General features: G+C 42.6%; 1 protein-coding gene across 3 annotated transcripts; it reads right to left on the bottom strand.

Annotated features, from left to right (window-relative positions):
- Positions 1–15,744: 15,744 nt before the first annotated feature.
- TRIQK (triple QxxK/R motif containing) lies at positions 15,745–67,273 on the bottom strand. 3 transcript variants are annotated; one of them, XM_035125475.2, is made up of 4 exons: positions 67,196–67,273; positions 46,955–47,034; positions 27,997–28,082; positions 15,745–18,553 (listed from the first exon to the last, which is right to left on the bottom strand). In XM_035125475.2, exons 2-4 carry the CDS (start codon positions 47,013–47,015, stop codon positions 18,440–18,442), a joined length of 261 nt encoding a protein of 86 aa, XP_034981366.1. In that variant the 5' UTR covers positions 47,016–47,034; positions 67,196–67,273; the 3' UTR covers positions 15,745–18,439. The 3 variants fall into 3 exon arrangements, with proteins under 3 accessions (XP_034981366.1, XP_060133693.1, XP_034981370.1); XM_060277710.1 differs by lacking the exon at positions 67,196–67,273 and adding an exon at positions 66,896–67,112; XM_035125479.2 differs by lacking the exon at positions 67,196–67,273 and adding an exon at positions 66,742–66,846.
- Positions 67,274–72,089: the final 4,816 nt, after the last annotated feature.

Here is a 72,089-nt window from a genome sequence, read left to right as displayed (position 1 = left end):
TTTTGAACCAATCAGTTATTCCATATCCAGTTCTAACTGTAGCTTCTTGTCCCACAGAGAGATAAAAAAATTTTTTTATTGTCATGCCTTCAAAACAAGCTTTCCCAGTCACAATAGTTTTTTGGGATATATATGTTAGATCACTGGTGCTGATACCTGTTATTAGTTCTGTCATGAGATCTGCACTCCATAACATCTTCACTCCATAACAGATCAGGATCCCAAGACTTTCCCTGGAAAACCATAATCTGTTAGGTTTGCAAGAAAGCCATTTTGCTTACCATTTCAGATCTTTGTTTTCCACCTGATATTCAACATTCCAGAGCATGCTCAGCCCCACCCCATCAACAAATACAGTGGGGAGACTGAAACTGCCTCAGCTCCTAGGAGTCTATGCCTTTGTTAATGTTTCATGTCTATTGAAAAGGATATCAGGAGCCAGCCAATTCTTTGGCTGTATCAATTTAATCGGATTGTCCCAATCAGGCTTCTGTCACACCACAAACCTATCACAGTGTCAAGCAAATCCAGTGTACACACAGAGATTGAAGAAACATCTGGATTGATCATAATTCCATCCCATTCCTTAGTCATGTTATCATTCACCTCATGGTCAGGTTTAAAAAAAAATGCATTACGGGGGTGGGAGAGAGAGAGACAAGAGAGAGGGCAGCTGCTCTCAACTCAAAATGCACAACAGTGGAGAACCCCCTCAGGAGAAGTTCTGACACCAAGGACTTTTACCTCATTGACAGCACAACACAGCTTGTCTGCTTGGCTGCTGCTCTCAGAAAAAGAAATGGCAAAGGTTCAGGCCGTTAAAGGCGTGATTGATGGGTGCTGTCAGTCCCTACCTGTCAGCCTGCTGTAATGGCAGGAATGAGCAACCCTCCCGGGACTTGGCCCTTTGCAACGCAGCCACCAATCCCTTTCGATGAGAGTATAATATCTGGTTGCCACTCCCCCCCCCCTTCCGCAGCAAGTGGCAGGCTGCAGAAGAACAAAATAAGTCACTCTAGTCCTGGTGATGCCAGGAAAGAGGCTTCCTGTGGGAGTACAAATAAGTCACTTAGAACACGCAAGGCAGAAGGTTCAGGGCAGATAAAGGGAAGCCTTTCTTTATATGCTACATAATTACAGAATTCATTGGCACAAGATGGTGGCGGCAGTGGCTACATGACTTAGGTAAAGGTAAAGGGACCTCTGACCATTAGGTCCGGTCGTGACCGACTCTGGGGTTGCGGCGCTCATCTCGCTTTACTGGCCAAGGGAGCCGGCGTACAGCTTCCAGGTCATGTGGCCAGCATGGCTAAGCCGCTTATGGCGAACCAGAGCAGCACACGGAAACGCCGTTTACCTTTCTGCCGGAGTGGTACCTATTTATCTACTTGCACTTTGACATGCTTTTGAACTGCTAGGTTGGCGGGAGCTGGGACAGAGCAACAGGAGCTCACCCCGTCGCAGGGATTCAAACCACCGACCTTCTGATCAGCAAGCCCTAGGCTCTGTGGTTTAACCCACAGCGCCACCCGCGCAACTTAGAATGAGGAAAATTCATAGAGGATGGAACTTGAAAGGCATTTATTTTGTATTTCCTTACATATCCTGCCTTCCTTCTAAATCTAAAACTGAGATAAAAGGTCTCCATTTAGGAGGCTTGTTGAAAGAGGGACATCTTCAATGGGCTCCAAAAAGGAAATGCCTAACATAGCTCAGTTGGTACATCATGAGCCTCTGAATCTCAGGGTTGTGGGTTCGAGCCCCACATTGGGCAAAATATTCCTGCATTGCAGGGGGTTGGACTAGATGATATTTGTGATACCTTCCAACTCTATGATTCTATATATAATGGGAGGGGGTTCCAAATGATGGGCAGCTCCACACTAAAGGCCAGATTCTGACCTGGTGAAGAAAGGATCTCTTGTTAGGATGGTATTTGCAGGATTCCCTCTCCTGCAGAATGAAGGGATCAGTTAGGCATGTAAGGGATAAGACAATCTTGTAGGTATCCTGGTTTTTATCTGTATAGGGCTTTGTACACCAGTCCAACACCTTGAATTTAGCCCGGTAAGCTAATTGGCAGACAGTGTTGTTATTTCTTGGTTATAGACTGCTATTCATTTGCAATACACATAGGCCCAAAACATGAAATGCAAATCCAATGCATCAGGAAACAGTCATTTTAAAGCCAAAGCGTAATTCAGCTCAAAAAAACTCATAATACAGCAGGGAATAAAAACATTCTAAGCCACAGTCCACCAACTCAGGATATTCCAAGGGTTTTGGTGAATAGATACATGATTAACTGGCAATGGAAGTTCAGCACTGAAGATGCCAGCTGCGTCTCAAGAGGCAAGGAATTCCGTAAGAGAGATGGTCCTGTCCCAGGCCACCAATATTCATAGGCAGAACCACAAGTAGGACTTCCTCTGAAGACCTCAAAGCTTGAGCTGGCAGAGAACGGGAAGAGGTGCTCCTTCAAGCTATTGGGACCCAAGCCATTTAGGATCTTATACCATAACCAACTCTGTGCTAAAAAGATGCAGAAGGTTGGCAACATCAACCCCACCAATTGGGAATCCCTTGCAGACCACAGTGCCTGGAGACAGGCAGTCAGGACATGCATCCACATGTGACCAGAGGAGGAGTGCAGAAAGAAGAAACGCCATGGTATATCTGCAGCAGCAGAACCAGATGCCTTAATCTGCCCCAGCTGCAACAAAACTTGCCTCTCCTGTGTCAGGCTCTACAGCCACAGCAGGTGCTGAGACCTTCTCAAAGTTTGACTTCACTCCTCCATTGTCGCCCAAGACAGAGGGACGCCAACAGTAACAGAAACATCAGAACCTTGAAATGAATCTGGAAGTGTATCAGCATGTGGTTCCCAGGCAATGACAAGTCCCAGACTTTCTTAGGTTTCAGTAAGGAGGTAGCCCCTTGCGTCTTCAGTCTATACCCTGAGACTAGGCATCAGAGGCAATGCACCAGTTGGAGAGAGCAAACGATGAAGAATAGCTTTTGCTTGCTTGTGGGCTTCCCCAAGGCATTTAGCTGGTTACAGTCAGAAAAAGAATGCTGAATGAGATAAACTTATGGACTGATCCACCAGACCCTTTATATCATGTCCTAAGGATATTCACCTGCCTTAAAAATAAATAAAAAAACAAGAAAGAGCACCACAACCAAGAAAGAGTTTTCGTATAGAAGAGTTAACTCTACAAAAGATTCAGGCAATAGACATTCAAATTCAAAGATGTGCTCCAGCGACTTCAGGTATTTCACAATTGTGAGTCTTTAGGGCAGAAAACCATCTAATTTTTATGTCTGCATTAAACCATTACCCATCTGGTGCTCTTGAGGTAGGGTGTAGCGTAGAACAGAAATAAACTTTTAAAACTGAGAATAAAATACCAGCGGAAGATCTGTTTATTCCATTGTGCACATATCAGAAGCAATCTGTGAGCAGGGTTTTTAATCATTCTGATTTCTCCTCAACCCAGGGTAACCATTGCAGCTGCCCAGCCAGCCCCCAGAGTTGTTGCTTTGTGGGTATATATATATATATTTTTGCAGCCCAGTAGCCTGCACATCTGGATTATCCTGCTTTAAAAAGGAGCGTTGAATTTTGAAAGATACAAATAAGTCTTGCATCAAAATGATTCCACAGCTCCCTAAGTTAATTAAATGCTAATTTTCTAGTGAGGTGACAACAATGGCAGGGACCTGTTATCAGCATGGTAGCTGGTGCCAGCAACCAATGAGAGAGCTTGTGCTATTATTAAACCCCATTCCTACATTAATTAATTACTTTCACAGCTGTATTATTCAGAAGTGGGACAGCAGTGTGGATGGTAGTTAAAGAGGAAAAATATACATTATTAGCAGTCATTTGTGATAGTTATTGTTTCTATGACCTTGTTGTTCTCAAAACCTCTTGTGTGTTTGCATTCCTGTAGTGCTACTTTAGAAAGAGCCATCGAGGGAAAACTCTCCTAAGTATAGGCTTCCTCTTGCTAAAGCCATTTCCGCAACTTAAGAACTGGGTACATGAGTGGAATGTTAATTAAGGGCAAGCTATTTCCCTGAAATGTGTGCATGCAGGGAAAATAACCAAGGAAGGACCTCTCCCTCATTTCCCTCGCAATCCAGGGGCAGGGAAAAGGTAGACGTAAGCTTATCATTCTGGGCTGTCAAAGGCAAGAAGACCAGCCCACCTTCTAAACAGGAGATTAACAAGTGACCAATGAAACCAAATTTAAGATAGCAGAATGCAAGAATAATACATTGCAAATATTTGGTAAGATTAAATAGGCAAGAACAAAATTTAACTTCCAGGTCCGTTGTGCTACGGAGAAGAGGGCCAGATCAGAGACTACAAGTTTTCTACAGTCACCCATGTATGTCCATTAGAGAGTGGGAGAGAGATTGCATCTTATCTCTCCACCCGCTCAGTGCTGGGGTGCACGAATCACACCAGTGGCATGCAGTGAATTTTTTTCATAGGGGAACAGTTAGGGCCAGAGGCACTGATGTACGAGGGCAATTGGGGTGAGGAACACAAGCCTGACCTCACGATGTCTCAAACGTCACATGTATGAGCATTTTGCCCCTCTCCCTAAGCCAGGCAGAAGCTTCTCAGGCTTTGGGAAGGAGGTGCCAGGTTTTAATACTTCAATACTCTAAGGCAGAGGGCCTTCTTGGTAGTGGCACCCGCCCTGTAGAATGCCCTCCTATCAGATGTCAAGGGAAGTTTTTAATGTTTGATGTTTTATCGTATTTTTCTGTTTGAAGCTGCCCAGAGTGGCTGGGGAAACCCAGCCAGATGGGTGGGATATAAATGAAAAAAATATTTTTATTTTTATTTTATTTTACTGGGAACACTTAGGGGACTAGCCTAGTCCACTGACCACACGCCACTGTCTCACACTAGTTCTTGTTCATGTCACTTTTGCATGCGTTCACTCATTCATCTTCCCCTGCTTGTTTCTGCACTAATCTGTGAATATATTTCTTAATCTGTTATATAAGATTTTTACTAAAGTTTTTCATAATACAATACAATACAATACAATATAGAAAACTAAACTAAATTTTAAAAGCTACAAAGTAATGCAAAAAGGATAAGCTGAATATGGAGTCCTTTCTGAAATCTTACTGCCCACAGAAGGTAGAAGCCCTTCCCAGCTCTCACCTGGGACCTTCCATTTCTCCTCCCAGCTTCTGCTGGCGATGGGACAGACGGGAGGCGGATTTTGCGATGTGTGCAGGTGAGTGATTTTTGGCAATCCCTCAACAACCCTGGGTAACCCCCCCCCCAAAAAAGCTCAACAACTCCAGGCAATCCTCCACAAAAAGAAAAAAGCTCAACAACTCTGTGCCATCTCCCACCCTTTGAGTCTCCAAAAATAGGGGGCGTCTTATACATGGGGGCGTCTTACAGACAGAAAAGTATGGTATATTGCCAAGTCCTGTCCCCTGTGACACATCATTGTCACACTGTTTAGAGCCCTCAAAAAATTTGAGGGTGAAGGTCTGAAGTAGGGAGCCGTTACTACTTATAGAGGCTCCTTCACAATGTAAAGCCCTGATTGTGAAGGGCTCTAAATCATGCGGAGAACCCTCAGATTTCATGGAGGGCTCTAAAATGTGTAGGAATGATGAGCTGGAGGGGGTGGGGCTTTTCTTCATCTGTTTGTCGATACACAGGGAGAAACCTGAATAGGGATTTTGTCCAGGGCACTTGGTAGGGATATAGCACCCTAGGAAATCGATGCAAAATTTAGTTTTGGTTCCCCCACCCACCAACTTTACACAGAGTGGAAGAAAATAAATCAAGTTCTGCTTCCATTTCAATCAATTTAAAATGATGCTATGTGCTAATGATATAACAATATTTGCCCCAGGGAATTTTAAAGGACATTATTCGCCTGGTTTTGACTGGCACATTTAGTTAAACTGGTGGTAAATGCTTTCAAACCAACAACGTTTTTCTAACTATTATCTTAGCAATACCAGTCCAGACATCGTAAGCAACAGGTAGGGCACACCTGTAACAATTCCTTGGAGTGCTCTACACAGCAGATGTAATGATGTTCCATAAATGAATTCAAAAACCTGCCAGGATAATAAAGCTGTAATGTGAAAATCATACTTGAATCTGTGTGTGTGTGTGTGTGTGTGTGTGTGTGTGTGTGTGTTTGTGTCCTACTTGCTTGTTCAATTCACATAAATATTTTTGAATGCCTCTTCTTACAAACTGCAACAGAAAACAAGAGCAAGCATCTGATACACCTTTATGAATTTATTCCTATAGCTGCAGTGGGATTGCAGGTCTGTTTCATTTGCCCCAGTTCCTAGCTGCCAATATGATACAGTAATTTTCATTTATGTACAGGCAGAAACCGTTTTGTACATGGAGGTATTGCACCGAGCCCGTAAGTGACCTAAAAATGTCACAAAAAGGGGTGGAACGGGCTGGTGCAGAGGCACAATGAGGTGTTTTCAGGCTTTTTCAACAGTGTTTCAAATATACATGATTTCACTTAAACATGCGGTGCCTTGGAACCTAACCCCCACTTAAACTGGGCCTCTAGCACATTTTCTTTTGAAGCATCTGAGAAATGAGATGTAGGAACTTTGTTATTCTGGGATTAAGCTGCTTCTGTCACTACCTAGTTACAGATGCCCTTGTATTTTTAAAATAACAGAAGGTGGTTGGAGTGGGGGAGAGAAAATTTCCCAACGTAGAGTGAGATGTAACAGTGTTGAGCCATGATTATTTCATTTTGTTTCTCACTGGTGGTTTTATTAATTATTTTTAAGGTACTGAAGTTGGCAGGGTTTGCATCTTCTTCTGAAACTGTCTTTTGTGCAGATGGCATCAAACTGAAATATGCACAATCAGACCCTGTATTTTAGATATCCACTTCTCCCTAGATTTATTGAAAATCAGATCAGATCTGGTCGGGTCAGACACAGACGTGGAAACTGGGGTGAAGCCAAACTGCATAGTTTTGATTATATAAACAGAGAGAGTCATACAAGTTCTCCTCCCAAAGCCCTCATTGCAGTTGGGCTATATAGATTCATCTTAAAACCTTGGCTATATGTAAATGCATCTCTGTATTTTGTTTTTTTCATATATACAGAATACGATTTGTGCATAGTTCTGTTATTGTATGGTTATGTTAGTTTGTGCATGTTTATGATAAATCACTAAAAAAAATATTTTTTAGAAAGAAAATCAGATCTGACTTGGCCCATATTAGGAAGGTGTTGATGCCTCCAAGCCCTGGCATGCAACAATCATATCCTGCACAGATGGACTTCACAGTGGATCCCATCACCACCAACCCTCCACTTCCAGTAACTAATCCAAAGTGGAGGAGATACATCTGGGAGAGCCAGGTCACTGCCAAGGCAAGGACTGACACCTATAGACATTGGTGATGATGCCATTGCTAAGGCCCAGAAGCTAATGCAGACCCAGCATAGAGTCCGGGGTGGGGGGGAGGAATCAGATCTCCAGATGCCAGTTAATCCAGGCACTCTGGTTGATTTATGGACAGAGAAATCCAAACCACAGCTAGGGAGCTGTGGCTCAGACCTACAGTATCCTGGGACCTACTGCTAATGTCAGCAGCGGTGTTTGGGGCGTTGTAGCGTTGCTGTTGCGGTAACTATGGACTGATACAGGTGAGGGACCCAAACTGAACTCCACTCCGGGGAATGGAACATCTTAGGATTCAGCAGATCCATAACTGGCTGTGGTCTGACTCCATCCTGCAATTGCCAACTTTAGGAACCTACACTGGCTTTTGACAATGGGGACATTGCCGGTGATAGCTTTTCCATGAATGCCTCCATGATGGTGGAGTTCCTTCTACCTCCAGCAGATGAGATTAGCCACTGGATCCTAACCCCCTCTAGCAGCACAGATTTGGGGATTAGTCTCCCTCTCTTCTTTATTTGCATTTATCCTGCCTTACTATGTAGCGCGCACGCGCACGCGCACACACACAGGGTTGGACTCAAGTAACTTTTACTCAGAGTAGATACATTGGAAAGTTAGTCATGGTCATTAATTTCAATGGGTTTGCAAGTTAGTTGAATACAACCCTATATATTTTCATATATAGGGCGATGTGAGGGCGATCTGGCTGCGACATCTGTCACCCCATTGATCTCCAGGGTTGATTCGGCTGATCTGGCTGGCTAGGCGGGTGTCCCCTTCCTCCCTCACCGCTCCATGTGCGTCCTTCCCGAAGTTGCGCACTCGGTGGAAGAGGACGACCATCCCAGATAGAAGGAGTGTACCGTTCTTCGGTCAAGGGTATACGATAGCTGCGCTCCCCTGCTAGAACCTCCAAACAAGCTCAAGGTCCATATTTTCATTTTATTCTTATCTCTTTTGTTTTTGGTAGTGTTTATGCTCGGTTCTGAGGGGTGGTCATTTGTATTGAAAATGTTTCAGTGACTGAATTGTCTTTCTGTATTTCATTGATTTTTGTAAATCACCCAGAAGACTTGGGTCTCGAAATGGAATAAGCAAATAAATATTACACACACACACACACACACACACACACACACACACACACACACACATTACACACACTGTATATCTTCTGAAGGCGGATGATGTGGGCATGGGTGAGCTCAGAATTGGCTGCCCACCCCAGGAACAAAACACTTTTTTGTTTTCTAATTCCTGTGGTTTCCAATATACATCTTGAGTACCTTTCAGCATCCAGCATCTCTCTCACTATTTGTGCCATGTGTGAGTGCTAACAAGGAAGGAGAGAAATCAGATGAACGTGTTTGTCAATGTAGAGTTTACATTTACCTTAGAAGAGTTTGGATTTGATATCCCGCTTTATCACTACCCGAAGGAGTCTCAAAGTGGCTAACATTCTCCTTTTCCTTCCTCCCCCACAACAAACACTCTGTGAGGTGAGTGGGGCTGAGAGACTTCAAAGAAGTGTGACTAGCCCAAGGTCACCCAGCAGCTGCATGCGGAGGAGCGGAGACGCAAACCTGGTTGCCCAGATTACGAGTCTACCGCTCTTAACCACTACACCACACTGGCTCTTAGAGAACAATTTAAGTGAAAACATTTGTGATCCTCACCTTTGGAGTTTCCTTTAGGTGCCCACCAGCCAGCCATGCAAGGAAATGTGTGCTTGTGCCAGTAACGTTTAGTTTCTCGTTTCTCAACAACTCAAATGAGCCTGAAAAATGGGCTATTTATACCAAGCAACAAAACCACAGGCCATTCTAGATAACATAGATTTGCCTCCATGTCCTGCTCTGAGTAGACCCAGTAGGCTTAACTTAATCATCACAGAGCTACCATTCCCAATAAAAAAAAATACTTTTTAAAAAACCAGTTTTAAAAAATCAACCTTCCTTCTCAGAAAGCTTTACAAATTGTAGTACTGTGACAGGAAAAGAGGTGTCTACTAAGAACTCTCAGCACCCATAACAAAATGCAGCTCCCATGAATCTTTGGTGGAAGCACTGACTATTTAAAGTGGTAGGATACTGTGGCATGATGTACAGATGGGGAAGTCCTTTGATTTTAATAGATCCACTCGGAGAATGACTTAGCTTGATATAACCCCAAAATTCTGTTTGTAGAGTTTGACCTTCAGAGCTATCTACTAATGAATAAATTCCTTATCTGCCAAGGGAAATGCATAGCTGTCAAGTTCTCCCTTTTTTTTAAAGGGAAATCCCCTTATGCTGAATAGGCTTCCTCGCGAGAAAAGGGAAAACTTGACAGCTATGGAAATGTAATTTTGCAACCAACATGAATGCAAACTTGCATATTTTTATTGTTTGCATAATTTGTTCTTCGGCTAGACAGGGGAGGAAAGTTGCTCCGCATGCCACTCCAACCTACCTGCTCATTTGCCCTAGTAACTTCTGAGTTTCTCCGGGTACCGCCCAGTTTTAAGTCACCGAGTTTCTCCAGTTGGTGGATACTGTGCTGTGTAACAAATCCCGTGCTTCTACATATCCATTGAATATACACAGCTTCAATGAACCCAAGAGTGTTCATTGCAGAGCAGAGCAGAATCCAAATTCCTTGGATGCATGCAACCTGGATATTCCCGCAGAGATGCAGGTGCTTGTGGGCTATTATACTTGGTCTCTGTGTCTTCTGCTCGTGTTTCATTTGATTGGTTCTCTTTGTCAGCAGCTGCAACCAGTTCCATTCACGCTGCCAGCTTCAGCATAAACCAATTGCAAGATCAATTTTCACTTTGCTGCAGAGGAGTTGCAAGGCAGTAAAACCTGATCATGTGGCGTTTTCCATGTTACTAGCACATGTCATCTTGTTTGGCCCCGAGTGTTCCAAGTATATACATGCATGCGATGCGTATCATTCCCATAGAAAAAGACCCACTCTGGTTTCTCTTCAGATAGTATAAATCTTTTGCCTTTTACTGAAAAAGACCCACACTAGCACAGTGGAAAGAGGACCAGACCTAAGGAATCCAGAGTTCTCATCCCATCTTAGCTATGGCCCCACTATGTATGCCCTCAAGACAAATATATGTGCATGCATCTGTTTTTGAATCGCTTACATCTGTATCACACTCTTCCTCCAAATCCTTCAGGTCACCCACCTCACTATTCACATGCCTGAGAGTTATGCGCATTTCTGCTCTGCTTGTGAAAAGTTCTGTAGTCTAAAAGCTGACACCAACATTGCCTCAAGAAAACACATCAGCTGCACTACTCTTTGTTCACGCTAAAGAGTGTAAATGAGTGAAATGTTAATCAACAGGGTTGTTGTTGTTGTTTAGTCATTTAGTCATGTCCGGCTCTTCGTGACCCCATGGACCATAGCACGCCAGGCACTCCTGTCTTGCACTGCCTCCCACAGTTTGGTCAAACTCATGTTCGTAGCTTCGAGAATACTGTCCAACCATCTCGTCCTCTGTCGTCCCCTTCTCCTAGTGCCCTCAATCCCCCTTCATGGATCAATGCCTTGTCGTGGCGAAGGGGCTTGAATAACTCAGAGAAGCTATGAGCTATGCCATGCAGGGCCACCCAAGATGGACAGGTCATAGTGGAGAGTTTTGACTAAACGTGATCCACCTGGAGAAGGAACTGGCAAGCCACTCCAGTATCCCTGCCAAGAAAACTCCATGGACAAATCAACAGGGTTAGGTGATTTGAACTACAGTATAGGAAGGTAATAACAAAATGCATACTTTTTTTAAAAAAAAATGTACTGTAATAAATTGTTGGGAAGGATTGTGTGTTTATCTGATACGGATAATTTACTATGGAATCTGTTTGCAATTAGTTACTATATATACAAAATTATGTCGCTATTATGATGATTGGGACAAGTTTGCTAGGAAATGCATTTCTCCCTTAAAACAACCATTCCTTAGGCTCACCTTCGAGCACACACATTCTGGCATAAATGTGCCATCCTTTAAGGCTTTCCTCTTGCTGTCGTGCCAGAAGCCTTTATAAATGTGAACTGAGATGCCACTATTTCCTGCTCAAAGCAAGGCTGTTTGTAACAACTGTCTCAAGAGTTCTCACCGGCTTAATGAGCTGGTAGCTGCTTGTTCTGGAAAGGCAGGCAATCATATGTCTTTATCTGTTCATTAATCTTAGCCATTCTCAAGCTGCTCTTCTCTGGCAATTCTTTACCTTTGTGCCGCATCGCCTCTCCCTCAAATGCCACTGAGTTGCGATAAATAAAAGTCGAGAGTTCCAGGGCTCTTTTGTAGCATTATTAAATCTAATAATGAATCCAAAATGTTGGCAACTTATCCTGAGAGGAGATTTCCTTATAATTGGATGTTGGTTTTTTGCCTCTGCCCCGTGTCATTTCAGGAGATAATGTCTTCAGAAAGCTGATCTATTGAGGTGTATCTCAATCTGACAATCTATTTGTCATCGAGAGATTACTCCAGGAAAGCAAGGCACACTAATTTAAGTGCAACTTCCAGCAGGTCCCCTATTGTGCTGCAAAAAGATGCCGTGGTAAACTGAGTGCTTGGCTTCAGAATTCATGAAATCAATTTTGTAAACATGGAAACTCAATGTGCAGCTGTCACACAGGGTACTCCAGGATAAATGTACTCTGGGATAAAGAGTACCCCAGGATAAATGGCTTGAGAACTTCAGCTCTAACGTGTCTATTAACCACTGTTTCATTGCTTGAATCCATAAATGAATAAATCCATTTCCTTACTGGGCTCCATAATGTCTGTTAAGAGCTCATTAAATGTTTCCAAAGAAATACTTGGTTGAAACAGTGGTCCTGGAAAAGGGTTTATCGAAGTTCAGTGGTGCCTTGCAAGACGAATTTAATTTGTTCTGTGAGTCAATTCGTTTTGCGAAAAATTCGTCTAGCAAATCCCATAGGAATGCATTGAAATTTATTTTATTTTATTGCCCATAGGAACGCATTAATTGAATTTCAATGCATTCCTATGTGAAACCGCGATTCGCTAGACGAATTTTTCACAAAACGAATTCGTCTTGCGCGGCAATCTCCGATTGCAAAACCCATTCGTCTAGCGAAAAATTCGTCTAGCAGGGCATTTGTCTAGCGAGGTACCACTGTACTAGGAGAATGCACTCTCTTTGGGGAGTACTGTTGTACCAATTGGGGGCAGAGTTTGGCAGGCCCTGCCGGTATTTGTTAACACGTGTGATTTCTCAAAGTGTGGGTGCTGACCCCCCCCCGGAATGCTAAGATGAAGTCACAAGCTCTTGACCCATTAAAGCCTTAGGAATGATGCTTACAATTACATTAAAATGTTTATCCTCCATTCAGTGAGATAGACACCACTTCAAATAGTCCAGGAAATAAAATAAACATCCCAAATGCTACTATTCAAAGATCTTGGGGAGTTGTGATGGGTGTGTGTGTATGTGTGTGTGTGGCTGTAAATGTGTTTTTGTTTTGTTTTTATGGGATGGCATTCAATTTCATTGTACTATCTAAAGTATCTACCATCTGTCTGTCTGTCTGTCTGTCTGTCTGTCTGTCTGTCTGTCTATCTATCTCAATTCATTACCCTCAGGTGAGATGCTAGGGACCATTTGAAAATTAGCAGGGGTGGCTCTTTTCTGGGGGAAGGGCCAGAGATCCGCGATAGAACATCTGTACTGCATGCAGAATGACCCAGATTGGATTGAGAGACTTCTGCCTGAAACCCTGGAGAACCTCTGCCAATCAATATAGGCAATACTGACTATATGGACCAATGATCAAACTCAGTATAAGACAGTGTCCTATGTCCCCTTCCCTTTAACACTACAGATACTATATGTTACAAATGACTTAATAGAGTCAAGTTCAAATGGGTGAAATGGTTTATCTATTACAGTGGTACCTCGGTTTACAAACACGATTGGTTCCGGAAGTCTGTACTTAACCTGAAGCGTACTTAACCTGAAGCGAACTTTCCCATTGAAAGTAATGGAAAGTGGATTAATCCGTTCCAGACGGGTCCGCGGAGTACTAAAACTGAAAATACTCAAACCGAGGCGTACTTAAACCGTGGTATGACTGTATTATTTTTTGGTCAAGAAACGTCTGGACTTATTAACAAGGCTTCTGTCTAAAACCAAAGGGCAAGTTTCCCTTCCTAAGTTCTTTTCCTGATTTCTGTAGACCCAACCATAACTGGCTAATGGCTGGTATAAAGGCTAAACACTTTGACCCTCCAAGTATGTTTACTAGAGATATGAACTTTCTTCCTGATATGTGTCCTTCGGATTGCAGCCTTAGCAATTCCTATTTTCAGGAAGTAAAGTGGAATGTTGATACATGAATTCACCTCCACAATTTCACCAAATTATTTTGGGGGGGTGAGGTAAACACAAAAAGGGGAAAAAATAGGACAGTGTTTTAATAATTATATGTTTGTCTTTGATTTAACATGCAAAGCAAACTGAATACAATTATCCAATAGCCCCCAAAGTTACAAGTTTTAAAGGCTATTGCAGCTCCCAGGTACTTGTCTGGTACTAGTAATTGCAGTGCTGCCCAAACTGGCAATAACTGATACTGTTGTCTCAACTGGGGACAGTAAACAGATTGGCCCATTTTTTAAAAAATAAAAAGGCTCCTACAATGTAACATTTCACAGTTGTGCATGTTTATTCATCCAAACAAGCTACAAAATAATGCTGAGGCATCTGTTTGAGAGACACTGGAACCTAACATTTTGGCTGTCTCTTCACAATTTTGGGATTCAGTAAACATTAGCAGAGAATGGTACTGGTTAAGGACATTGACTTACCATATAAAGTTCCTTTTCCCCTTCTTGGAAACATTTTAAATCTATGTGTTATTATATAAAACATGGCACACTGAGGATAAATTAAATGGTCACATAAAAAGATATGCATTCACAATATTATTTTTATTATTATTAGAGAGAGAGAGCCAGCTGCTGCCATGCCAAGCGAGGGTTTTTACCGGGTGGTGGGGCTCAGCTTGGGAGTTGCAGGGGGTTGCGCCAGTGTCACCCCCCTCCAGGGTGGCACCTGGGGCGACCCGCCCCCAACGCACCACCCTTGCTACGCCAGTGCCCCTAAACAATTTTTAAGAAAAAAAAGCACTGGGTACAAGGAACAAGGAACAATCAAACACCCCTCCACTCCCACCCCAAGGAAAGCTGGTGCCATGACAAATTGCTAGGCATTTGTCATGGCCCACACCCCTTGGAGCCCTATTATGCTCTGAAACTGCTTGGTTCTGCTACTCTTCCTCCTTGCTAGTCCTGCCTGTTCACCTGCCCTTTCTGGCATGCAAGCAATGACAAAAGGGAGGAGATGGAGAAGCAACATCCATTTCCCTTGGGCTCACTGTCAGGCTGGTGTGCAGGAACGTGAGTGGGCAGGGGTGCATTGAGGAGGAAAAGGAAGGACTATAGTCATCACTAGTGCACTATGCAAACACTTGATCTCATAATTCTTCCCCCACAGATGGGAGAAGTCATGCAGGCTGGGTGCCAAAGTGCAATGATGGTGCCAGTTCTCTAAGCTGCATGAACCAAGACCCCGGTTTGTTTATTGTTCCATTGAGAGGGGAACCTATACAAATAATCATAGCCATTTTATTCATTTGCCAATTTCATTCTCACAATTACAAGCAGAATTCACTACACACACAAAAAAAATGCCAGGAAGCATTCAGAACACTACCTCTCTCTCTCTCTTTTTGCAATTTCAGTCAAGTACCATATTATCATTTCTTTAGTCATAAAAAACCTGAATTATCCTGCCAAAAGAAGTAAAACTTTACATGTAAAGTCACCAATTTTTCAGTTTGGATTGATCTGCATTGTGTTTCCTGTTTTTGGAATGTTTTCATGTTATTATGTCTTTCAACTTGGATGCATTATAATAGTTGACTTTCAAAATCTTTATGACAAACAACAGCGAAAGAAACACCTATGATTTGGTCCACAGACTGAGCAGAGTAGCTTTATGGTCAGGATGTTAAAATGAATTTCAAGGCTTCAATAAACATATCAAACAATTCTCTATTAAGCTTCCATATCCTAATCAGCACAGGGCTTCTCTGATGCCCCATTAAAATGAATGAACCATGTGAACAGCATCATAAATTTCCCAACCATCAATTCTGCACAAATTCATCACAAGTAAAAAAAAATGTAGACCTTATCATATACTCAGATGCATTTTTTGTATTATCTATTTTTCCTTGGAGCTGAGGGTTTTTTTTTGGGGGGGGGGGACTTATACAGTATATTTAGAATTGTATCATACAAGAAAGTATGAAGGAGCCAGGGTGTTTCAAATTTACTGGGAATTTGTATGGGAAAGGTTTGCTAACCGCTATTTGAACTTATGAAAAATGACTGCCTAATTGCCAAAGAGATTTTTTTTAAAAAAACAACAAAACAACAACAACCAGCAACCATGTATCTTCCATGTTGATATTGCAAGAGCAGCAATGGTATAATTAAAACAGAATTTCAACTTTATATTAATGAAGCAATGCGCTAATTAAAATCAACATCGACTGAACTTTCTATTTACATTCGTTAAGATAGCCCAAGAGGCAAGGAACTCTGCTTCAGAGGCATATGTGAATGCTTGAGCTTCTGTCATCCAGGTGCCATTTCTGACAGAACACATGTGCCTTGAACAGTTGGCAATGAATGAAAAAGATGACTGCTGATATATATGCACAAAGGAGCCAGGGTGACACTGAAAATAAACTTCTTTTTTAAAAAAGGAATAGAAGGGTTCTTCTAAACAGAGAGGTTTGGCGTGTGATTCTATGTATAGATGTGCTACAATTACAAATTATTAAAGCATGCTTATTTGGGAAGTGTTTCTTCTGGCAACTCTTGATAATTTGGAAGCTTTGGAACGTAGAGCTTGATCAGAGTTGACTCCAAGTAGCTTTTACTGAGTCGAGGCTCTTCACATTCTATGCAAACATCCACTGAAAGCCACAGCAGAGAATGCTTTGATGGTATAGCATCTAGATCAAGGGAAGTAATAGTACCACTGTATTCTGCTCTGGTCAGACCTCACCTGGAGTACTGTGTCCAGTTCTGGGCACCACAGTTCAAGAAGGATACTGACAAGCTGGAACGTGTCCAGAAGAGGGCAACCAAAATGGTCAAAGGCCTGGAAACGATGCCTTATGAGGAACGGCTTAGGGAGCTGGGTATGTTTAGCCTGGAGAAGAGAAGGTTAAGGGGTGATATGATAACCATGTTCAAATATATAAAAGGATGTCATATAGAGGAGGGAGAAAGGTTGTTTTCTGCTGCTCCAGAGAAGCGGACACGGAGCAACGGATTCAAACTACAAGAAAGAAAATTCCACCTAAACATTAGGAAGAACTTCCTGACAGTAAGAGCTGTTCGGCAGTGGAATTTGCTGCCAAAGAGTGTGGTGGAGTCTCCTTCTTTGGAGGTCTTTAAGCAGAGGCTTGACAGCCATCTGTCAGGAATGCTTTGATGGTGTTTCCTGCTTGGCAGGGGGTTGGACTGGATGGCCCTTGTGGTCTCTTCCAACTCTATGATTCTATGATTCTATGATTCTAGACGAAGGTCCCACTGGGAGAGGGAAGAGCAGTGTAGTGACCCATCTGTTTCCATTAGCTCCAATCTTAAAATATTTGATTACACCTCTCTTGTCTGGTTCTTGGTTCTCTGATGGCCATACTTGAGCACAGTTTAATTTGCTGTTAGGAAATAAATCCAAGTATATCAACTTGTATGCCAATACCATAAATTACCTTTAATTATTTTCTCTGTAAAAATCTGCTTTCTTTGCAAATGGAAACTCAAGGTGGTTAACTCAAGGTGATCTTTGCAAATTAGTTTTTAAAAATCCCCATGAATTAAGACTGCTTGGTTGAAATTGACACTTGCAGAGGTTGCAACCAACCTATGCTACAATCCTATACAAACCTATCTGGGAACAAGTCCAATTGAACTCAGTAGGTCTTACCTATTCATTAATTGTCCATAAATTGTGATGTCCTGGTTAGCATCCTCTGGACTCCTTTGAGCTCTGGATCTTGGCATTGGGCTGTTTTGCAGTTAATAACAATGAGCGTGTTCCAGCCAACATCCAGCATTTTACAATCTCCTTATTCTAAATGGGATTTAAGCACATTTTACTCTCTTACTGAAATCAATGCAACCTATGTGTGTTTTTGCAGCATCATGCCCAATGGTGCAAGAAGGTACACTTGATGCATTAATATGGAGAAGATTGTGCTGGTCTAGTCGAATCCCTCTTCTCCAGCTTGTCTACACTTTTTGCTCGCAAAGTCAAAGTAAACCTTGGCATACTAATATTTGCTCTCACTAATTACTGGGTATGATCCAGCTATAGTTAAGCTCATTTAAATTCTCACTGGTATTGGTCTAAGAATTATACATATGCTTGAACCTTTCCTACTGCCTTTAATGCAACTTAACATCGTTAATAATGGAAGCATGCCCACAGACAGCACAGACAATGTAACTTCATCCAGTTCCATCCTATTTGGTTTCGGTTTGTCTTGTTCTTTGTGACTTCTACTTGTTGCCATCCTTTGAAAATAACAAATTAATTCCAAGATGAGTCCAGGGAAATCAGAGTCTGCCCTCCAACATGGTAATGCTCATAAATGTAGGAAACTATATTCCGGAATCAAATATTTTCCAGCTCAAATTATGAAACAAACTATGAAAAGGGTCTACATCACTCAATAAACCAGGCTGAATAACAGAGGTTTGGTCAATGGGCTTCATCATTAAAACCTGTAAGCCTTGCTACAATATTCTCATGAGTATCAAAAGTGTTCCAAAGTGTTCCAAACTTGTTCAAGTTATGGCCACCTCCATGAAGAGATGGCTTGTTCATCATAATCTTCTTTTCTAGAAAAGAAAAAGCTTGCAAAAAAAGACATCTGCTAGTTTTCATCTTGATCCAGTTCAAGGTCAACCTCTTCGGAAAGGTTAAGATAAAAGAAAGCATAACATGCCACCAGAAATACCAATATAGCTGCAAGGATGAGGCTGACTTCCTGTAGCAATGATAAGATAGGGGTTAAAAAAAGTTAGATATGTCATCATTTCAGTTTAATTAAGAACAAATGACATTTTTCATTTATAAATGCATTAACATTGTATGCAATTTACTCAACACATTGTGAATTCTCATGGTAGGAAACTTACCCTGTAATTTACTCAAGCACAGTTTGATGCCCCTCCTCATGCAAGGCCCCACTGTAAGATCAACAGCAAAGAGCTACAAGTTTACTTAACCAATGTCAAAATGCACTTTAAAAAACAACAACCATGAACAAACACCCTGACCAAATAATGATATAATCTAAATTGAAGACTACTATTGGTTTGTTGGTTTGTTTTACCACATGAGCAAACCTGGATGTGAGGGGCAAGGGATATTGCGAAGCCCCTCCCCTCCTGAGTTCCAGCCCAGCCCCGAGCGAGGCTGAAAAGAGGGAAAGCTCCAGCTCAAGTGGGGAAACAGGAAGTAGTGTCCAAGGCTCTGGTAGGGTAGAAGAGCCATCGTCCCAGGTGGGACAGGAAGGGGGAAGGAAGGGGGGCAGACCAGTCCCCCCAACTCCGGAACTTCGCAGAAAGCGTCGGGGGAAGAGGATGTGTCTTTGTAAATAGCACTGCCATCAGCACTGTAAATACTCAGCACCAATAAAAGATAAAATGCAGAGCTGTGTAGAGTCGTTACTCTGAAGTAGCCTATTCCGGCCACCGTGACACTAGCCTTCCCCATGATCTTGAAATTTCTAAAGGGCTTTCACATGGAAGATGGAGCAAGCTTGTTTTCTCCTGCTCTGGAGGCATGAAGCTACAAGAAAGGATATTCCAACTAAACATCAGGAATAACTTTCTGACAGCAAGAGTGGAACACGCTCCCTTCGGAGGTAGTGCACTCGCCTTCCTTGGAGGTTTTTATAATAATAATAATAATAATAATTTATTATTTATACCCCGCCCATCTGGCTGGGTTTCCCCAGCCACTCTGGGCGGCTTCCAACAGAAGTATTAAAATACAATAATCTATTAAACATTATAAAGCTTCCCTAAACAGGGCTGCCTTCAAATGTCCTCTAAAAGTCTGGTAGTTGTTTTTCTCTTTGACATCTGGTGGGAGGGCGTTCCACAGGGCGGGTGCCACTACCGAGAAGGCCCTCTGCCTAGTTCCCTTTAAGCAGAAGTTGGATGGCCATCTGTCATGGATGGGGTCCCTTCCAACTCTACAATTCTATGATTCGGTGGTTAACATGCATTAACAGTAAGGGCTAAAGTAGATGTGATATTAATGCATTTTTTATGTTTAACACACATACATCTTTATTAGCGTAAATACTGTAGCTGTGGGGGTGAAGAACAGCACAGGATTTTTGGAGGTGAAGAATTCAATCCCTTTTCCCCTGCCACTAATCTGATGACAACCCCCAGCCCTCAAGCTACTGCTTTGGCCAACAACTTCTATGAAGGCCAACAGGACCAACCACTCGGGTGAGGCTGGGGCTTTTCACTGGAATCACAGCAGAAGCAGAGGCTTCATTTCTCTCTCTTCATCCACTGTGGCCCTAATCTTGTTCAACCCCCCCCCTTTTTTTTTCAAACTGCACATTTTTAAAAAGTGCATTTAAAGTCGCTTCTAGTCTGGTTATCAGTACTGAATCTGGTGACCATGAGGCTAAAGAAGAAAGATTACTGTATAACAGGCTTAGCAAGCTTTTTGCCCAGGACTCTGAAGAGGGACAGAATTCACAGAGTACTTTAAAGGTATCCAAGTGCGCGCCAGCAGCATCACACATTTTTAACAGCACCCTCTCCCTAGGCAATATGTGTGAACTTTGAAAGTTCCCTATCTTTTCTGGGAGCTGGGAAGCAACCTACCATACCGATTTTAAAAAATGTTAAGGAACCCCCCCCCCCAAGGCACTTGGAACTTATTCTGTAAAATGAGCTTTACAGCTCTCTAAATTATAGCCCATGTCTCAAACTTACTGCAGGAAGAATGTGGGGCAGGTGGACAAAGACCAGGGCTCTTCCACCTTCTGAAAAGACTATTTAAAGCTAAGAGCCATTGTACCCACGCAGTTTCATCTAATGCTGGAAGGCTGTGACCTGACACAACGAGGACTGGCTCTAGGGTTGACATGCATAAATGAGGCCTTTGGGAGGACATCTTCCTCATTTGAACGGCATACATAATTAAGGCCTCTCTCACACATACGTGTTTGCACATTGTGTAACTCGAGCCTACTTTATATCTTTGAGCTGGATTTAATGATTTTCACGTAGCATGCAAGCTCTCTCTCTCTCTGCAAGCACTTCTGAAAGTACTCACATCAGAGAAAGCAAAATAGTGTCACCCCGAGAAAGAGTTAACGTTCCTCTGTCAATTCCCCCCCCCCATCGCAAACTCCTCTGGAACACACTTCATTTGCATTTACATGAATCCGCTTTATATTTTATCAGTATTTCATATCCATAATTCAGTACATGCCACCGCATACACTTTTCAAATATTATCGCTTCTTCGGGCAAAGATTTCTCAGTGGATTGTCATTCTGCAGGTAGCAGAAATTTCCTCTTCCACACAAATAATGTGACTCACAGGTTTGAAAAAACAACGCCATTTAAAAACTGCTGGCATGCTTTCGTTCCCAACCCATAATTATAAGGATCGTCAGGTTAGTCTAAACTTTGGAAACTTCTCTTGGTTTTATCTAATGGAATTTCAAAGAAAATAGCTATGTAAAATTTGTTTTCAGAAAGAAATGGGAATAAAAAAGAAAGAAAGCGATGGGGGACTGCAGGCACATGTCTTCTCTATGTCAAAATGCAATGGTCATATTAGGCAGAATCCATTCATTTTCTTGTATCTACTACAGTTGTGCTCCTAGACCAGGCACCCCCAAACTCGGCCCTCTAGCTGTTTGGGGACTACAATTCCCATCATCCCTGACCCCTGGTCCTGTTAGCTAGGGATGATGGGAGTTGTAGTCCCAAAACAGCTGGAGGGCCGAGTTTGGGGGTGCCTGGTCTAGGAGCACAACTGTAGTAGATACAAGAAAATGAATGGATGCCTGTCCTAGACCTACCTGGGCCCAGCCATACTGCTTAAGGGGCTGCTGGGCAAAATTACCTCAGGTAACCCCACTCTCTGGGTTGTTCATAGTCTTCTGATTTCCTCTATCCTTCCTTGCTCTCCTCCTCAGCTTCTTCTTTCTTGCAATCTGATAATTAGGGGCAGTAGAGAAGAAAGGAATGAGCACCCTTCTCTTTACTTTGTCAAAAAAAATGGGGGAAATCTGCTATACTCCAGAAGGTTAGAGAATAATCCAGAACATACTTAGTGAGGCAGGGCATGCAGGTCACTGCAGGAGGAAGGAAGTTCTTGCAAAAATGGCCTCCCTCATTTTTCTGCTGACAAATTCCCATCTGGCAGCTGACAATCACCATTGGATGCTACCCTATGTAACAAGCACTGCTTGTTTTTAAGGGGAAAGTGTGACAGAACTAAATAAATTCACAGTAAGGATGCTGACTCTATTTTTTTGTTGAGTAACAGAAAATCATTTCTGATTTGCAGCATAAGATAAGGCGTTTGCAGAGTAGCCGGATGAATCCTTTGCATCTGTCTTTGCAGATAGGGCAGATCCCCTGGCTTAAACTAACTTTTATCAGAAGAAAGACCAAGGAGCTGAGGGAAATGGGAGTTAGAAGAGATGGCTGTGTTCTACCTTCGCTGCTGGAGGCAGTAAGCCTCTGAATACCAGTTTGCTTGGAATCAGAAGTGAGGAGAGGGCTGCTGCACTCAGTTCCTGCCTGTGGGCTTCACACAGACATCTGGACTTGACAGGCCATTGGCCTGATGCCTTTCTTTTAACAGGAAAACTATTTACGCATGGAGAGGTTTTAATAGACATAGGAAAGCACATAAATTTTGCAGTCTACCACAGTCATCCTGCTTCAACAACACAGAGTCAAAAACACTGGATATTTATTGCCCACAAGTTACTGTGTTGACATTATCAACAAAAGATAAAAATCACTCATTGGGGAAATTAAAAAGTATTAAATGGCAATGACTAAATGAAAGTTTGTTACTTTCAATCCAGCATAAAAATGATAGGCAATCAAAATGTGACAGGATAGACTAATTAGCATGCCAGTTTTGAAATTAAAAGTACCCTACTGGGGTTGGTTTAGAAAAGTTTAGGGCCCGTTTCAAAGTAAGGGGGGGAACCATACATTTTTTTTAAAGAGCAAAGTTTGTGCAAAATGCCATCCCTGGTGAAAACTCAACCTGTCTACCTGGGTAAATAATAGGAAAATAAGCAATAATCAAGATGATGATTATTTTAAGAATAATGTTTAATTAAATTAGTGTTTCTGAAACTCCATGAAATAAAAATGTTGTTCTAAGCTTAATTGATCTTCTGTGCCCGCCAAATCTAAAAACTTTGTATTAAGCTCCTAAATAGTCTACCTTATTCTTCATATGTTAATATGTTCAGTTCCTACTGCTCCAACTTACTGCTGCCTCAAATGTGATGAATCTATTTTCAATATGGATCTTTCCTTCAGTATAGATAGGGAAATGACTGCAAGTTGTGTATATGTTACCACAGGTTGCTTATAAATATAGCCCGTAGAAATATTGTACTGGCATGCTGGCAGAGAATGCAAAACCCTGAACCTGGCATTTAGATCACAGGCATTTGATTTTACACCATTGTTCAGGCTGGACAATGAGGTCCAGCTCTGAGGGCCTTCTGGCGGTTCCCTCCCTTCAAAGTGAGGTTAAAGGGAACCAGGCAGAGGGCCTGCTTGGTAGTGGCACCCACCCCGTGGAACGCCCTCCCATCAGATGTCAAAAAAATAAACAACTATCTGACTTTTAGAAGACATCTGAAGGCAGCCCTGTATCAGAAAGTTTTTAATGTCTGATGTTTTACAATTTTGTATGTGCTGTAAGCCGCTCAGAGTGGCTGGGGAAACCCACCCAGATAGGCAGGGTATAAACAATTATTATTATATCATCATCATCATCATCATCACCATCATCATCATCATCATCATCATTTTAATAGTTAGGTTTAAGGATACCCAGGTCCTTGCACAGGTTGTATGAGCTAACGTGCATTGTGGGAGTTGAATTTAAGATACCAGGGACTGCTGAATTTAGAGACTGTTTGGATTAACCCATTCCTAGGGGTCAGCAAACTTTTTCAGCAGGGGGCGGTCCACTGTCCCTCAGACCTTGTGGGGGGCCGGACTATATTTTGAAGGGGAAAAAAAGAATGAATTCCTATGCCCAACAAATAACCCAGGGATGCATTTTAAATAAAAGGACACATTCTACTCATGTAAATACACGCTGATTCCCGGACCATCCACAGGCCGGATTATAAGGCGATTGGGCCGGATCTGGCCCCCGGGCCTTAGTTTGCCTACCCATGGGCTAGACTTTCATAACACAGCAAGTTGGTTCAAATGCAACATTCCCAGTCTCCCAAAGCAAAGTTTCAAGAACCAAGAACATGCTACAGGCTTACATCCGCCCTCCTTCTACTTCCTCCTCTTTTCAGTTACTCATATCCAGTTATTTCCTCTTTAACACAAACCATAATTTGCTGCAATATCCAAACTAATAAGCTGTTTTTCCTCCCTTATACTCCAAAGAGCTAAAACATAACCAAGCCATGCTTTGCAATTCTGGTTTAGAGGGCAAGTATAAACCATTATTTTTCAGGTTTTGATGTCAAGGTAACTTATAGGTAAAGGTAAAGGACCCCCAGGCGGTTAAGTCCACTCAAAGGTGACTATGGGGTGTTGCGCTCAGCTCGCTTTTCAGGCCAAGGGAGCAGGCGTTCATCTGCAGACAGTTTTTAGGAGCTTAATACATGCTCCAGAAGCAGCATGACTGAACTGCTTCTGGAGCAATGGGACACCATGACAGAAGCCAGAGTGCATGGAAACGTTTCCCACCACAGCGGTACCTATTTCTCCACCTGCACTGGTATACTTTCGAACTGCTAGGTTGGCAGAAGGTAATATTTTGCTCTCATCTGGACACAAACTGAACCTGAGGACATGAGGGCAGGGAGACATCTGGAAATGGCTTGCTCATGCAACACTAAACCATGGTTTAACTTTACATCAATACTTCAAGAAGCTTGCTTCTCATTCAGTTGCCAATCAAGTTGTACAATCAAGGGTCCAGAAATCGTGTGAGGAAAGTGCATATATGACTCAAACCTATGCTTCAACACTGAAAACACAACACTGAAGTATAATTCTGCTTCTGCAAGATTTCCTTTAATTCTCATTAACAATTTGCATAGCACTTTTTACATGCCACGTGCTGCACAATCTATCTTCTTTAACTACCATTGTCCAGTCAGGGTAAAGTACACCTATTTTACTGAAGTTGAAAAATAGTTCTTTCCCTGCAGCTCTGCTGGGAATTCTTTATATGCTTTTTATGTTATATTTGCTGTTGTTCTGCTTGCTATTGTTTTGCTATGTTAGTATGAAACTGTTACTATGATACTTTGCTGTGTTATTATGAAATTGTTTTAGTAGCATTTGAAATGTGCTCCTGTGTTGTTGCTGTTTTGTAAACCACTTTGAGCATGATTTTTTTGTGTGGAAAAGCACTATACAAATCTAAAGAATGAACAAATGAATTCAAGCCTCCAATGTATGCATTGTTTGAGGCTATCCTCAACCCTATGCTGTGAGGCCACTTGTCTTGATAGCTCTGTTGGTGGATCATGAGACTCTTAATTTCAGGGTTGTGGGTTCGAGCCCCATATTTGACAAAAGATTTCTGCATTGCAGGGGGTTGAACTAGATGACCCTTGTGGCCCCTTCTACGATGTAAAATTAAATCAGAAAGGTAAAATTAAATCAGAAAGGGACAGAGAAAATTGCATAACTTGATAGGTTAATAACCTGCCTTTTAAACAAACAACAAAAAAGGCAATCTATTCCCCCCCCCCCATTAACACCTGACACACTGCACTAACTGAGGAGACGATGTTGTGAAAGCAGACCACATTGTGTGGCAATGCTTGATCGAGATCAGCTATCAGAGAGCAAAAAGAAACCACTGTTTCGTGATTATAATAGCAAATTTTGGAAGACAACCAAATACATCATCTGGCGGCTCAACAGCTGTTACAGCATGGTAGTAATACCTTGCCATTTGCTGTAAGCTATAACTTGGGGAGGGGGGAATTGATTTCTCATATGCCAGAAACAAGGAAATGTACTTCTTTGAACATTACTGACATTCTTCTCATTAGGAATAGCTCATTTTTGCATCTCTTTTTCCTGATCTGCATCCTTCCCTCAGCATGGGTTGCTAAGATGATTTTATGCTAATTTATTTTGAACCAAAAATAAATCGACAGGAAAGTATTGGAAGCAATTTAAACAAACTACATATGTTTAGCCAAACTCTACAACAGGGTCATGTGTGGGTGTGAAAATATTATAAATATCCTTCATATTATTATTTATCACCTTCACTTGTTCACCTTCCTTTCTTTAAGCTTTAAAAACAGGAAGTTCCAAAATAATTTTGAGTCCACCAGCTTCTTTGCTGGGTCATAAGAGAAGGCAATAGTTTTCCATGCTGGACAGAAAGATGAAAACTGTAGGCTGGATATCAGTTCTATGTATTTATGACAAAACTGTAACTATTTACAGTTACATCTATACAAAAAATGGTCATCAGTCAGGGTTGTGTGTGTGCGTGTGTGATAGGTGACTGTACTTGCCATACATGCCGGTTCCAGGAAGCTGAGGCACTATGGGCCCGCTCTATGGGGTTGTGTTTTTTTTGAGGGGGACAGTCCCTCCCCTTCTAAAAGCTGGGCACGGAGGGACATTAGGACATCACACAATGTAGCTCATGTGGCACCAGTACATTGTGCAACATCACACATGCGGCGTCAGAACGTTGCGTCAGGCTCCCTTCAGTGTGCTTCAGAAGATGGAGTTTCTGTCACTCACCAGTTAGGAAGAAGAGGAAGAAGAGTTTGGATTTGATATCCCGCTTTATCACTACCCGAAGGAGTCTCAAAGTGGCTAACATTCTCCTTTCCCTTCCTCCCCCACAACAAACACTCTGTGAGGTGAGTGGGGCTGAGAGACTTCAAAGAAGTGCGACTAGCCCAAGGTTACCCAGCAGCTGCATGTGGAGGAGCGGAGACGCAAACCGGGTTCACCAGATTACGAGTCTACCGCTCTTAACCACTACACCACACTGGCTCTAGGAGTTCGGGCAGCTCATATTTTGCTGCCTGTGGAAGCCATTTTGTGCTGGCACCCATGGCACTTTTATCAAAGCATTGTGGGGTTTTTAACCAAAGAAAGCAATGATGTGCAATAGTAATGAAGACTACAATCCTACGCACAGTTCTTTGGGATTATAGCCTGCTGGGACTTAACTGCTGAATAGATATGAGCCAAACTGGGATAGCTCATTTGGTAGAGCATGAGAGACTTCACCTCAGGGTCATGGGTTTGAGCCCCACATTGTGCAAAAGATTCCTGCATTGCAGGGGGTTGGACTAGATGATCCTCGGGATCCCTTCCAGTTCTCCAAGTCTATTATTCTATGCTGTAAAGCAGGCATCCCCAAACTTCGGCCCTCCAGATGTTTTGGACTACAATTCCCATCTTCCCCGACCACTGGTCCTGTTAGCTAGGGATCATGGGAGTTGTAGGCCAAAACATCTGCAGTTTGGGGATGCCGGCTGTAAAGCATTCACTGTGTGCCTATGGGAGTTGTTTTAAAAAAATTATTCCATGACACACAGTAGTTGACAAGAAGCTTTTAAAAAAATATATATATGCTGCCTATCGAAATTACTTTGCAGCTTTATTCTATGCACCCTGCATACACAAGGAGAGGATGGCATCCCCGAAGGAGTTTTTCATAACAGACCCCAAGTAGCATCTTCGCTGGATAGAGACCTCTTCGCCCTGGCCTTTGACAGTGAAGGTATTTTGTCTTGTGGGATCCATCTCTTTTGTTGAATTTATACCCATCTGTTGCCTTTGGAATGGCTTTCCATGTTTTATAATTGGAATGGTTTTACAATTGCATATTTCATTGTTGCAACTTGCCCTAGGACTTTATGGTGGCGTAGGGGCGAGAGATCTTAAAAACAGGTAAAATGAAGCTTAATTCATAAATAACAAAATGGGACTGATTCCTAAGCAAAGCTGTGTCAGATTGCAGCCCCCGAGTTTCAGTTATTCCAGCTTGGCTGTAGGTTAACGCAAAAGAAATCAGTCATGAATATTTTAGATGCTGGCATTCCACTTAGGGTTTTGAAGTGTCATAAACAATATCTTTCAAAGATCAATATTCACACAGGACATCTATGGGGAAAAGAAACTCAACATCTCTAGGATGTCGGTGTAAGCTATCAGTTAGATATACCTTCATTCCTGGCGCAGTTTTCTTGGCCTCTGCTTTTAATCTTGTTGCTTTTAACATTGGCCTGGTTTTCTTGTAATCTTGTTTTCCTATTGAGGGGGGGGGGAGAGAAAAAAAAAACAGTTATTGAAAACACACCATAGTAAATGAGGGACAATTATTTTAATGTTTGCAGCATATCCAAATTTTCCTTTACAAAGCACAAAAAGGCCACTGTATGTTAGAGCTGCTTGCAGAGTGACAAACTTTGAAATGTTTGCTCTAATAGGGAATACATATGACAGTATGATTTGAGCAATTTATTATTTATACATGGGCGGCATAAAAGACTGATGCTATGCCACATCATGCCACGTCCAAATGTAGAAAATTTAAAAAGGGAAAGCCCATGATGAGAAAAGTTTGACGCAATTGAGAACAATTGTGCATACTATTTGCATGGATTGTGGGGTTAATTAGGCATAAGATAAAACTCTTACTTTTTCCGAGACAATTTTCAAGAGTTCGTAACCACTCCGCTTGTAAATTGGAAGGTTATTAGGCCTCCGCCCGAATTCAGTTCTAGAAAAAATAAAAGGCAGGCCCTGCCTAGTAATAACAGGTTTTGACCATGTTGAAATTGTTTTCATGCCTCATGTCACAAGACTGCATTATGGCGGTTGGCTGGCCGATCAGTGTTAGATTAGCTGAAAGCTATGCTTTGCAACCTTGTAGTCATTAAGGGCTCTGATCTTAAGCAAATGCATTCAGGACTACTGCTAGGCCAATGCTTGAGAGGTTTAGTTTCTGATGCTAAAGTTACTGTTTTGGGAAGGGGGGGGGGAACTTACCTTCCATACTTATGGACATTTTTACTGCCTTTTTAGTTTTCCTACTCTGCTGTGGCCTGAGTGCCAAAACAGATCAACAAACCAACCTCGAATGGGCTTTTTCACTCTCGTGGGCAGAGCCACACCTTAAAGCACATGACTACCCCAAAGAATCCTGGGAACTGTAAGGGTGCTGAGAATTATAGCTCTATGAAGGGGAAACTGCAGTTCCCAGGTTTATTTGCTGGAGAGGGGAGCATCCATGTGTGGTGTGACCACCTGGGAGCATGTGGTGAACATTATAAAGCCATGTAGCCATATAGCTAATTAGACATGGCTATAGGATGATGCCACTGAGGGCAAATGAAGCCCCACCATCACCACCAGTTTCGGTGAGTGGGCAAAGAAGGAACTTATCCCCTTTGCCCCTCCAGTTGTTCAGATGACTTGGGGCAGAATGCGGGTGAATCTACAAAAGATGTACACCACCACCCCGATCCCAGTGTGCGTTCAGGAAAATGCCTGAATGATGCTTTGGTCTCTCGGTTGCACTGTGCTCCCACTCTTCCTGTGCAAGAGTTTTCTCGTCCCACAATTGTGCCCAACATGTGGTTGCTTCGGCAGGAGATGAGGAGGAGAGGTGACAATGCATAGGTGAACTATGGAACTCCCTCCCACAGGAGGCAGTGATGGTCACCAACTTGGATGGCTTTAAAAGAGGTCTGGACAACTTCAAAGGCTTAGCAGTGGCTACTAGCCACAATGGCATACACTTCTGAATACCAGTTGCTGGAAACCACAGGAGGGGAGAGTGCTCTTGTGCTAGGATCTTGCTTGAGGGTTCCCCACAAGCACCTGGTTGGCCACTGTAAGAACAGGATGCTGGACTAGATAGGCATTGGGCTAATCCAGCTGACTCCTATGTTCTTATGACACTAGGAGAAGGAATAAAACTATGGCCTCACCCCTCACTGTACAAACACATGCTCTACATGTGAGTAACACATAAACAAGGCTTATGTTTTCTCTCTGGTATTGGAGGTGCAAGTTGTTGTTGTTGTTGTTGTTGATGATGATGTTGTTTTGTCTTTAAACAACTCCCAGTCCATAAAAAAATATCTTTGATTAGGGGAAACATTTTCCTTACTGAGAAGACTCAAGGCGGATTTCTCTGGTGATCTGTACTATACCAGAGAAGTGGTGGAGATTTCAAAGTCTAATGCATGGGAAAAATTGTTCTTTTCTCAGAGGAAAGTATGGTCAGCATGGAATAAGGGGGAAAGAGTTTACATGACTAGAGCTCCCCACCAGTCATTATGATATTACCATGTGCTATGCAATAGTAAAGGACCTGTCAGAATTTCCATTATGAATTGACTGAATTTATATGCTCGTAAAAATTCACTCCAGGGTGAAACTTGGCTTAAAAATATATCTGAACCTGTAATACTGTTTGGAGCCAATTTCAACTAAGACATGCAGCTGCTAAAAACTTTTACTTGCGAACAAACTGCAGACATTTATTCACATGGGGCTTTGAACACAGATTTATAAGACTTTAAGAAGAAAACAAGGGGAAAATAATTGTTTCACTTCAAGATCTCAGAAAGTCTGAAATATACTCTCATGTCTACACTGAAAATGAAAGGTGGGACAACTAAGATGTGATTTACGTACATCACAGAGACCTGCTGTTTCTAGAGATCAGCCAAAATTAAATAGGTGAGGCTTTGGGAAAGCAGAGGGAATGGTGTAGATGAGCTCTCCTATTTGCTTGGCATTTCCTCAGAGTAAATATGTGTACAACTTTACTGTAGATATTATGGAGTGTAGCAAGATGCAATGGGTGAAAAGCAGAAGAGCTCAAGTATATAGATGATAAGGATGTTGATAAAATGTTAGAAGAGGATTCATTCATCTTCCCTTTCCCCTGGGTTTAGGATCTAATTTATCTTGTGGGTTTTAGGGACAATGAACTAATATACATAGCCAGAAATTCACTCTGACTTTAGACCAATGTGCGCTACAACTAGCTAGATGGTGAAGTGACCATCTGATTGCCCTGTCTTGGAAACCATTTCTAATTTTATTACTCGGTTGCCTGAATAACTTTTACCATTCACTTCATCTGGCTTTGCCATGCAGCCAACTACAAAGTGCAGTGGATTGCCCACCAAGCATAAACATGGAGAGCCAGGCATCCTTGCCCTCTCAATAAGCCACTCGTCTTTGAGGCAAATATGTGGTGCAGAGCAATTGTATGCAGGTACCATTTCTGCAACCATGTAAACTTCACCAAACCCATGACTGTAAGTGCAGTTAAAGTGGGGTGGCATGTGACTTGTGTCATAGAAAAGATTACATGGATTAAGTGCACATCAGAGTGCATCAAAAGTAGAGGCAACAATGGATTATTATTATTATTATTATTATTATTATTATTATTATTATTAGCATCATTATGCTCTAAGAATAACCAGTTCTTTCTCAACAAAGAAAGTTTATCGATCCTCTTCAAGATTATATTCTAGCAACTACCCATTCCAGAGGAGAACCATGAGCAGAAATAGGACTGCGTCTGAGAAAGTGGCTTTAAGATTTCAAATGAACTGAATTCAATGATCTATGTGACTGTTTCCCTGAAACTTACCTTGGTGCAAGTTAACAGTGACAATATTTGCAGGCTGAAATTGAAGTCGATATTAACAACTGAAACTCTCTTTATTGCAAACAATCTATTTTAATAATGACTCTCCAGCTGGTAAGTCTCCAAAACAAAGCATCTGTGATTAATTTACCACTCTCCTTGCTAAATGCTATAGCCAGAAGAGAAAGTACATACCAGAGAATACAAGTCTGAATCAACTGTGTGTAAAAATTTACAAAGGACATCTGTTAAGTCCTTGGTAATGAAAACCACATTTTAGTATTGGACTTTTTAAAAACACCTCTTTAAACAGCTGAACTCCCCCCCCCAAAAAAATCCCAAGATAACCACCTGTACTGCAAAAATGGCATATGCGCCCCAAAAGTTGCCACCTGAAATATCTAGTTTATATAAGCAATGCAAACATCTTTGACCATTGCTAGCTGGAATGTAAATTCACGTTAATTTAAACTAGCAACAATTATAGTGGAGGATATTTTCAGAGCTGAAGGTGGCATGAAAGGGGTGATGGATGCTGTTCATGGTATATACGTATACTTACCCTTGTTTTGCAGGTTTTTGAACTGTTTGGTCACCATCTAAGGGCCTCCTCGGAGCAATACCTCAAAGAGAGATTCGATGTGGGAACATGGGTGAAGGTCTTTGTGGGGTAGTCCCACACCTATGAAATGGTCTCCCCCTGACCCGTGAGGCCTGTTGGTGCATATGGCGCAACCACCCCGCTTTGAGTGGGACACCCCAGATTTACAGAATCTTTAGGTCTACATCAAGAAGAGGTGGCAAGAATACACAGAGGAATTATACCAGAAAGATATGGAGCTCTCATACACCCCAGGTAGTGTGGTTGCTGACCTTGAGCCAGACATCCTAGAGAATGTTGTCTAATGGGCCTTAGAAAGCACTGCTAATAACAAGGCCAGTGGAAGTGATGATATTCCAGCTGAACTATTAAATTTTTCAAAAGATGGTGCTGTTAAGGTGCTACACTCAATATGCCAGCAAGTTTGGAAAACTCAGCAGTGACCAGAGGATTGGAGAAGATCAGTCTACATCCCAATCCCAAAGAAGTGCCAAAGAATGCTCCAACTACCGCACAATTGTGCTCATTTCACATGCTACCAAGGTTATGCTTAAAATTCTACAAGGCAGGCTTAAGCAGTATGTGGACCGAGAACTCCCAGAAGTGCGAGCTGGATTTCGAAGGGGCAGAGGAACAGGAGACCAAATTGCAAACATGCGCTGGATTATGGAGAAAGCTAGAGAGTTCCAGAAAAACATCTACTTCTTCATTGACTATGCAAAAGCATTTGACTGTGTCGACCACGGCATACTATGGCAAGTTCTTAAAGAAATGGGAGTGCCTGATCACCTCATCTGTCGCCTAAGAAATCTCTATGTGGGACAAGAAGCTACAGTTAGAACTGGATATGGAATAACTGATTGGTTCAAAATTGGGAAAGGAGTACTGTACAACAAGGTTGTATATTGTCTCCCTGCTTATTTAACTTATATGCAGAATTCATCATGCAAAAGGCTGGACTGGATGAATCCGAAGCCAGAATTAAGATTGCCGGAAGAAATATCAACAACCTCAGATATGCTGATGACACAACCTTGATGGCAGAAAGTGAGGAGGAATTAAAGAACCTTGTAATGAGGTTGCAAGAGGAGAGCGCAAAATATGGTCTGTAGCTCAACATAAAAAAACAACTACTAAGATCATGGCCACTGGTCCCATCACCTCCTGGCAAATAGAAGGGAAAGAAATGGAGGGAGTGAGAGATTTTACTTTCTTGGGTTCCATGATCACTGCAGATGGTGACAACAGTCACGAAATTATAAAACGCCTGCTTCTTGGGAGAAAAGCAATGACAAACCTAGACAGCATCTTAAAACGCAGAGACATCACCTTGCCAACAAAGGTCCGTATAATTAAAGCTATGGTTTTCCCAGTAGTGATGTATGGAAGTGAGAGCTGGACCATAAAGAAGGCTGATCGCTGAAGAATTGATGCTTTTGAATTATGGTGCTGGAGGAGACTCTTGAGAGTCCCATGGACTGCAAGAAGATCAAACCTTTCCATTCTGAAGGAAATCAGCCCTGAGTGCTCCCTGGATCCTGAAGCTGAGGCTCCAATACTTTGACCACCTCACGAGAAGAGAAGACTCCCTGGAAAAGACCCTGATGTTGGGAAAGACTGAGGGCACAAGGAGAAGGGGACGGCAGAGGACAATATGGTTGGATACTGTTCTTGAAGCTACCAACATGAGTCTGACCAAACTGCGGGAGGCAGTGCAAGACAGGAGTGCCTGGTGTGCTGTGGTCCATGGGGTCACAAAGAGTCGGACACAACTAAACAAAGAACAACATGAACACTTTCATCCCTAACAGATTTCCCACATCTCGCGGGGCTGCGAAGACTGCGCTCCTCTCTTCTTTGCATCAAAAAATGGACTGATGCCAGGGATTTAACCAGGGAACTTCTGCAAGCACTTTCATGTCCTGCGTGGGACTTTAATTCTCATCAGTATCATCTGGCATGGTTAAGGATAAGAGATGATGGGAGCTGGAGCCTAAAACAACCAGAGGGCTCCAGGTTATGGAAGGCTGCTTGAGAATATATCAGAATGACCATCAGTAGAACATGAGACTCTTAATCTCAGGGTTGTGGGTTTGAGCCCCACGTTGGGCAAAAGATTCCTGCATTGCAGGGGGTTGGGCTAGATGACCCTTGCGGTCTCCTCCAGCTCTACCATTCTATAATTCTATGACTGCCTGGAGTCCACTCCCAGTACTTTACTGCATAAGTGTATTACACTTACTCCCATTAGCGCCGCTTCTCAGTAGCAGGTGAATTCATTTTTGCCAAACTCTACCTAACAATGCTGCGGGGATATCAATATTTGAACCTTGAAACATGCAAGCATTTGATTAAACAATCAACTAAGAGTATATAGGGCTTCTTTTTAGTTATTAATGGGGTCTTCATCTGTGCCCTTTGTTTGTGTTGCTGTCCAAGCTCATTATCATGTGTATGCCTGGCTATTGTTTTATGAATGTTCACATTTCAGTAGCTCCTTCTATGTCCCATCCCCACCCACACATAGACTTTCCAATATCCACCCTCATTATCATCATGAGGCAGTGTTGCTCTTCGCCTGCATTTGCAACTTTAAAAATTAATGCACTCTGATTTTCTGAATACTGTGAAGCGTAAGCTGCTTAGGAGCACATTATGCTATCAAGCAAGCACATTCTTTCATAGAAAATACAGCTGGTTCTGATTCAAAGGCGTTTCTTTTCACCTGCAAATGGACTTGCTTCTAACTTGTTCCTCGATTCATTGTCTTTTACGGGTGCTTGCAAATCTTTAATTGTCTTTAATTCAAAAACAAAAGTAAATTCCGTTCTTTAACTCTCGCAAACATGTTCAATCATAATTCCTCCTGGGATGATTACCAAGTTCTATTCACTGCCTGATCTTCAAACAAAAGTCCATAAATTTATTGCCCATTTATACAGACCGCACCAATTATGCCACAATTGAATGGCAGACAAGGAAGAGTCAAAATATTTGAAAGGAGAAGTGTGCAATCTAAATTTAATTACACAGGCAAATTATTTGAAAATGAGTTATTTACTGCTTGCCAAAAACTGACAGATAGTAAAAGAAATCAACATTACAGATTTAAAATCCCTTTCAGCACTTTCTCTCCAATTTGTAACTGCCAAGAAACTGCTGCCCTGAATATTTTTGTGCTGGTACCACAATAATAACTAAAACAAAAACATTATATCTTTCCCATAGTTCAGTACCATCACAATAATAAATGGTACTGAAATGCAAGGAAATGCAGCATCAAAAACACTCAACTCAAATATCCTTGTTTCTAGAATCTACAGCAACCCACACCCCAATCCAGGTGTGGCTGGCCACCTCCCCACTTATCAGGACTTTCAAAAGGATCCTGCATAGTAAGGATGGACAATCTATGACTCTCCAGATGTTCGACTCCCAGCCAGGATGGCTAATGATAAGAGATGACAGATCCCCCATCCTACAGCCTTATAGACACAGGCAAAAGCTGGATGGCAGATCTCTGCATCAGGAGCAGAAACTGACCTTTAAAAAATACCCACACATGCAGAATACCTTGAAACCTTAGAAGAGAAAGATTAGGTGTACACAGTGTCCTTTATTTTGAATCAGCTATCCTTAAACCTTGACATACATTTTAAAATGATAGAGAGGGGGCAGGAAACATTGACAACATTACTGAAGTGTTGGGTGCATTCAATATCTCCCACTGCTAAGTTCACATGTACTTCTCCCTCTTTTCTAATCCTCCATTACAGTCATTTAAACATGTGGTATGAAAGAGATAAATTTAAGCTACACGGAAGAGGAAATTCAAAAGCTGCAGGGCCTTCACAGAAGGTGTTGTTCCAGCAACTCTGTCTGTTGCTTTCTCTAGCCACAATGCCTGGGCTAAGCTAAACTGTGCTGCCACGGCCCTGCCAATTTCAGACGTCCCTCAAGCAAGAAAGCGCGAAAACTATTTTACATTCAATCAGCAGGCAAAGGAGCCACAATCTAATTCCCAAGCTGGCATGATAAATAATGCTGATACCTTTGCGTTAAAACGAGGGAGTTGTCCGGGAAGTAGTAGCAATGTAGAAAATGTACATTTTGTAGTGAAAGCATTTCAAAAATCGTTTGGCCATGCATGTAACCAGACGCCGTTAAGTGGTTTGCTCACTATCGCGCCATAAATCCCTCCTTTCCATAATAGGAAATAAGGTTGCTCATTTTCTTCCAACTAATACAAAGTGATACGAAAGGCTCTATCACACAGGGAGCGGGGATATTTAGAATATTAACTGAAAAAAGTGCTGCTTCAAATAAAAGGGCTTCCATTTCATCATCGTTCAAGTTAATAGCAAGCCAATTGACTGCAACATAAGCAGCATTCATAGCGGTCTTCTGCAACATCTTACGATGAACATCCCTAGTATAGAGAGCTCTCCCCCCCCCCTTGTCCCCCGGCACACGCAGGGGGGGGGAGAGGAAGAGAGATTTGCTTTAATACCATTTCAATTGCTGCGATTAAAGATGTTTTAGGAGTCTTCAGCTAACGGAAACATTTTGATATATATTGAATATAGTCAAAGTGTTAGTACTCAAAAGAGAGAGCATGGGAACCCCCCACAGCTCTTCTCTTTTTTATTTTTTTATTCAGGTTTAATGGTAGCTCAAATCACTGGCCATTTTTCAATCTTGAGAGATGGAACAGCTTGACACTAATAATACATTTGCAAAGGACACATCATCATTTAACACAACATTAAGTGCTCAGGAACAACTTTTTTTACAATAGACACAACGTGTTCTGAGCTCAGGGTTGACATATCATTACATTTTATGCTACAAAGATAATCCAGCCAGCCATTCATGAGAGGTAAATTAATTTTCAAGCAACTGTATTTCAGCTTTAAGCCAACAAGAAGGATGCATTAAAGTGAATAAGTTTATTTTATGCTATCAGCAAGGGTTTCTTTAGCCTGAATAAAAGACTTTCTTGAGTACACCAGTATCTATACCTTCAATTATTTCCACTCTCCCTGCAGTTTCGACTCAGAATTCTGCTTGTATAAGTTAAGCTACAATTTTAAACCCATAAAGCAGCCATCTCACGCAGGCTGAATGAACACGGGAGGCAGAAGTGATACAAGGAGGTGGGAAATGAAGAGCAACTTCATATGCTGCAGCCTCTGTAGGGAGGCCGCTCAAACCACAAATATGCATAGTGGACCAGAGCATTTGTAAAACTTACTGAGTGCCAGAAAGGTGGTGGGAGACTCTCTGCAAACCAATCAAGGCAGTAGATATGCATGCTTTCTGCAGCATTGCAGGCATGTCCAAGCCAGCTTGATCAGACCAAGGGCAGCGGGAATGGTTTCCCATCAGAAATCTCAATGATCTTCACCAGTATGTGCGCTGCAAATTTTATCTTGTTAGCTGCTACTGGCATTGGGACACTAAGTAATTCAATGTTCCATATCCACGTAGCTTTTAAAGATAAAGCTTTTACTTTCGTGTTGCTTTCAAAGCTACATTCACTAGTTCATGGGCAGGTCCTAAGGGCCTGTTCCATCATTTCAGCTCTCCAAAGGGAGGTCCATGGAAATCACTTCATGCAAGGAATGATTTGCCACAGTGCCCTGGGACCAACAATCCAGTCGTCCACGTTCAACTGGACTGCAGAGAAGCTGTAATACATTTCAGATAGCATTTCTGTAGTACTGAGCTGAAGAAATGTGAGTGAAGTGCACAATTGGTACAGGAATGTAACATGGAGCTTTCTCCATAAGGATGTGTTTCAAATGACAAGGATGTAAGTATAAAGATTGAAACACAAAGCAGAACAAGTTGAAACTGAGAGGAACTGAGCTCCTATAAACTGGAAGGGCTTGGTCTTATGAGATATTCTGCCCAGAACGGTTGCATCTCAGAGCTATTCAGGAAACAACGGGGGGGGGGGGGTTGACTTCCCATCTAAAGTTGACCATCTTATAGCAGTAGTCTTTCTTTTTCTTTTTTAAATAAAATACGCCAGGCTGATGTATTGGTACTTTAGAAGGGACATGCTTCTCCACCTATATCATCATTTTTTTTTGCACATGCCATGCTAATTAAGTATATTCTAAGAGCAGCACGGCATTGCATATGTTAATCCGCTGACGGCCATGATAGGAAGATATTAGATGTGGGAAATAGTGTGGAAAATGACGAAAAAGCCCATCATGTTCTTCAAAGATTTATTCAAAAACTGAAACATTTAACAGAATTGACAGGAAAGAGATCTCTTCTTGTATGCAGCGGTATTATCTCCCGCTAAATTTACTTGTGATGAATAATCTCCCCAAATCACTCATAATTTTAGCACTCCAAAGTCTTCAGGGCACTTGTAATTCTACACTAGATCGCTTCAACATAAATGCCACCTGACAGGCCTTAACGAAAAGATGAATGACATCAATAACAGCTTACACTAAAGAGTAGAGGCTGTACATATTTATGAGCAACTGGAGCATTGGACCTCAGGTGAAACGAAATAATGAACAACAGTTATACCAGGAAATATTAGCAACCAGCTAGATTCAAAGGTATCCATGTTGATGTCAAGAAAGGGGACTGGAATTCCCAAGCCACTTATGGTAACTCAACAGCAGACAAACTGATTTAAATAGAATACTTTAGAGCAGAGGTAGGGAACCCCAACCCACAGGCCAGATATGGCAGCCAAATTTCATCAAGTCTTTTGGGTCCCCTCCTCACCATCAGCTGTTCAGCAGGGAGGGAAAAGGGCTTTGATGTTGTGCAAAGCACGGGACTGCAACTCCTTTCTCTGCAAGATCAAAGCAGAGTGGAAAATGTCACAGCAGACTTGCATTCCTTGCAAATATGCAAAAAGTGGTCCATACATTTGCAACTGCATGCATAAAATTTGTGGCTTACAATTTCTTCTTGAATCTTGAGACTTTAACTAGCTATAAGGCAGAACTTGTAGTTCAGCTGAGCATTAACTTTATTTGCATTCATTTTCCAACGTTGTTGAGGTGGGTATTTCTTTTGGCCATCTGCACAGTCAGAACAGAAAAACGGTCTTGCAAGGGAGCCACTGGGAACTGTCGCCCTGCACACCATTTCTGTTTGAAGTTGCTGCACAGATGCTATAGTGAAGCAGTAATGGATCAAAGGAGAGAAACAATCTCTGACTATTGTAACAGGGGGACCCACAACTTGCCTAAGCCTTTTGCTTATAATAAGGACATTTTTAGCTTGCCCACTTGCAATTTTAATTCAGTTTGTAGTTATTCACTTCCCCATTAACACGTTTTCCATTTTACATGGGGGCGAATTTCATTGGCTTTATTTACTAAGCTTTTAAAAAGCAATCATGTTTGAAGGCTTAATGATTGTTTCAGAGATTTTACGACACGCCTTATAAAATTATTATTGGTCCTTAACCTTCCAAAGTACTTCTAAACTACACAAAACATTGCTTCACCCATATATGACGGGCTCTCTGGATTTGCTTCCAATGGTTTCACAATTTCCTGTTCTCTTACAATGGGGCACAAAAGCAGAAATCAACATGCAGTTTGTGGAATTTGTGGCTTTTTCATCAAGTGCTAGGTGACTTTGAGAAGTAATCAGGAGATCCTTCCCAACCACATGCTGGGTTAGAGGTTTTTAAGCCTTGGGTGCTCTCTTAGGGAACCTATGTCACCATATGAGTGAAGAAGACATAGCATCAATGAACTGGAGAGACAACTCTGAAGCAGGATAGTTTCAGGACAATCTCACTCGGAGGCTGTTGGTTTGGTCTTTGTTTCCTCTCCATCTCCACTCCCCATGCCTTCCCTCAAATGCTGGGCCTTGTGGCTCTCTTCTTTGCAGTTTCTACACACTCCCTCTGTGCTTCTACACTTTGCAGTTTCTACACTGGGGTTTTAAAACAGAATGATGAACTTAAAGCTCATGTTCACTCTCTGTGATTTTTTTGCATTGGCTGCTACAACCCTCTTTTGCCTCTTCCTTCAACTCTTCAGTCTTGAGTTTTGTCTCTATCTATTCTGCTCATTGTTACGTTACTCCTCCACACTGGGCTCCCTTCTTCCCTCCTCTCCTCTCACATTCTTTTAAGACTGCTATTCCCTCCCAGAGGTCTTCAGTCTCTTCCTTCCTCTTCTGCCAACGCCTTCCTCTCTCCATATCCCTTCTCTCTTTCCTTCCTCTTCCATGAACCCCCAAAGTACATTTTTTTCCTGCTACTTCCTGACATTTGGAACTTCTTCCTGCCATCTGGCTCCTTCAACTCATGTGTGTTATTGTTTAGTCGTTTAGTCGTGTCCGACTCTTCGTGACCCCATGGACCATAGCACGCCAGGCACTCCTGTCTTGCACTGCCTCCCGCAGTTTGGTCAAACTCATGTTCGTAGCTTCGAGAACACTGTCCAACCATCTTGTCCTCTGTCGTCCCCTTCTCCTAGTGCCCTCAATCTTTCCCAACATCAGGGTCTTTTCCAAGGATTCTTCTCTTCTCATGAGGTGGCCAAAGTATTGGAGCCTCAGCTTCACGATCTGTCCTTCCAAGGGAGCACTCAGGGCTGATTTCCTTAAGAATGGATAGGTTTGATCTTCTAGCAGTCCATGGGACTCTCAAGAGTCTCCTCCAGCACCATAATTCAAAAGCATCAATTCTTCGACGATCAGCCTTCTTTATGGTCCAGCTCTCACTTCCATACATCACTACTGGGAAAACCATAGCTTTAACTATACGGACCTTTGTCGGCAAAGTACATGAACCCCCAAAGTACATTTTTTTCCTGCTACTTCCTGACATTTGGAACTTCTTCCTGCCATCTGGCTCCTTCAACTCATGTGTGTAGAAAAGCCAATTAAAAACTCACCTTTTTCAACTCTGGCATTCTCAAACTCATCTCTCCCCCCCTTCTACCTTTCTGTTGATTTGTTGTGTTTGTTGATTATTATCATTTCTAGAGCATAAGCTTGAGGTTGGGATCTGTAGCTTTTATTTGGATCCACGTGCAGCACCTATAGTTACTGTGTTGCTCTAGAAGTAAATAATAAATGCAGAATTCTCCTCGGCTGTAAAACACAGAAAAGAGGCTGGAGGACCTCCAACCCTGACCAGCGGCCTGGACTCTTGACAAATAGGGAATCAGCTGAATTGAGGAGACAGTGCAGATTGTGGGGGCAATCCAGAGCCTGTCAGTCAGGATCCCTTGGGCCAGAGAACCCTAAATTAAAAACCCCTGGAGACAGCACGCCCAGAGCCAGCTCCCCCGAGGAACCAATTCCTGAATGCCAAAGCATGCAGTGCACAAGGCAGAAACCAAAAGAGAGGTGACTCCTTTAAGGTTCTCATTCATCCTTAGCTTTTTCAGATCAGTGATTCCGGAAACCTTTCTTCAAACCATCATGTGACAACTAACCAATTCAGAGTTGGGGAGAACACTTCTGAGTATATACCTACTCTTTGCAACTCCCAATTTAGGCAGACCAGGCTCACCGTCTTTTTTTAAAAAAACAACCAAAAAAACACACACCCCAGGACTAAAGTAGTCCAGCTGACTCGCCCAATTATAATTAATCCAAGTTGCATCAACTGTCTACTTTCTGAAACGTAACCAGTAATCAAACAGTCAAGTAGTCCTTGTAAAGCATTTGGACTTTGTTGGATACAAGGTGCTACACATATGAAAAAGTATTAAGTGTAATTATTGGTTCAATATCATAATGTATTGCAAGAGCCATCTCCCTGATGGCATGTTATAAAAAGGCTCATAAATTACATTTACTACTAGTATGGAAAACAATTGCAAAAGAACCTCTTTCAAATTGACTCTTGCTATTACCGGACTTCAAAATCAATTTCTCATTTATAAAAAATTAGTATTAAATATTTATAGACAAATGCATAACGATTTCACTTTCTGGAATTAAACACAGGCCATGGCAGGGCACATGCACAAAAGCCTTATTAATAAAAAATTAAAAAATGGTCAGCTTTCAAAATCTTCAAAGCCAGCCAGATGAATTCGTGGAGAAAAAGCTTGTGATCATGACTGTCAGGATAGAGAAAACAGACCCTCCACCTAGCTGTTCATCCCAAGGCACAATAGAGAATCTATTATTACAGTGTTGAGACTGGAATTGGGCTCTATGAATGTCACATGTTGACTTTCTTATTGTTTTGTCGTACGACTACTAGCCACAAGGTGCTTCATCCCAGCAACAACACACCCCGTTTGTCTATAACCTTTTTGTGAGGATTATACACCCCTGCCTTCTTAATGTCCCACATCGTCTCTCAAGCCCCTACATGCTACCCACTAATCAATCTCTCTAACCCCCATGCAGTAAAAAGTCTGTATTACATGTGTGAAGGATGCACACATGCCAAGCCAAACTAATGCTCCATTTTTTCTCTCTGAATTTTCTGATTTCCAGCATTCTATAAACTAGTCCTTCCCCCACAGCAGTTGGGATCATTTGTGACATCACAGCAGCTTCAGCCAATGTGAGAGTGGGAAACTGGCAAGAGGCATCAGGCACTTAAAAAACAAACAACAAACAAAAAAAAACCTCTAAGTATATATATATTGTGGTTCATAAGTTTTATATGACTGTAGGATACATCAGTGACAATCAGGTATTTATTTGACAGGTTAAAAATACTGTACTGTTAAAAAGTGCCGGGCTGGAAACAAGCACATTTCTGCTTCTTTAACCTGTGTCACTTTGATGGTTTTACTGTTTTGTGCTGGGAGCTCAAGGGATGCATGACAAAGGTTAATAGTTACTACAGTCACTCAGCATGAATTTCCTATTCACTTCAACAAAAGGAAACAACCTGTTTAATTCATGATTGTATTCTTCCATTCTTTTGAATTGTACAGTTGGCTGTGATGGAAATAGCATCCATTCTCTTTAAAATAAACTAGAGTAACACACATGGCAGAAATACCTCGGAACTTCGGATGTGTTCATTTGCAATGCAAGGAATATAGTCCAGGTTTGTGGAAGACATGCCCCTTCTCCTCTCTTATGATTTTTCAAAACTGAACACAGAGGTAGGAGAAGGAATCAGGAAGGGGCAGTAAGCACCCTCTTTTTCATGTCACCGCCTGATCCTCATAATGCCCCCGTGTGCTGCTTCCATGCACAACTGTACACAAAGGAAGGGAGGGAGCAGGAGCTCCATGACTAATTCTTCCACATGTTGATAATGTATGTAGATTAGTGGTAAATCAGTTGCCTTGCATGCAGAATGCATCAAGTTCAATCCCTTGCATCTCCAGGAAGGAGTGAGAATGACTCCTCTCTGAAACTCTGAAGAACCGCTGACAATCAGCGTCAACAATACTGCGCTAGAAGGACCAATGGTCTGATTTGGTATAAAGCAGCTTCCTACATCCCTATGGCTCATGCTCTTAATTGGTGTTGGGACCAAGTACACACTGCTCTTATCTAATCTTTCTAGAGAAGATGAATGTTACCAGTGGAGCATGGAGTTACTGCTGGTTGGAATATGTGACAGCCCACCTCCAATGGGAGGAGAAAACACTGTTGACACAATCCCTTTCTCCTTCTTCTAAGGTAGAAGCAGGAAGTCCACATGGCAGTGATTGTTCAGGAGGACACGTGTTCTACAATGGGAGGTCTTTTTTTTAAAGAAAGGAAGTTATTTATGTATTCAGAGCAGTTGCGGTCCACATTTTGCTTCCCCATTACACTGGTGATGGCGGTGGTGGTTTTCAGATTAATAATAATGTATCATAGAACGTTTCAGCATCCCAGTAAATAACACACTTGCTTAACTAGAACAGCTGTAATGAAGAAGAGTTCACGGAGAGAACTTCCCTGACGTTAAACAATGGATTAAAGACAAGCCTTGGCTGTCTGTAAATTGATTCTCAGTAGTTAATGAATATGAATTTGTGCTACCTAACATAAATACCTGGCAGCACAGGCTTTGGTTCTCTTTACATAGTTTTTCTGCTTTGGTGTGACTGCTAAAACCAATCAATTTATGATAAATTGAGATACTAATACTATATATCCCCCCTTTTGATCCAAATGTTTTTTCCAAGCTTACAATATGCCTTGATATTATCTAATATGTGCAAAAATGTAAGAGCAGGCAACTAGTTCCATTCTGAATGCCTTGTGGTGCCTTTAAGTGTTGTGCAATTAACAGACTATTTTTGTGGTGTTTCGCGATGATTCACAACTTTACACCCTCAAAGGCTAAACTAATTTGGTAAGCCTTTTTTATGTTTTCTGAATTCAAATTATTAATGGCTGCAAATCCCACTGCTGTACAACTCAAGTGCAAAAGTACTTATTCAGCCATCTTTACTAAGAACCAGCAAATCTGCCTTACGAACCTGGACTGTTCGTAACGTTTGGTAGAATGACAATTCAAGCACTAAAATTTCTTCTACATTTCGGATTGTAATTAATACTGCAACAGCAGCATTTCAACTTAAGAAATGTATTCCCCCCCCCAAGTTATCTGAGCCCTTAGCTCGGCCATCAGATGCCCAGAGAACTAGGGCTTGACACTCAGGGGAATGTTGTGCTTCACATTTTCCCCAATCTACTGTGTGCAAACACGATATTCTACTTAGGGATGACACATGAATCCTCCTGGTTCAATCTCCATTGTAAGCACTGCTGTTCTGTTAGCATGGGAAAGTATCCTAATGCTTTGTAGTGTCTAATTCCATTCAATATAATTCCCACAAGGAAATAAAAATAATCAATAGCTGGATGTGCAAATAGAGGAAAAATAAGGTGCAGCTGGATATGTAACAACCCAGAAAAGTTCTACAAGGGCTGCAAAGAGACAGTTTGAAACTGACATGCTTGAGTTCAGAGAAGTCATTTCACAGTAGAGGTGAAATTAACTAGCTTGAGCCAATTTGGCAACCCCTTGCATTCATTGCAGAGGCAGGAAGCAAGTATTGTATGCAAATCTGATAAGGAGCAATCAGGGTTGAATTTTCCAGAACTGACTGCAGGTTGTACAAACCATTGCACAACCAAGTGGGAGGTCGGGGAGGAGGAAAAACACTTGAAGTCGTTGGTAAATTCCACGGAAATCTGAAACACCCTACAAAGCTTCCATATTGGAGATGATGCAGTGGGACTGAAAACTCTGCAGTGTCTACCATATCCCTAATTACACTATTGTAACTGAAGAGGTACTTGCAGGAGTTAATGCACAGAGACAAAATGCTGTCTGGATATTTGGAGTAGCTGTGCAGAAAGCCTTTCTGTCTGCTATCCACCCACAAAAAATGCCAAGGTGGTGGTGTGTGCATGCCATATAAACTCTATCAGATGAAACCTATGTTAACTGAGGCACCTAAACAGATAATGTAAGAACAAAGGAAGTGTTTGTGTCATTTTTTAAAAAAATAAAAAATATATCTTTTAATTATCCTGATAGAAAATTGAAGCAGAGCTCTACAGTCCATACAGGAGAAGGAAAAGCAAAGGGCCACATGAAATCTACCCTGATCTAGAAGTCTTCTCCCTATCTGAATCAGAACATTCATTCTTATTTCTTTTTTTCAGTTTGACTTGCCTTAAGTGAGGGCAAGTTAGGCAGAAGAAGAATATCTAGTAATTGATGCTCGTCACTGCAACAAACTAAGGCAAATAACGTGTGTTCCCTGGATTCAGCCCTCTAAGGAACGGCCTGCGAGCTATTTGGTTTCAGACTGAAGGCCAACTCTCATTCAGCTCTCATTCAGATGCAGATGGAAAAAACAGTGTCAGAGTTTGGGCCTGCAGAGAAGCGCATGTGTGATTACTTGCACCCAAGTCTCTGTTTTTCAGTTCCAGTCCACATTCCAGCACAGCTTTGCTGAACAACTCACTGTGCTGATTCGGCTCATGCTGGGTCGCACCATTTCCGACTGCAAGTGGGGAATCATACTGTGAATGCTCAGTTATATACAATGGCTTCTCTACAAATGCAAAGCAATGCCTCGTCTTCTTCCTGGCAACTATTTCCAAATGTGCAGGTACATTTTTTATACGATAAACCAATTTACAGCTTTCAGTCTAATGTGGTACAGCTCACCAAGAGCAGCAGCATATGATGCTCCGGCTAATGTGCTGTAGCGATGCAAGATAATTAGGGTTGCCAGACTCAATAGAGGACTGACTTCTGTGCCTTTAATTCTGGAAATTAAAGAGAAACCAGTAGACCCTTTGTTTAATTTCCAAGCAAAGGGTCTGCTGGTTTCTCTTTAAGGTTTCCAGACTCAAAAGAGAGCAGGGCAATTAAAGGCACAGAAGTCCTGTCCTCTATTGAGTCTGGCAACCCTAAGGATAATGCCCACACGGGAAACTGGAGAATTGGATGCACAATGAAGCAATCCCATGTTCACTTCATCACAGGTCCAGACTTAGTGTGAATGTAGCCTCCATGCAACAGATTCTCTATATTCAGACAAACCACAGTTCTAGCCACCCTCACCATTAATCAATTTGGTATGTGCTATATCCAACTACTTCTCTATTAACTGAAAGAGCCACGTTATTACACTGAGTTTCACTTTGCCTCCAATACTTTGAGTTAATATAAGAGTACATCATATCCAGTGAAACCATTACAACAGGGTGGTTAGGCTCTCCATATGTTGTTGGTCTCCAACTCTCATCGGCTTGAGACTAATGGCGAATAGTCAATAATGATAGTCCAGCAATATCGGGGGGGGGGGTGCAAAGGTGAGCTACCCCTGCATTAGAAAGTTGAATCAATTCAAAACATGAAGTAATCTGCTTTACAACTCACTATCTTTCCTACAGGAATGTAGCACGCACAAAAACTAAAAAGAGAAACAAATATATTTAGTAAAAAGGGAAATGTTTTACCTATTTGTTTTCTGTACTGCTCAACGGGACCTCTTGCAGAAGACGAATCTTTTCTACCCATTTTTATGTGTCCCAGAACTCTGTAAGGAAAGATGGAATGAGTTTATCAATATCTATGGCTGTAAGTGGTGTGAGTCATCCTGAATGCTGTCCTCGCAGTAGAAGGGCAGGATACCAATACATCTAATAATTGACTCAATAAATAACTACACAGATGCACACATGATTCTATGATTCCAAGTGGGTGGAGCAATTAATGTAAATTTCACCTTTGTACAGTATGTTAGCTCCTACACACCCCTCACAGTCCTCCATCCGGGAAGCAAGGGACATTATCAGAGTCCAGGGACACACTGCACCTAGAGGAAAACACTAAAGGGTGTGTGAGAGAGACAGCAGGTAGGTGTGGATGGGGAGAGGATCTGGCCTGGGGAGAGTCCAAAGGATCAGTGCTGGTAGTCAACAAAAGAGGTTTAAAGACTGACTCAAGGCAAATCTTTAAAAATGTAGTATAAACACTGACAACTGGAAAACACTGGCCTGCGAGTGCTCCAGTTGGAGAATAGCCTTTACCAAAGGTGTCATGGGCTTTGAAGAAACTCGATCTCAGGACGCAAGGGAGAAACGTGCTAAGAGGAAGGCACGCTTGGCAAATCCACACCACGATCAACTCCCTCCTGGAAACCAATGTCCCCACTGTGGAAGGACATGTGGATCCAGAATTGGCCTCCACAGTCACTTACGGATTCATTGTTAAAACCGTGTTTATGGAAGACAATCTTACTTGGCTATGAGTGATCGCAGAAGAAGAAGAAGAAGAAGAAGAAGAAGAAGAAGAAGAAGAAGAAGAAGAAGAAGAAGAAGAAGAAGAAGAAGACAAATGCACACTACAGACTTAAAAGGATACTGGAAGATAGTTCAGTTGATAGAATTGTACAGAATTGTAGAGGCTGTGGGTTAGAGTCCCACGTTGGGCGTAAGAGTCCTACATTGCAGGGAGTTGGGCGAGATTATCCAACCCTACGGTTCTATGAAAACAGGTTTAACAGTCTCTCCCTCCCCCTTTTCTCAGGAAAACCTAGGAATGTGGTTCGGTCAGGGCGGGGGCTACAGAACTGCTAGAATCCCCGCCAAATTACAATTCCCTGGATTCTTTATGGGAAGTTACCTGTATAACAGTTAAAGTGGTATGAAACTGATACAGGTTCATAATGTAGATGTGACCCGTGTAATAAAATGAAGGCAATAAGGATAACCTCCTCACCCACCCACACTACACCTCACCTCACACAGAGACCTATGTGTTCCCCCCCCCCCCCCCGGTCGAATCTGCAATGCTGCCATATTCCAGATGACACAAAACAGGAACAGAGGCTAGTAAAGTTGATGATACACAAACTTTTATGTGCAACATCCAGTTCGCAGCTTACTTTATTTGCTTGAAGAAATAGGGTTTTTATTTGCTTTTTGCTAATTCAATACCCTTGGAACGTTTGCAACAAAATGTCAGCAGTGGAAAATAAACTATGAAGCGAAAAAATAATATCCATTTTGTTCTTTAAAATAACAAAACAAAAAACAAAACAAAAGTTTGGCCTAGTTAATATGAGCCACAGAGACCCTCCTGGATGTCTGTGTGGTTCAAGCTGTCACTGATTTTGCAGTAACCAAGACCTCTAAAATTGCTGTGACTTTTCTTTGTTCTTCAAAGCTGTGCAGTAATCATCATTCATTTCGACTGCTTTGATGGTTAGATAGCAAACTCCCAAGAAACCCAGAGAGACATTAGCACATACAGCCACAATGTCTAATAAGACAGCTATTTGCATAAAAGATCAGCCACAATTTAAAATGTCTTGCAATAGATGTGGAAAGGGAATAACAGATCTATATTAACATGTACGAAACCAAGATTGTTTTCACAATTTAATTCCCAGGGGACCATAGCTCTTCACCTTCCCTTGTAAAAAAAAACCACACCAAAAACTAAAACCTGCATTCCCTGAGGAAGTAACTTGCTATGATCCTAAGTTAAACTAAAATATGGATTAATAAGAAAAAATATTCATTATTTATGAATCCTGCTCAGGAATGATTTTCATTGTATCAGTTTTTTACACCTCATGAAATACTTTGAAAAGAAAACTGTCAGCCTTTCATTAAACTAAAATGGTTTCTGTAAAATGATGCAAACCACTGAGGTGTTTTTTTTAAGTAAACAAGAAATGAGTTCAATCCTTTCCCCACTGTACTACTACCAAAGAGTAATAAAAAGATGGTGATTGATACCAAAACAATAATTATCTTTCTTTTTCTTTTCCAGCAAATGAGAGTTGAGAAGCAGCTTTTGGAAGGCCTGAGTCAAAAAGTAATAGGAACATCTTTTGTGAAAGCTTTATGCAGGTATGAAAGGCTTCCTGAAGGTCTGAATAGGGAATGAAAAGGCTTGCCCATTCAGAGTGATGGCAATGTCAGTTCAGGGAACATAACTATCCTCTGAATAGACTTGGTGATGTTGTCACATGGCCATATCTGACCAGCAGCTGTACAGTGTGCTGTTATCACCCTCACTTACATGATCCCTGACTGGCAGAGATCACTCTTACCATGAAGACATGTGATTTTCTTACATTGATGTGGGGTTATATAGGAAAAAACGTCACATGCTCTTCTTGAACCTGAGTGTCCTGTTATCAGCACAAGGGCCACTAATGTCAGCCTAAAATTGGGGAAACCCAGGATCAAATCCTTACTTAGCCAAGAAGCTTGTTGGGTGACCTTGAGCAAGTCGCACACTGAAGGGAAGGCAGGCTATAAATATGACAAATAACTAACTCTAGCCTGCCAATGCTTTCTCCCCACAAAAGCTTCTCCTGGAAGAACCTAACTGGAGATAAGTCACATGGCTGTGAAAGCCTGTTCCCCTTATAATCCATTACAATGGTACCTTGGTTCTCAAACGTAATCCATTCCGCAAGTCCATTCCAAAATCAAGGTGCGCTTTCCCATAGAAAGTAATGTAAAATGGATTAATCTGTTCCAGACTTTTAAAAACAACCCCTAAAACAGCAATTTAACATGAATTTTACTATCTAACGAGACCATTGAGCCATAAAATGAAAGCAACAATCAATGTACTATACTATAAAATAAAAAAGACAGTATTGTAGATGATAAAAATTAAAATTAATTATTTTTCGTTACTGCACTGAACACAATCAATCAGTAGCTGAACTGAATTCCAAACAGTCACAAAAACAAATTAACCGAAAAAGCCTCAAAAACAAAAACACAAAATAAACAGCAAAAAACAAAAGCGCCAAACTTAATCCGTTCCAGAAGTCTGTTTGACTTCCGAAATGTTCAGAAACCAAGGCGCATCTTCTGATGGGTGCACCCCGGAAATAATAGCCGACAACCGAATTGGATGTTTGGCTTCCGAAAAACGTTTGAAAACCGGAACACTTACTTCCAGGTTTTCAGTGTTTGGGAACCTAGGCAATTGAGTATCAAGGTGTTTGAGAAACAAGGTACCACTGTACATGGACCACAGTCATTTAAACACTATAGCAGCAGTGGTAACAGCTGACCCGCAGCCCAGGCTTAACCTTCCAAGTAATTTATCTCCCACCCCTGCTCGCCATTTTGCCTATGGTGGTAGCAGCAGAATCTGCAGCAGGTACAAAAGGAAAACTGCACTATCTCTGACTCACTCCCCATGAATTATGCTCTGAAACATAATGCACTCCTTTAAAGCCAAGTGCTTTCCTCAACATGTGGCAGGGCATAATTCATTGTTGAATCCCTTTGGTTATTTTAAAGGATCTATATGTCAGATGGTGAATTCTATAACCAGCTTAGACATGAATACATTGAATCATGACCTACCGTATGTGCTTTTTCAAGTATATATTTTTGACCTTATTGGGATTCTCATTTCAATAGCCCGGGACAGTCTGGGTGAAATCTTAAAGTCCAATCAGGTGTGAGTGATGCAAGTCTGTCCAGAAATGACGAGACCCCTTAATTTTGCACAACAGATTGTTTTTCCCCCAGCATTGCAAGTGGAAGAATGGAGTTTGGTTCACTTTACAAAAAGTTATATAATTTATGCACAGCCTCTAGGAGAATATATTTGAGCTTGCCACTCATGAAGTACCCTTTATTTTTACATTTTGAGGAAATTTATCACCTTGTTCCTCACTATCTCAGGGATCACACATTCCCATTCATATATATATATATATATATATCAGTATATAGTGAATGAATAATATAATAAAAATGAATATAAAAGCTATAAACTACATGGCACTGTGCTTTACACATTTATGGTCCCATATAAATGATTAATAAGAATAATAAGGTCCAACGGAACTTCCAGTGTACATAGCAATATCTGGCACACAAAATTTCATGAAAATTAGACTAGATCTTCTATAATAGATTTGGGTTCCTCAATAGTGGAAGATACTTAAATATTAAAACCAAATATTTTTTGATCATAAAGATAATGAAATCTTGAAGGCAGTCCTTCATTATATAGAAAATGAATTAAGAATTTGCGCTAACCAAATGAGCTACGTTTTTAGGCTATGGGCCAGCAGCTAATGCAGAAATAAGGTGAGAACAATAGCTTATCCCATGCAATAGAACAAGCCATTGTTCCCTCTTCTGCAGAAAGATCAATTTTAGTTAACCACAATGGCAGGTCAGTAAGGGAATAAATTGCCTGGTGAACTATGGAGTTTCTTTCTTCAGATCATTTCAAAAGAAGGTTGAGCTATCATCTATGTATAATTAACCTCTAGAACAGCATAGAAAAAAATAATGTATGAAATTCATACTCAGATCATTCATTATTCCAAGTTATTATGGTGGCCAACAGCTTAGCATACTTTAAAAAGAATTAGACCTATTTAAGGGAATCTAACCATGATTACTGGTCATTTTAACTAAGTGTACCATCCATTTTTAGAAGCAGTGGCCTGCTGATTATCAGATGCTAGAAATGAAGAGCAGTAATCATCGGAGGCCTTTCTTCGTATGCCACCTCCACGAGAGGTCCAGAGGGTGGCAACACAAGAATGTGGTGCCTCCCAATTTGTGAAATGCTCTCTCTCGCCTGGCACCTTCATTACATATCTTTAGGCACCAGGCAAACATGATTCTCTATAACCAGGTCTTTGGCTGATTAATATCTATGGCCTTCTAAATGTGTTTGTGGGAGGGGGTTATTTGGTTGGGTTTTGGTTTATTGTGAATTTTCTGTTCTCATTTTGAATTTTTATGCTGTGAACCACCCTGTGATCTTCGGATGAAGAGCGGTATACAAATATAATGAATAACAATAGCAGCGGCAGCAGGGGTTGGAAAACATTAATATGTTCTGGTTGTGGAACCCCCAGAAACATCTGGAAAGACACTTTTCAAAACAAACAAGTGCTAGACTAGATGGGTCTTAGCCTGACACCACATGGCACAACTATTATGCTCTTACTTCATTGTCAAGGGAAAGTGTTGGGTTTGGTGGTCCATGTGGAGTATTCTGGCTCTGTATATTTAAAGACTGCCTGTGGGAGCTTAACAATGGCAAATGTGAGACGTATTATGTTGCAATTTGAACATATTGCTGGGGAACTACTATGTCTTAGATCTAGAGCATGGGCACAGAAGTTCCTAAGTTCAATTCTTAGTGTCTCCAGTATTCTTTTTTTTTAAAGGAACAAATGATGAGAAAGACTTTGTTTTCCCAAGAGCCTGGAGAGCCACTGCCAGTTCAAGTAAACTATATATAGGTCACGATGGACAAAGAATCTGACCTGGTGTAAGACATCTTACTCGACTCCGTATAAAAGATAGACAGTGGTCGTGGAGCATTATGTGAATGCTGTGTGAATGCCATTTATCCTGTGGGAATCAGAGAAAATCCCCATTATTCAATGATGTGGAAATCAGAGATAAGCCTCACACTAGACTACCATAAAGAGCATTGCTTTTTTGTGGAGGAGGAGAAACAGTCATATACAACTGGCTATGAGAAGTAGGCACAGCATATGCAGGATGCTGTGCATTCCAAAATAATCCTGAGTGTAAATAAAGCTAACCTTTTCCAGACAGTTTAATTAATAAGATTCTAGTGTATAAATAATAAAATAGGAAACAATGTGCCTAAAATGAAGAAACAATATTTTAGGAACATTTTTTTCTTGGTAACATCCACAATGTTATAAATAGGGAGAATGTGTGTGTGCGTGTTTTGTGTGTAATTATATATCAATCACATATACACACACAGCTTGCACGCCAACAACACAAACATTATGCTTTTTCCATTAACAGGAAAAGCATGGTTGATGCATTCATAAATGTTATTTAGCTGTCGTTTCCTCTTTGCAAAGCAATATTAGAGTTTTCAACATCTGCTACATCGAAATAGGAAGGGCTTGATCCAAAGACTTGCATATGTGCTCACTGTGGATTACTTCATTACCACACTTGCATTCTGGATTGCAATGACAGCTATAAGGGGCTTCAGTAATATTAAAAGCTCCTTCTATGACTATTCCATTTCAATCCCCCTCCTCACAAAAAAGGTTAGTTTTCCAATTGTTGTCTGTACAAAAGAAGTAAGAAAAATGTGCAAACAGCAGTCTACCCAACTGTTCGCCATTAAACAATCCACTCCCAAATTCCTGTGTTGGAGCAAAGAACTGCAAGGGTTACTAGGATGGGTGACAAGAGTATTTGCCAATATAAACATATTGATCTTTTTGCTGTTTTGCATTGACTTACAGGAGCTGTACACGAATGTACCTTTAGGCTTCATCAGTATAAATCTGTGAACAACATGCCTGGCAGCACTGCTGCCAGACATGTCACTGCAATTGTTTAGGATCAGAGTGACGGGCTCTGTGGACACCCTGCAGTTCCTTTGGCTTTCATAACAGCCTGGAAAGGGTCTTGCTAGATCAAAGTAAAGGTCTACCTCTTCGGGCATCCTCCTTCCCACCTTGGCCAACCAAATGGGAAACTTACAAGCAGTCACAAAGGCAACGATTATTCACCACTTGTTAGCAATGCCTTTTCCTCCTTCTGCCGGGCAAGGCTGCATGTTAAGCAAAACAGTTTCAAAGATCGCTATGCTGTGGGAACTCTTAACCTTGGGACAACCTTTCTCTTACTGCAACTTAGATTTCTATTGTGGGGGCAGGAGGGATATCAGCTCTTCCACAAGTTCTGCTCCCCTCAGGGTTTTACGGGATGGAGGACATTGAGTCAACTTGGGTGAAAAAAATACCAGGCAACAGGAGATCCAGCAGGATGATCATATTATGTAAACAGTCTGGGCACAAATACAGAAACTGTGCCATGTTGAGTATTGTTAAAAGTTAAACTGGTAGAGTTCAGGAATCTGCCACTGTTAGGCAATATAAAATACAGCACACTTCCATGTGTATGTGTGTGTGTGTGTGTGTGTGTGTATGCTACTAGAGGTAATTATTTCTTCTGCCCTAGTGATTAAGGAGATCAGCAGCAAACATGATATGGAAACGGTTTAATTCCCTCTTTTATCCTTAACACTCACACACCCCTTTTGAATTTTATTTCCTTTGATGCAGGAGGGGAAATAACTGAAATAAAAGCCGTAGCGATAAAGGTCATCGATCACATGTTTTCAAAATCATCTGAGGCTTCTAAAGCAGTTCCGTTATCATAATGATTTTTGCAGGGTTCCAGTCTCAGGGCCATCAAGGCTGCCAAGGTGCACACATAGCAGCATGTTTAAAACATCAAAAAGAAAGTGTGTAATCATTCAAGTTATTTAATGGAGAGAGGATAACTTTTTGTAGCTCTCTTGAGTGGTGATTCTTTGTATACTACACACTGGGAACAGCATAACTTTTCTACAAACACACACACACACAATCCCTTTGTCTTTTTCTTCACATGGCATTCATTTCACACTGGAAAATTACATATGAATAACAAACACAGCTTTAAAATTATATAATCACACACACAATATTCAGTGTTCCTTTTCTTGGTTTCATTTCTTTTGGGGGATGAGTCAAAAGAGGAAGGTGCGTGGGTTATGTTGAAATTTATGGTTTGTTAACCAAAGCTGTGGAATGTTAACAAAACTTTGCATTATTATTATTATTATTATTATTATTATTATTATTATTATTATTTTAAAAGCTGCCCAAAACAATCCAGTTCATTCTTTGACCACTATTGGCATACTACCAGGTAATTGTTATTTTTAAAAGCCTCCTGTGACAGTTCTAACTATATGGAAAGACATAGGAAGCTGCTTCCTACTGAATTAATGAGCATTGGCTCAGTAGTCTCTAGGATTTCAGACAAGAGGCATTCCCAGCCGTACCTGGAAATGGGCATTGAACCCAGAACCTTCTGTTTGCAAAGCAGATGCTCCGCCAATGAGCTACAGCCCTTTCCCTGTCACTCATGGTGACTTTGCACCTGCCCTGTGCATGGTCTACATACGCAGGAGGAGGTGGAAGACATCGAGGAAAGAAGACTTTGCCACTTTAGACAATGCTTGAGTTATGGGGACAGCTTCCTATACAAGCCCGACTTCCTGACTACCCACCATGTTAGTCCTTCCCCCATGCAGCTTTCTAAAAACAGCATGTGGCATGTTTTAAGCACATGGTAAGTGGTTATCTGTTTCCACTTGTGTGGGATTTCCTTATGGATTGAGAAGTTAACTTCAATAAAACTTTTCCCAATGTTTCATATGACGTCCTGTTCAGTAAACTGCAGAAGAGTGGTTTAGTAGGCGTTGCCATGAGCACAGCAGAGCATTGTAATGGATTGCCATTTAAATCAGAAGGCCTCATCTGACCTCTTGAGGCTTTTGCACCAGAACAGTTTTCACACTTGTGTACCCAAATGGCCACCCTGCAAGATGAGCTTGTTTCCTTCTCAAGGCAGCTTCCTATATCAGAATCAAAACACTGTACAACACTGAAATCCCACAATAAAATATCAACACCAATAGCAGACCAACATAACATTAAAATAGTTTAATAAAACACTTTAAAAAGCCATAGCACCATTATCTGCCTAAGTCCCCAAGCCCATTTGAAGGCATGAATTAATGGGACCATGTGTAGAATCAAAGAATTATAGAGTTGGAAGGGACCCTGAGGGTCGGCTTGCCCAACCTCCTGCAACGCAGGAATCATAGAATCATAGAGTTGGAAGAGACCACAAGGGCCATCCAGTCCAACCCCCTGCCAAGCAGGAAACACAATCAAAGCATTCTTGACATATGGCTGTCAAGAATCACAGCTAAAGCATCCATGACAGATGAGTAGTATTCTACAGGTGTGGAGCCCCATCACGGATGCTCAGGTGGGGACATTGTTGGACGCACTGATCTTATGCTGCCAGCACTTGATCTAATAAGTTAATACCCTTCAAGGAATGCTATGTGATTTTATTGCATGTAAGTAAACCTGTTCCTAGTGTTCCCATGCTCTCATATATTTTCTGGTGCAGTAAAGTGAAACACATAATCATAGAATTGTAGAGTTGGAAGGGACCACAAGGGTCATCTAGTCAAACTACCAGCAATGCAGGAATCTTAACTAGATCACACATGACAGATGGCCATCCAATCTCTGCTTTTAAAAAAAATGCACTCTTTGACCAGGACAACTTAATCGTAAACCAAGATACATGTGCATTATAAAAAGACGTAGAGTGGAAAATCCCAAACAGTAAGCCATTTAGCTATTTGGAGCCTGGGAAATTTATAATACTTTCTCCTTCCTAATCAATACAGGAGTCTGAAACTGACATTCCTGACCCATTCCTGACTGTTCTATAAACTGATTAGAATTCAGAGGGAATTAGAGCAGGGGGTACTTATATTGTTGGGCTTTTGCAGATGGCAGAAAGAACTCCTTCCATCAACTTCAGAACGGATCACGGAGAACTTAGTAGAGGGCACCTTTGCACCAGGTGTGCATGTTGGGGGAGTCACAAGAAAAGGCAGTTGCCACTTGTGAGTCAATTAGTGGAAACCTGCACACTGCTGTGTTTGGGGAAAATCATTCTGATGTGAAGGGGTGGGTGTGTGTGGAAGCTCAGGTGTGCCAATACAGCTGTACACAGAATGCTTTTTCAGTTCACAACAGTCTCATGGCAGCTCTCCAAGTCAAGGCTGATAGATTTGCTGCAGACGACAGACTGGGCTGCCAGATGTGCCTTATTTTGAAGGATTATCTCTTATTCCAAAACATCACAATCCTATAGAAAACAACACACATCCTTTACTCCAGGCACAACAGCTCAAGAGTGTTTTGTTACTAAAACTGTGATCTGCCAAACCTAACTACAGACAAACTGGTTTGCACTCCAGAGTGATGTAGAAACACAGCATTTTAATTTTATGTATGACAGCCAAACTACATACTGCCTGAAAACGTGTGTGATGATCGCCTAATAGCTATTGCTCTTATTTTGCTGTAAAAGCCATTTCACGAGGGAAGCACTGGAGACTGAAACACAGGGAGTGATTAACCCTTTCCCCACCCCAAAAGCCCTCCATTCTTGAAGTTTTCAAACACCTGCTGAGAATACCAGGTTGTTAGGGGGGAGCTGTTTAGTAAGACACTTTTGGGTGTGGAAATAATTAAGTACAGGCCCTCACTGCCCTGCTTATAATCACTACTGTGCTCATGTCCTGCTTGTGGGTTTTCCATAGGTATCTGGTTGTCTACTGTAGGAAATAGGAAGCTGGGCTAGATAGGCCTTTGGCTGATTCAATAAGACTCTTCTTAGGTTGACACTCGTCTCAAAGCAACTTCTAGGCCAAAAAACCTCCATACCATTACATGTGTTTCTATGTAGTGCGTTGTTTGGTCCTGAAAGACAACATTTAGATCAGCGACAATTCTATGTTGTCATTCTAGGGTGTAATTTGTATTGTTTTGTCTTCTCCATTTATCCTGCAAGACCCCAGTGAGGCAAGATGATAGTGAAGAAATGTTTTGCATTTATTAGATGTTTGCTCTCTTTTTTTCTGGGACCTCACAGAATGCTTTCCTTCAAGCAAGGCCTGGTTTGTATCAATGTTTCTTCTTCCTACTCCTCTAGTCTAGATAATTCTAGACAGCAAGATGAAGAACAGAGATGTGGCTTCTTTTCTTCTGAACACCAAAGATTTCACTAACATTATTTTAAGGGCTAGTTGGTTCAATGAATGTTATTGTGTCATTCCTTGTTTATAAAATCTAGACTCAAACAAACACCTATACCAATCACCATACCCAAGATCCCTGGTTGAAATACAGTAGTCTACTACAAATTGCACAAAGGTACTGTATTCAAATCCTGATGCAGCTAGAACAGTAAAAGTTAATGATTGCCTCCTCCCGGTCCACCTCACACACAGCTTGGCATATTTTCCTTGGGATACCCAGGAACAAAATGGCAAATGTTAATACTTGGAGCTGAAATGAAATAGCAAAGGTTCGTGCAGAACTTCTAAAACTTCATACCATCCCCATTCCTTGTCGAAGCTAATGCTTTCACTATCACATCTTCATAAGCACTAAATTTTCTGCTAATGTGCTGAAAAATTGCTTCAGCTCAGGTTTCTATTTACAATTTGCCAAGATCATCGGCTTTGTAAAGAGAAACGAGGAACAGCCAAAACACTACACGAAATGTTTGGTAACTGAATCCATGATCGGACTCCTGGGGCATTTCCATCATACAACCCAGAAATGAATAGACACAAATTTATCATAATCTATGGTAATCAGTTCCAATGACATTCTCTACAGCACTACATGGAATCCAGCTAACACAACATATTTTACTTCCACAGCTACAAAGACATTTCAAAACAGTGCAGCTTGATACTCTTAACAAAGATTTGTATAGTATGTTCAATTTGAATGGGCATTCATTCAGATTCTGAAAAATATCCACCCCTAAAAATTCACTCAAAGTGCTTTTAGTACCACACATTCTCCTTAATATGTCAAAGTAAAAAAAAAATCTCAAAAGATTATATTTTGCCACTGAACAAGAGATGGACTGTATTGCCTTACTCTTCACTTTTAACTGTTTTTATATTTGAAGATACTGACCTGAGTTTTCTGTACAATGTTAATCTCAGAGAGCTCCACGTAGGCAGATCATACAGAATGAGCACAAGAGCAAATAAACTTGGCCAATAATAATACTGCCGAGCTAAATGCTTTGTGTGGTCAAACTAGGTAAAACAAACAAATCGGGGCAGATGCAGAGTGGTATGCTTATGCCCATACCTGAAAAGAAGTAGATAAAGGCTCCTCTTAGAAATTGCTGCCTTAACATAAAATTTCATTTCCACTATCATGCTCAGCCCTTAACCCAGGGTAAAACTATAGTTCAGCAGTAGAGCATCTACTTTGCATGCATAAAGTCCCATGTTCAATCCCCGACATCTCCAGTTAAGGCTGGGAATGTCACATCTGATATCTTGGAGAGCCACGGCCAATCAGTGTAGAAACCACTCAACTTGATGGACCAATGGAGAGACTCAGTATAAGGCAGCTTCCTATGACCTATGTTTTAAGTAACGTTAACAAAACCAGCTTAGGCATTTTAATATTTGACTTTATTCTCTGTTGTTGTTTTTTTTAATATAAAAAAAAACACTACAGCTGCCTGCAGTCTTATTTACAGTATACTGAGGTTTGTTCGATTCAGTAAGTTTCACTGAAATCAATGGAACGTAAACCTACTTAGGATCACACTACACAATCTTTTTTATCTTTCCATCCTGAGTAATAAAGTTAAGCCTTCTTATTCTACTTTGGTTTTAAATTCTTATTTTCATTGACTTCCAGATGAACATTCACAATTTGCACAGAGCGGGAGCAGCATCTTCTAGGACACGGGTGTCAAACACAAGGCCCAGGGGCCAAATCCGGCCCGCCAGACCTCGTCATGTGGCCCGCCGAGTGCCCCAGCCAGCGGGACCCAGCAGCAGGACCTTGCTGCTGAAGCGCCGCGCTGACAAAGCGCCGACAAACAGCTGGGGCCGGGGGGGGTAGAAAGGCGGCCGGAGCAGCGCTGCGTGGAGCGCCCCAAGCCACAGCAGGAGAAGGAGGAGGCAGCTTGCCGGGTCAGCGCCCGGCAGCGCCGCACGGAGAGTCCCGAGCCTCTGGGACGCAGCAGTGCTCTGTAGCACTTTGAATCCTCCTCCTCCTGCCACGGCTCGGCGCCTGGAAACGGCTGCTACTGCAGCACAGACAAAAGCACCCAGCAGCGCCGCGTGGAGGAGGAGGAGGATTCAAAGTGCTACAGAGCACTGCTGCGTCCCAGAGGCTCGGGACTCTCCACACGGCGCTGCCGGGCACCGACCCGGCAAGCCGCTGCCTCCTCCTCCTCTTGCCTCACCTCCTCCTCCTCCTGAACGTGAGCTCAGCAGCGGCTCAGCCTCACGAACGTGCAACTCTGAGGCTTTACGCACTTCTCCTAAAACGGACACCCGCTGCCTCACGCTGCACGGGAAATGCTTTTTGCCTCTGGGTCCCTTCGCGCTCTTTTCTGGCGCTGAATCAAGGCGGCGACCCCCCTTCCCTTTCTTTCTTCCTCTCTCGTGTTCTTATTCTTTCTTTCCCTCTCCTTCCTTCTTTATCTCTGTCTTCTCTCCCTCTTTCTTTTTCTTTCCTTCTTTATTCCTTCTTTCCTACTCTTCTTTCTCTCACCTCTTTCCTTCCTCTCTCCCTCCTGCTCCCTCTTTCTTTCTATCTTTCTTCTTTACTTCCTTCCCATCTTTCTTCCTCTCCCTCATTCTTATTATTTCTTTCCCTCTACTTCCTTTCTTCTTTCTCCCTTTCCGTCTTCTCTCCCTCTTTCTTTTTCTTTCCTTCTTTATTCCCTTCCTTATTTCCTACTCTTCTTTCTCTCCCCTCTTTCCTTCCTTCCTCTCTCCCTCCCACTCCCTCTTTTCTTCCTTCCTTCCTCCTTCCCCTCCCCTCCCTCTCCCTCTCCCTCTCTCTCTCCCTCTCCCTCTCCCTCTCCTCAGAAACATAGGATGCTGCTTTATACTTCTGGCCCATAATAATAATAACAACAACAACAACAACAACAACAACAATTTATTATTTATACCCCGCCCATCTGGCCGGGTTCCCCCAGCCACTCTGGGTGGCTTCCAACAAAACAGGAATTCTAAAATACAGAAATCCATCAAACATTAAAATACAGAAATCCATCAAACATTAAAAGCTTCCCTAAACAGGGCTGCCTTGAGATGCCTTCTAAAGGTCTGGTAATTGTTGTTCTCTTTGACCTCTAGTGGGAGGGCATTCCACAGGGTGGGTGCCACTACCGAGAAGGCCCTCTGCCTGGTTCCCTGTAACTTGGCTTCTCGTAGTGAGGGAACTGCCAGAAGGCCCTCGGAGCTGGACCTCAGTGTCCGGGCAGAACGATGGGGGTGGAGACGCTCCTTCAGGTATACCGGACCGAGGCCGTTCAGGGCTTTAAAGGTAAGCACCAACACTTTGAATTGTGCTCGGAAACGTACTGGGAGCCTATGTAGGTCTTTCAGGACCGGTGTTATGTGGTCTTGGCGGCCGCTCCCAGTCACCAGTCTAGCTGCCGCATTCTGGATTAGTTGTAGTTTCCGGGTCACCTTCAAAGGTAGCCCCACGTAGAGCGCATTGCAGTAGTCCAAGCGAGAGATAACTAGAGCATGCACCACTCTGGAGAGACAGTCAGTGGGCAGCCTGCGTACCAGATGGAGCTGATAAACAGCTGCCTTGGACACAGAGTTGACCTGTGCCTCCATGGACAGCTGTGAGTCTAAAATGACTCCCAGGCTGCACACCTGGTCTTTCAGGGGCACAGTTACCCCATTCAGGACCAGGGAGTCCTCCACACCCGCCCGCCTCCTGTCCCCCACAAACAGTACTTCTGTCTTGTCAGGATTCAATCTCAATCTGTTAGCCGCCATCCATCCTCCAACCGCCTCCAAGCACTCACACAGGACCTTCACCGCCTTCACTGGTTCTGATTTAAAAGAGAGGTAGAGCTGGGTATCATCAGCATACTGATGGACACCCAGCCCAAACCCCCTGATGATCTCTCCCAGCGGCTGCATATAGATGTTAAAAAGCATGGGGGAGAGGACAGAACCCTGAGGCACCCCACAAGTGAGAGCCCAGGAGTCTGAACACTCATCCCCCACCACCACTTTCTGAACACGGCCCAGGAGGAAGGAGCGGAACCACTGCATGACAGTGCCCCCAGCTCCCAAGCCCTCTAGACGGTCCAGAAGGATGTTATGGTCGATGGTGTCAAAAGCCGCTGAGAGATCCAGCAGAACAAGGAAACAGCTCTTACCTTTGTCCCTAGCCCGCCGGAGATCATCGACCAGTGCGACCAAGGCAGTTTCAGTCCCATGATGAGGCCTGAATCCTGACTGGAAGGGATCCAAATGGTCCGCTTCTTCCAGGCGTGCCTGGAGTTGTTCAGCAACCACTCGCTCAATCACCTTGCCCAAGAATGGAAGATTTGAGACTGGGCGATAGTTGGCCATATTGGCCGGATCTAAAGATGGTTTTTTAAGAAGCGGTTTAATAACCGCCTCTTTCAGCGGGTCTGGGAAGGCTCCCTCATGGAGAGAAGCATTTACCAACCCGCGAAGCCCATCGCCCAGCCCTTCCCGGCTAGCTTTTATAAGCCAGGATGGGCAAGGATCAAGGAGACAGGTGGTTGGTTTCACTCGTCCAAGCAGCCTGTCCACATCCTCGGAGGTAACAGATTGAAATTGATCCCACAAAACTTGACTAGACAGGACTCTAGCACTCCCCCGCCCCGGCCCTGCTCCCACGGTGGAGTCTACCTCTTCCCGAATCTGAGCGACTTTATCTGCAAAAAACTTTGCAAAATCATTGCAGGAGATCATGTGGCCCGTACTGGGCCCGGATGGAGCAGGTGGTTCCGCTAAATTGCGAACCACCTGAAAGAGTCTCCTGCTGCTGTTTTCTGCAGATGCGATGGAGACGGCGAAGAAGGTCCTCTTCGCCGTCGCCATTGCCACTTGGTAGGCTCGAAGTTGAGCTCTAGCCCGTGTCCGGTCTGATTCAAAATGAGTTTTCCGCCACCGGCGCTCTAGCCATCTCAACGACTGTTTCATCGCCCTCAGCGCCGGGGAAAACCACGGGGCTGTCCGGGCTCCATGCAATCTGAGAGGGCGCTTCGGAGCCAGACAGTCAATAGTGCTGGTTAACTCCGCATTCCAGCGGGCCACCAGGGAATCAGCTGAAAGGCCATCGACATGGGATAAAACATCCCCTGCCACTCTCTGGAAGCCAATTGGATCCATTAAGTAGCGGGGGCGGACCATCCGAATCGGTCCCACCTCCCTGCAGAGGGGAAGGGTTGCGGAGAAGTCCAGTTGCACCAGAAAGTGATCTGACCATGGCACTTCTTTTGTTTCGCTTTTACTTAATGTCAGATCACCAACATCCATAGAGGTAAACACCAAGTCCAAGGCATGTCCGCGGCTATGAGTTGGGCCAGACTTATTCAGGGACAGCCCCATGGTGGCCATGCTTTCCACGAAGTCCCGAGCGGCTCCTTGTAAGGTCGTGTCGGCATGGATGTTAAAATCCCCTAAGACAACCAAGCTAGGTGTCTCCACGAGCACATCCGACACGACCTGAAGCAGCTCGGGCAGGGAATCCTTGGTGCAGCGGGGAGGTCGGTACACCAAAAGGAATCCTGTACTGCCCCTATTGCCCAACTTCCAGAACATGCACTCAGAAAACTCAGTCTTATCAATAGGACGCCTGGTGCAAACTAATGACTTCCTAAAAATCACTGCAACCCCCCCCTCCCCGCCCAGATGGCCTGGGTTGCTGTGCATAAGAGAAACCTGGTGGGCAAGCAGCGCCAAGAACGGGCCCATCGGCTTCATCCAACCAGGTCTCTGTCACACATGCCAGGTCAAATCCTCCATCCACAATCAGGTCGTAAATGGCAGTGGTCTTATTCATCATCAACCTGGCATTGCACAGCAGCACCTTCAGGTCATGTGGGTATCCCTTGCTGATTTCAATATCCGTCCGGTCAGGACCAGACCCGGAGGCAGGGATAGTCCTCAGACAACGACTAAGTCTGCCTCCTCGGTAATGACATTGTCTGGTCTTAGCGTAACTCCTCCTCCTACCCGTGACCACTGAGATCGGTTGTCCCAGTGCATCACCCCCTGTGGAATCTGCCCCAGCGATTTTGCTTGCTGGGACCCCCTCCCGGGCAGCCCTGACCCCTCCCCTTAAAAACAAAATAAAACCTCTGTAAAAAACAGCAAAGAACAGAACAAAAGAAAAACACAAAAACACAATAAAATAATAAAACCAAAAACAATAAAAATTACAAATACACTAAAATTTAACAGATTCCCACACCCAACTAAAAATCCCTCCCTAAAACCTATATAAATCAAAAAATACAATGAAACAATACAAAGACAGAAAATTACAAACTAAAATTGACCCCTCCCCTTAAAATAAAATTTAAAACCAATACAGAAAACAAACTAATACAATAAAACAATACAAACAAAGACAGAAAATTACAAACTAAAATCAACCCCTCCCCTCTCCTGGAACCAGGAGAGCAGCTCCAGTGAGTCAACCTCAGCCAGTCCCTTTGGTGAAGGGTGGTGGCTCACTGGCAGAACATCTGTCCTGCATGCAGAAGGACCCCAGCATCTCCAGGTACTAGTAGCTCTGCAAAGGTCCTGCATGAAACCCTAGCAAGCCTCCACCACCCAGTGCAATTACCAAAAATCATTTTCAATAAATTGTACAATAATTGTACATTTGAATATCTACTTGCCATTATTCTGACTATGTTTCTGCTTTCAGAGCTAGTTATTACTTACATTATTACAAAAAAAACAGTAATAATTGAATGCAGTGACAATAATTTATGATAATAAAGAGTGGACACATAGTCCTACAGATACAACCGGCCCTTTGAGGGTGACCAAACTGCTGATGCGGCCCCCGATGAATTTGAGTTTGACACCCCTGTTCTAGGACTACCAGCAGGCTGGCTTCTTTTTTAACAAGTTTGCATGTTTTTCTAATGGCCAGACCAGCTACCAGCACAATATTAAAATTTAGCTTAAATCCAATGAAAAATTCATTTCCAGGTGCATGGACAAATGTCTTAAGGAATGGGTATGGCACTACTTATCACACATGATTAGAACTTTGCTTCTAGCAACCAATTTGCACACTGCTCCATCCTTAGCCATGCATTGCCCAGCCCACCAACCTAACCACCAGCTTGGCCCAGGAGCAACATCAAGGGCTACCACCCAACAATAGGAGTGTGGAGGTTTTGCCAAGCCAACACCATGCGGACTGACAGCAGCAGCACCCGCCAGTACCAGGGGATGAGCAAGAAAGGCCATAGGGCAAGGCTCAGTGGTAGAACACGTTTTGCATGCAAAGGGTTCCATATTCAACTCATGGCATCTCCAGGTATTGCTAGGAAGGACTCCTGTCTAAAAAATAACAACCCTGCAGTCATTGCCAGTCAGTGTTGGCAATACTGAGCTACATGGATCAATGGTCTGACTTGGTAGGAAAACAGCTTCCTGTGTACCTACACAACGGAGATGGCAGAGGACTGAGTGTTGTGGGTGAGACGTGTGAATGTGCCACTTTGTGAGACATCGTGTTGATAGGTTACAAAAAAAGTGGCACCTTTTATGGACTATGATACTGCACACTAGTCACTAGAATATAGTTTATTTCTTGTGGTTCACCACTGATATCTGACCAGTTTGGTCCATGACAATCTTGTGGCTGAAAGAAGCCTTTTAGCCTCAGGAAATCTAATAATTTCCCTGCAGTGAGAAAAAGCTGCCAAACACACACACAAAGCAAACAAGGTTAGTCAGTGTCATTCACCGAGAGGAACTTGGCCTTTCTCTTTTATACACCACTAACTAGTTTTTGGCAGGACATAAGTGCAAAGCACCCTTAGGTTCCAGGGATCCATCAGGTGGGGTGGACAATGTGCATCTTCTGCAGGTATGTGGAACCTCTGTGCATCCCTGCGGCAAGTCAGAAGAGATTAGCCCATTCCAGCTCAGCTGTATTGTTGTTGTTTTTTAGCATTCCCTCAAATTGTGAGAGGTAGATGAGCACTAACTATGCCAAAAGACTTGGCAGGTCTAGAGAAGGTCGACTGCATGGTCAGACATGAGCATGGCTGGGGGGGATCCAACTGATTCCAGGCAGTGCTTTTTTTCAGGGGGGGGGGACACAGAGGGACGCATAAACATTTTGCGAATCTAAGTTTGACCTCATTGAGGGGCAATATTTCAATATGAATAGGAAAATGAGAGTACCCCTAAACATTTTAGGGGCGAGGAAGCACTGGTTCTAGGTCAAGGGTTATCGTCCAGAGCCTCCACTCCAAATACAGTCCCCATTTCCTCCCCTCTCCACAATCTTGGTTGGTGTCAAAGGCAAGCCTGCAACTAAGCAGGGGTGATTTAAGCAGGTCCATGATGGGCCACGGGGTCTGACAAAACGAGACCTGCGCTACGTGTCCAAGAAGCAGCTAACTGGACCTGTAATGACTTTAAACGGGGGGGGGGGGAACAAGCGCACCCTGACAAATGATGCTGAAGGGCAAGGTTAACAACACACATCCCCTCATCCTTCCCCTTTTTGTTTCCCTGGTGAAATATACTCGGACTCAGTACATAACACCTGGCTTACAGCTAGCCGCTCTTCCTCCTCAGCTGAGATTTCTTCCTCTCCACTCTAACCTCCCCACCCCGCTACCTCACCACCCTAAAGCAATATGGCCACCGCGGCGCATTTCAACGCCCTCCCTCCGAAGACAAAAGGACGCGTGGACTTCGAAACAAACAAAGATTGGCAGCGGGGCCGAGCCAATCGCGAAGCCGTGCCCTTCCGCGGTGGCCAATGGGAGGCAAGGAAATCGAGCCGGGCAAAAGCGTCCCTTGAGCAAGCCCCGGCCTTCGCCAGCCTGGCGGGCGGGCGGGCGGGCGAATTCCTGCTAGGTCGGCCGTTAACTGGGGGCTGGCTAGGCGCGTGCGCTCGAGTGTGGGAGGGGCCGGCTGCGCCGCGCCCGTCAATTCTCCCTCCGTTCTGTCCCCTCCCCGCCTCCTACGCGGATCCCGCCAAACACCGACCAGCGCCTCGGTACCTTTACTGAACGTGTAGCCTCCGCCTCCGCCTTCTCCTCCTCTAATGGCGGGCGGGTTCTCCGTTTCCGAGGGACGCCCCCCCCTCGTTCGGGCGGGGACGGGTCCGCCTCTCCCTCCCGTCAATGTCAACCCAGCCCGATGGAGGAGGTGTCAGACCTGACTTTAGCTCTGAAACGGGGCAGGTTGAGGGCAGAAATAAAATCGGAGCATGCAACTCAATCTCTACTGCGAACAGTTTTTTCCTCTTTGCACCCCACCGCCTCCAAACAGAACTTGATTTCTTGTCCAAAGACATGGAGAAACCTTCCCCAAATACGTGGGCGGCGTTGTAAGAAAAAACGGCCCTCAGCACATGCTCAGAGGCACTTCGCCGGCGCCAGAAGAGGGTCCCGGGCAGGGCCGGTGCTATCGTTAGGCAGTCGCCCAGGGCACAGGCTGCATGGGGGGTTCATACAGATCAGCTTGGGTCGTGTCCTAGCTAATAAGATTTCACTTCTTTTTTTGCATTTTGAATAATTTCTATTATATCTGCCAGACATCTGTTTTTGAAAATTGAAGTAGGCAAAAAGTAATCTGGGGGGAGAGCAGGCTGGCGCGCCTCAAAAACAGTCTGGCCCAGAGTCAGGGCTAACCCTTCGTTAACCCTCGGAAGTTATAATGATCAACGTTATAAAGGGGTGTGTAGCAGTGTTTTGGAGTTTTTATGATCACTACAGTCCTGGGGTGGGGGGAGCTTTTGTTCTGTTTATTAAAAAGATTGTATCAACTGCTTAATATAAAAGATGCCAATATGATGGTACGAAAATAAAAATTGCACAGCACATAATAATTTAGAAACAATGTAATAGCATAAACATGTAATTAACAAAACCACTTAATACTTATTATTATTTTTAAATGTACAGTTTTAATTATTGTATGTTGGATATGTTATTCCGGGGGAAGTATGTTCCAGGTAGCAGGTGCCACTACACTAAAGACCCTGCTCTGGGCAGCCACAAGCTGAATTGCAGGAACATGTGGCACCATCGGGAAAACCTCACCAGCACAAGCCTTCCCCAAGTGCCCCATGTATTTCCCCTCATATATGAGATATTTACCTCTCATTCCTATGGGGGTAAATGCCTTGGTGCAAAAATGGTTCTCCAGCTCTGACACTGGGTGGTCTGGTCCTTGCTGATACAGATGTCAATGAGCGTGTGTGCAGTGCATCTTTGTGTGGAGATACAAATGGTATGTTTGTGCAATATCTCCACACACAGCTGTCTATATAATGATGGCTGCAACATCATAATTATTATATAGAGTACCTAAAATTTCCTTTGTACTGTTGAGAGATGAAAAGCAACACAGTCGCTACCCACGGGTTTGCAGACTTGATAAACACAATGCAAAAGGGATGGAGGGGGGGGGAGAAGAAAACAAGAAAAGAGTGATAATTGGAAAAGGAAAATGGAAGAGAATGACAGTGTTTGTAGGAAATAGGCGGAACCCTGAACAGGAACGATCCTTTTAGAAGGGACGATGCAACGCACATTCTGTTGGAGGGCTCACTTGTGATTACTAGGAGACAGGCACTCTCCAATGGCTAATTAGTACGCATACATGGAACATCAATGTTCTTTTTTAACACCCTACAAGATTATTCCTGTATTGGGGCTCATTCACACTTCTCTTGCCTAGAAAGCATGGGTCCAAGAGGTTTTCTGCTTGCTTCTCCAGGAAAACCTGTTATTTTCCATGGAAAACCCGACTGACTGACGTTTGCTCTGATTCAGTGGTAAAGAGCAGGTTTTCCCAGGGGAAAGCAGCAAGAAAGTGGAAGTGTGTGGATGAGCCTTTGGTTTCAATGCTCAAGATAATTTGACAAATTAGCTACCACTTAACATCCTTTAACCACTCTGTCACCCACTTGATGGCAAAAGCTCTGAGCTCCTTGTAACCTCAGTGTAAACTTTTAAATGATTGAGCATTGTAATCTATATGTGAATACTGGCCACTGGTGGTGCTAATTCTTCTAGGTGCAAGAGTGTGATTTTTCCATGTTTGGTGTCGAGGTAGAGTTCACAAGTTTTTGTATGTGTGTGTGTTTGTTTTAATGCATTGACTTTGATTAGTCATGTTGAGGATATACGTTGACCTACATAAGTTTTTTCCAAGGTCAGCGGGGGGGGGGCGCTAGGGCTTCTGCTTTCTTGGAAAAAGCCTTGCATGCTGTACAGTGAGTGGTACATGTGTAGGTTCTGTTGACGTTGAAATTGCAGCACAAAGGGAATGACCTGCTGTGATTCCATTCCTTACATCTTCATGAGTATCTGCTGGACCTTAACGACTGTGTGAAAAGGTTTATATCTTTACTGATTCTGGATAATTTGAAGAAGCATGAGTTAACTTTGTGATGCAAACACCTGTCTATTATGAAAGGAAGCTCATTCCATGCAGGCTTCCGACCAGCCATTGGAAAGTTGTCCTGTTCAGCCACCTAGGCCTCTCTCCATTGGTGAGGGAAGGACAAAAGGCTCCATATTCCATTACTTGGATTCTGAGCCATCCAGTCTGCTCCTGCCCACTCCATACTTTCTCTCTATTGATTTTATAGCATTTTGCTAAATGCTATCATCCATACAGATGTCTGCCATCATTTTGTTGACATAGTGAGTCAATACTTCATTAAATGTTACCTTTCAGCTTTACCCTTAATTGGCTAAAGTATATGTAGTGTTTTCATTATTTATGTGGCTGTGCCATTAAATTATGCGTTTTAGAATATAAAAAAAATAAAAGGCTTTGTTTACATTTATTATTATTGCTCTGGCGTCAACTTTTGGATTCCTATGTAAAGAAATTAATCTTCCTTTGGAGGGGGAAATGGGAGATGACAAGCACTAGCTCCTGCTGCCTCGGGGACATAATTATGCTCACAAATACAAAAACAGAAAAATCATAAGCTCAACACAGTTGAGACTCTTGAAAGTTTCATCTCAGCATGAAGCTATGTTTTAATTATTATTTTTGTCTGCATTGTTCAGATTGTCAGTGCACCAGATAGAATAAGTGCTTATCCTAGTTAATTCTTCATGAGACTTGTGTCACTGGAAGAAGCATTTAATTTATTTTCTTCTTTCTTTCTTTCTTTCTTTATGCCAGTACTGACAGAGTTGTGTTTTACAGCTGGATTCAAAGCCTTGCAATATCAGTGGAAAGATTCTGAAGCAAAGGTTTGGCCAGAGCTAATTCCAGAAGACCGAGATACAACCAATGAAATCTACAATTAGGGTTAAACTAGACATTTGCTCCATTGTGTAGGATGCAGCTATGTATCTGCTTTCCCTTATAAGTGCGGGAGTGTCTGTTTCTTACTGGGAAAGGAGCACATGGGAAGGAAAGGCTTATCTCTTCATTCCCCAAACATTATCAAAATAGACTTTGCCTCCCTGCCTGCATGGCTAAGAGCATTTGGGTGCTTCTAAATGGTTATTCATCATGTGACCAGTGTTCCTCACACATTTAAGTTTTTGACCTGTCCACACAACATAATTTTCATCAATATGCCAGCCTGTATTCCCCTCTTGGAGTTTAATCCAGATTTACACTTTCTTGGGAAAATCCAGTGTTAAAAAACGTTGCTGCCAATAACCCATTTTGCTATATCTCAATGACCTGCTAACCATAATATCCATAATAAGCCACCACCTGGAAGTGCCCATTGATTGTCTAGCTGGATTGGAAAACATTTGTGGCAGAAATGTGCCGCATTACTATGAATTAACATCTCACTCGTCTTCCAAGGAGGTTTAGAGCAGTGGTTTTTTTTTTGTCTCACAGCAAACGGTTTAGGTTAGGCTGAGAGAGACTTATCTGCCCAAGGTCATCCCATTTACTTCTCGACTGAACAGGGGTTTGAACCAGGTGATTCTTGCATCTAACTCCCCATGAAAAGAGGGACAATCTAAGGAAAAGTGGGACATTCTGAGATCGAATCAGAAACCAGGACAGCTTCTCTAAATCAGGGGTTTCCCTGGAGAATAGGGACACTTGCAGGATCTGTGTCAGAAGGATGAGAGGATCCACCCACAACATGTTCCTTCCTCCTCCTACTGTCGAGAACAGAAGAGAGACAACTGTGGAGGTTTTCATAGCATAATTGAAGAACACTCCATGGGCAGACATCCATTGCACCCAAGGAGACAGTGATCCACAAAATCCCATGCCCCCTAGGATGCCTTCTTATGAACCATGGGATTGGGCCCAAATGTAGCTGTCCCCTCCCCTCCCCCTCCCTCCGGCAAGCACAAAATATTTTCCAAGAACAGCAGTAGAACTGATGGGATGTAGGTGTGGAATCTTCCTTCCTTCCTTCCTTCCTTCCTTCCTTCCTTCCTTCCTTCCTTCCTTCTACCTGAAGCCAAACAGGGATTTGAAGCCCACATGGATTTTGCAAAATATTGGGAGCCAAATTTCTCTTCCGCTAGTAAATTATCATTCTTTTGGTATGCCTGTTTCCAGGTAACTAAGTTTTGTTGTGGCAAAGAGAAAAAATGTTATAGAAAATGATCCCTTGACACTAACCAGTGAGATAAAGTTAGCATGTTAAGGTAAAGGTAAAGGTAAAGGGATTCCTGACCATTAATTCCAGTCGTGGACGACTTTGGGGTTGCGGTGCTCATCTCGCTTTACTGGCCGAGGGAGCCGGCGTACAGCTTCCGGGTCATGAGGCCAGCATGACTAAGCCGCTTCTGGCGAACCAGAGCAGCGTACAGAAATGCCATTTACCTTCCCGCTGGAGTGGTACCTATTTATCTACTTGCACTTTGACATTCTTTCGAACTGCTAGGTTGGCAGGAGCTGGGACCGAACAATGGAATCTCACCCCATTGCGGGGATTCACACCGC

This window comes from Zootoca vivipara, chromosome 8 (genome assembly GCF_963506605.1).
Source record: "Zootoca vivipara chromosome 8, rZooViv1.1, whole genome shotgun sequence".
Lineage (NCBI taxonomy): Eukaryota > Metazoa > Chordata > Lepidosauria > Squamata > Lacertidae > Zootoca > Zootoca vivipara.
This window is presented reverse-complemented; position numbering and strand designations above follow the sequence as displayed.

Coding starts and splice junctions, on each gene's coding strand:
- TRIQK (XM_035125475.2), bottom strand. CDS start 47,015: ATGGGTAGAAAAGATTCGTCTTCTGCAAGAGGTCCCGTTGAGCAGTAC. Junction 28,083..46,954: donor GCAGTACAGAAAACAAATAG/GTAAAACATTTC, acceptor CCCCCTCAATAG/GAAAACAAGATTACAAGAAA. Junction 18,554..27,996: donor AAACTGCGCCAGGAATGAAG/GTATATCTAACT, acceptor TCATTGCTACAG/GAAGTCAGCCTCATCCTTGC.